Source organism: Chanodichthys erythropterus, chromosome 16 (assembly GCF_024489055.1).
Source record: "Chanodichthys erythropterus isolate Z2021 chromosome 16, ASM2448905v1, whole genome shotgun sequence".
Classification (NCBI taxonomy): Eukaryota; Metazoa; Chordata; class Actinopteri; order Cypriniformes; family Xenocyprididae; genus Chanodichthys; species Chanodichthys erythropterus.
In genome coordinates, this window is record NC_090236.1 from 23658209 (window position 1) to 23730297 (window position 72089).

At 38.0% G+C, this 72089-nt stretch overlaps 4 protein-coding genes across 5 annotated transcripts; all 4 read right to left on the minus strand.

The window, feature by feature from the left end:
• Window positions 1–531: 531 nt before the first annotated feature.
• Window positions 532–6422, minus strand: ppp1r7 (protein phosphatase 1, regulatory (inhibitor) subunit 7). The gene is made up of 10 exons (XM_067362903.1): window positions 6371–6422; window positions 5574–5669; window positions 5425–5480; window positions 5273–5338; window positions 4990–5120; window positions 3963–4125; window positions 3701–3817; window positions 3516–3620; window positions 3046–3132; window positions 532–1855 (listed from the first exon to the last, which is right to left on the minus strand). The coding sequence occupies exons 1-10, from the start codon at window positions 6408–6410 to the stop codon at window positions 1679–1681; spliced, it is 1038 nt and encodes a 345-aa protein (XP_067219004.1). The 5' UTR covers window positions 6411–6422; the 3' UTR covers window positions 532–1678.
• A 781-nt stretch (window positions 6423–7203) lies between these two features.
• Window positions 7204–33998, minus strand: gk5 (glycerol kinase 5). The gene is made up of 16 exons (XM_067362417.1): window positions 33377–33998; window positions 33188–33281; window positions 25537–25612; window positions 25358–25451; window positions 22921–23052; window positions 22760–22835; window positions 19889–19950; window positions 18609–18682; window positions 18456–18516; window positions 18161–18287; window positions 17357–17461; window positions 17003–17097; window positions 16755–16858; window positions 15930–15989; window positions 15712–15845; window positions 7204–8337 (listed from the first exon to the last, which is right to left on the minus strand). Exons 1-16 carry the CDS (start codon window positions 33503–33505, stop codon window positions 8171–8173), a joined length of 1590 nt encoding a protein of 529 aa, XP_067218518.1. The 5' UTR covers window positions 33506–33998; the 3' UTR covers window positions 7204–8170.
• Window positions 33999–34939: 941 nt separating this feature from the next.
• Window positions 34940–60107, minus strand: xrn1 (5'-3' exoribonuclease 1). Of its 2 annotated transcripts, none has more exons than XM_067363056.1 (42): window positions 59760–60107; window positions 58592–58824; window positions 58126–58223; window positions 57730–57839; window positions 57515–57625; window positions 57312–57397; window positions 57148–57235; window positions 56852–57020; window positions 56694–56761; window positions 55215–55349; window positions 52469–52538; window positions 52098–52203; window positions 51896–51985; window positions 51481–51637; window positions 51278–51397; window positions 51019–51188; window positions 50203–50320; window positions 50001–50096; window positions 49754–49854; window positions 49515–49646; window positions 48567–48729; window positions 48078–48191; window positions 47875–47973; window positions 47613–47728; window positions 45710–45856; window positions 45522–45611; window positions 45270–45405; window positions 45126–45182; window positions 43678–43810; window positions 43528–43597; window positions 41670–41865; window positions 41256–41348; window positions 41076–41168; window positions 40736–40825; window positions 40537–40614; window positions 39879–40010; window positions 39653–39779; window positions 39373–39542; window positions 38202–38315; window positions 37904–38003; window positions 37651–37808; window positions 34940–36833 (listed from the first exon to the last, which is right to left on the minus strand). In XM_067363056.1, the coding sequence occupies exons 1-42, from the start codon at window positions 59832–59834 to the stop codon at window positions 36555–36557; spliced, it is 5088 nt and encodes a 1695-aa protein (XP_067219157.1). In that variant the 5' UTR covers window positions 59835–60107; the 3' UTR covers window positions 34940–36554. The 2 variants fall into 2 exon arrangements, with proteins under 2 accessions (XP_067219157.1, XP_067219156.1); XM_067363055.1 differs by having other exon boundaries at window positions 41256–41351; window positions 59760–60104.
• Window positions 60108–62033: 1926 nt separating this feature from the next.
• LOC137003584 (uncharacterized) lies at window positions 62034–67993 on the minus strand. The gene is made up of 6 exons (XM_067363789.1): window positions 67793–67993; window positions 67467–67634; window positions 66550–66813; window positions 63405–63497; window positions 63173–63187; window positions 62034–62542 (listed from the first exon to the last, which is right to left on the minus strand). Exons 1-6 carry the CDS (start codon window positions 67848–67850, stop codon window positions 62433–62435), a joined length of 708 nt encoding a protein of 235 aa, XP_067219890.1. The 5' UTR covers window positions 67851–67993; the 3' UTR covers window positions 62034–62432.
• Window positions 67994–72089: the final 4096 nt, after the last annotated feature.

Genomic DNA, 72089 nt, shown 5'->3' on the forward strand with positions numbered 1-72089 from the left:
TATATATATATATATATATATATAAACATGTCCTGGTTTAGCTTAGTTTGTGGTTTCTAATGTATCTTAAAAGCAATGATTGTTGTTATGCCATGATTTAATGACAATTATATGATTTAAATGAATGCATTATAGTTTTTATTTGGATCTCTAAATTTATGACTTACTTTATTCAACCCATTTGATCACTAATCCTACTCTTTATTATAAGCTTAAATCTCCAATTCTGTTCTCTATTTGATCAATATAATTCACGTGACCAGTTTAAACAAACCAAATGTTACATTTGAATTTGACATCTGCAATATGTAGAACTGTTAGACGAGACTATTCTTGTAAAATTAGGTTGGATCTGAGACCGAGTCAATTCACTTTTATGTGTTTATGGGAAAATAAACACGTGCGTTATGAATATTAATGAAATTAATCCAATATCTGTGTAATTGGCAATGTATAGTGAACTACATTGTGAAATGAGAGGCAACCTGCGCGTCCTGAACGCAAAACAAGTGTCTGAAGAATGAGCACTGTTCAAATTCAGTTTATTTATAGTACATTCAATTCTGAAACAGTCAACCAAGCTTTGAAAACAAAGTGAACATTTGAGCAAATTAAAAGCAATCCTATGCAGTTGTTTTTATTCCCTTTTAAAGGGGTTGGCTTCATTTTATACAGCATCAGCTGAGCCCTCTCAGACCCCCCTACCACTGGTCAAATGGGAGTGGCCAAACACAGTCACCACACTGTGGCCTCTTCCATTCACCTCCTATCAGGGGGGAGAAAATTACTCCTCAGGTCATGCATTAATATGAAGTGTGTGAATATTTTGAGAGCATGTGATATTTCATTCATCAAAAAAAAAAAAGGTCTAATAAAAACAATAGTGATCTACCTTGCTCTGTCGAACATCTAAAATGCAATTGACTCAAGATTGTGTAACATCACCTTAGTTTTAAAATGCAATTAATCTCTCATTGAGGGTGTTATTATATATTCAGTATTAATGAAGGGTGAACAATATGCGTTGTCACATTTCTACTGCTAAAATTTTAACATACTGCTACAACCAAAAACAGAACTGATATGCAAATTGAATCATAACATATCACTCAAGGAAATAGTCCCTGATCACATCAAAGAATAAGAACTTCCTCATAGCCATCTTCAATACCTGAATGCAATGTGACGTTTTTACCACCTCGTTAAGTAAATAAGATCTCAATGCCTGATGTAAATCATAAAGACAGAAATGTCTGATATTAGCCTATCATCTACATGGATGCAGGAAGAGCAAAGGGACTAGAATGCAATCATTTCCTAGCCAAAATGCTAAGGGAAGTAAAGGTTAGCGTTGATATATTTTCTGAGCAACAGGCATCAGCTCCTATCAGCTCACACTGATCAGGTCTTAAACTGAAAATAAATTAACAAACATTTACGCTATAGTATAAGTTCAGAGCATAGGTATATAGTCTCTGTGTGAGTAAAAGGTGCCGGTACATGGAATGGCAACACTTGGAGTGTAAGATTCTTTTTTGTTGTTGTTAAAAAGTAAATAAACAAGGTAAATAGGGCAGAAGGTGTGCATGAGGGAAATATGGTGGTGGTTTGTTTGTAATGCACAGTGGAGGGTTGGGTGAGGGAGGGCACAATGTGGCTGGGCAAGTGAAGTGGGTGATTAGAAACGAATGAAGGTGGCATCGATCTGCCTAACACTGGGAAGCGCCAACATGATCTTGCGTCTGTATTGAGGGTCCTTCTGCAGGGGGTTTCTCTCCAGATAGACAGTCTCTAGACCTTTGGCGTTCTTGAGTTCGTCCAAGTCTGCCCAGTTATCTATCTGGTTGTCATTCATCTGTATAAGAGAGAATAAGAAAACTAATTTGAAAGCTTCAAGGGCATTAAGGATTTACAACTTTTTAGAGGAAGAAAAAAAAAAAATTAGCATAATGACAATGTTTTTTGTTGTTGTTGTAGATATTTATAATTGTTATAAATGTGACCCTGGACCACAAAAAAAGTCATAATGGTCTTTTTTTTTTTTTTTAAATTGAGATTTATACATCATCTGAAAGCTGAATAAATAAGCTTTCCATTGATGTGAATTGAGTTTATTAGGATAAGACAATATTTGGCCAAGATACAACTATTTGACAATCAAAAGGGTGCAAAAAAAAAAAAAAAAAATGGAGAAAATCGCCTTTAAAGTTGTCCAAATGAAGTCCTTAATGCATATCCACTCACAAAAATAAATTTGATATATTTACGGTAGGAAATTTACAAAATATCTTTGTGAAACATGATCTTTACTTATTATCCTAATGATTTTTGACATAAAAGAAAAATCGATAATTTTGACCCATACAATGTATTGTTGGCTATTGCTACAAATATACCTGTGCGACTTATGACTGGTTTTGTGGTCCAGGGTCTCAAATGATAATAGTATTAGAAATTAATACTCTGAAGCACACTTTTTACATACACTACCATTCAAAAGCTTAACATCGGTATAACTTTTTAATGTTTTAAGTCTCTTATGCTCATGAACGCTGAATTTATATGATTAAAAATACAGTAAAACAGTGATATTGTGAAATATAACTCAAATTATTCCTATAAATTTATTCCTGTGATGGTAAAGCTGAATTCAGCATCATTACTCCAGTCTTCAGAGTCACATGATCCTTCAGGAATCATTCTAATGTGCTGATTTGCAGCTGAAGAAACATTTCTTATTATTATCAATGCTAAAAACTGTTGTGGCTGCTTAATATTTTTCTGGAAACTTAAAAAAAAAATAAAAAAAGGAAACTAATAGAAAACTGAATAGAAAGTTCAAAAGAACAGCATCTATTTAAAAAAAAAATGTTTTTGTCTTTACTGTCACTTTTATCAATTTAATGCATCCTTGCTGAATATTAATTTCCTTAAAAATAATAATTCTTATTGACGCCAAACTTTTGAACAGTAGTGTATATTTTGTATTTACATATAATATGCTGTACATAAAATGTACAAACATTAAACCTTTTTCTTTCTTACCCAAAATTCTTTTAAATCAGTCAAATGGCTGATATTTTCAATCTTTTTTATCCTGTTTGCAGCAATGTCCAAAGTTGTCAGCTTTTTCTAAAAAATAAAGAGGGAGGAAGATGAAAGATCTGCATATTCTAGCATAAAAATATTCTGGGACGGATAAAAATAAAACCACTGTTAGATGTGACGACAGATCAGAACACAAAAAAAGCCCCTGTGGAGTAAAGGTGCAGAGCAGAGGTACAGAACTTCAAAAAAGCTGGAAAAATGGGAAAATTTAGCATTAAAACAACTAGATACTCGACAGCTCCTTATGATGACTTTATCTCATAATTTGCTACAGATATTTGGCAAGTTTGTAAACAACCACTCACAAATATTTCATGCAAGTTATTATTTCAGAGAGTATCTTATGGAAAAATGTTGAATTGACAGGAAAAAGTACTGCATCACTGAGCAACCATGGTAGATCTTACATTGTTCTCCAGGCCCTCCATGACCTCAATGCCATTGTGGCTCAAGTAAAGCTCTCGCAGGTTCACAAGATTCTGGAGTCCCTCCAACTTCGTGATGCGGTTACTCTGTAAGGCAGGAGCAGATGTTATAACACCAACAAAGGAGTTAAATATGGCTAAAAAAGCACTTCCTATCGCAAACGCACCTGGATACTAAGAACTGTCAGACTGTGCAATCCATCAAGGTTCTGTAGTTGAGTGATTTTATTCGTGCCAAGGAACAAACTCTCCAAAGAACTCAGAGAGTCCAGATTCTCAATAACCTAAAATTTAGATAACAAAATGTAAGTATTTACATGCCTAAAATTCAAGCATGAAAACACACCCACAGTATGAAGAGAGAAATGTTAAGTAAACAAAGAAGAACATATAGCATAAAAAGAGCAGATTTGGTCTTGGATGTCTCACCCTGATGCGGTTAGAGCCCAGTTCAAGCATCTGGAGGCTCGTCAGAGAATCAAGGTTGGCAATGCTTGTAATCTTATTATGAAGCAAAAAGAGCTTCTTGACTTTTGTGAGACTCTCCAATCCCTCAATCTTCCTCAATAAGTTGAACGATACATCTAGCTGCCTGCAAATCATGATCACAAATGAGAAAACTGTATGCAGCAACTCTTTTAAAAGCTTATTATTTGTTCTTTATGAATTCTTCAAATACAAGAAATGATAAAACTATCATGTCATTTGCACCACATGACTTTGATTTGGTGGACACATAAATAAAATAAAAATAATAATCAAGATTCAGCAAAAGATGTTAAAAGATTATGCTAAAATACTTGAGGTTCTTTTTTCAAGATTTTTATTCTCTTAACAAATCTTTTTCTTCATTATGATATCAGGGCAGTTAGTCTGACATCTGTGCCCCCCTAAAAATATCAGGAATTCGAATACAGTAATTAAAAACATGCTCATTATAAATATAATGTATATTCAAGAGGTGTTGGTACAGTCTCTTATGCTCACCAAGGCTGCATTTATGATCAAAAATACAGTAAAAACACGCTAATTTTGTGAAATATTTTTACAATTTAAAATAACTTTTGTATTTGAATACATTTTCAAATGTAATTTATTCCTGTTATGTAAAGCTGAATTTTCAGCATCATTACTCTTCAGCGTCACATGATCCTTCAGAAATCATTCTAATATGCTCATTTGCTGCTTAAGAATGTTCTTTGAGGAATATGAAGTTTAAAATCAGCATTTTTTGGGAATAAATTTTTTTTTTTTACATTATACATTTTTTTAATGTCAATTTTAATCAATTGAATGTATCCTTGCTAAATAAAAGTATTAATTACATTAAAAACTAACATTAAAAATCTAATACTTTCTACTGATATCTAACAGTAGTGTTTAAATTACATTTTTTATGTATTTTTGAAAAAAAAAATAAAATGAATAGGTCTGGACAAAATAATGTCTGACTTACTCAAGCTCTGTTAGGGTCTGAAGATTCTCTAGTTTACGGATCTGGTTGTCATAAAGATCAAGTTCTTTTAATGAGACGAGGCTGTCCAAGTTCTCAATCCGTTTGATGAGGTTTTGTCTGAGAGAAATTGTCTGATGGTGGAAACAAAGAAAATGACTCATTTAAGATTTGTAATCAGGCATAATTCATACTGTAAATAAATAACTGTACACAAATCTTTATCCAGTAACTATATAACTCTACTACATCAATTATCTAAAGAAACAGCATTTGATACCCTCACCTTTGCCTTCTGGAGAACCTCCAGACCTTCGATCTTCCCAATGCGACAGTGGACCAGATCCACATCCTAAATAAATAAGACGCAGTGAATCATAGTGCTAATAACATCATCTGTCTAAACTCTCTAAAAAACCAAACAGCTTCCTCAGTCACCTCTTCATCTGGGTCTAAGGTTATAGTGTCCATGTCAACAGGTGACTCTTCAGGTACTAAAAGGGAATGTGAGATAAGTGGCAAGGAAACAGATTTGGAGAATAAAGGTAATATTTTTAATCATTTCCCTCAAACGTATTCCCTCTTACCAGTTGAAGGGGCTTGCAGAGAGTCGACCTCTCCATTGAGACTCCTCCTCTTGGTCTCATCATCTCCTGATTCCTCAGACTCACCCCTCCTGTCAACTTTAAATCACAGTTTATCTTTTTTTTTTTTTTTATGTTTTTAGGGCCCACCCACAGTACCAACCTGCTTACAAAATGCCACTGCTGTTATCCGAGTCAAATATTATTGATGGCCCGTGCTTTAATATGAAAGCACTATTTCAAAGCCTCCATCTATTAAATGAGCCCATCCCACACACACCCTCATCCCAAAGCAGCACCATGCTAGCAAACTGTGCTGATACAGCAGCTGGAAACAAACAGAGGCATCGAGAAAAGCTCGATTTGTCACGTCTGGTAGCTCACATTCATGTTCTCCTACACTTTATCCATCTGAGCAGGTGAGACTTTGACAGGTAATGTGAGCTGGTGGGCTACATTAGCTAACATGAAAGGTGTGCTGGCATTGACGCCCTGCACACTACTACACAAACAGCCAAAAAGAGGTCTGTACTAAATAAAGGCATTTAAATACACTGAAAAGAAACGAAACATTTTTATTCGCCATTTCACGTGTGCAGATTATAAGAGTGTTAGCTGTGTGATAAACGTAAACAATCAAACATTACAGTCTGAATGAATGGTAAGAGGACACTAAAATATGAACTGATTAAAAATAAAAACTCAGCTTGGGTACAAAGGCTGAGAGCAAAAGGAATAATCGCTGCTTTATTAAATGCTCATTTGAACACAAATAATTAAAAACAGACAAGTCCGCTCACCTTCCATCTCTTGAGGCTCTCCGACAGATAAAGTCGCCATTTTTGCTCTAGATCCGCCCACTTCACTAGATGATTGACACCTGGATCGACCAATAGAAAACATGGAGGCCGTTTCCTACGCCCATAGGCTATAAATAATTACGATTATATAATAAATTTGAATGCACGACAAAACCAAACGTAAATAATTTATATATATATATATATATATATATATATATATATATATATATATATATATATATATATATATATATAAATATAACAAGAAATACTCGTAAAATTATATATATATATATATATATATATATATATATATATATATATATATATATATATATATATATTTTTACGATTATTTCTTGCTCATACCACTTTATCCTTTACATATATAATTGTAGGGTATCCTTATTTGGTTTAGCCTTTATTGTGCGACTTTATTTACTTTGCACAGTTGTTTTATTAAATTGTTCGACACAGTTGTAAGACTTCAGCAAACTATTTTAAAGTAAGGTAACACTTTATTTTACAGTGCCGTAGTTACATTGTAATTACTCAAATAAATACTGAGTACTATTAATTAACTACAGTTACAGTTAGGGTTAGCTACTTGCAATTATGCATAATTTAATGTTATTACTATACGTACACGTATTAATGTGTAACTACGGCACTAAAATAAAGTGTTACCTAAAGTACTACTGTAACTAGCAATTTTAGACCTATACATTATATAATGAGTATCAGGACTTTAGTCTTTATTTCATTTTAGTATTAAAACGTCACGTTTTATCCATTAACCCCACACTGAAAACCTTGGACTTATTTGCAGGACACAATTTATTTGCACACAATCTGACATTAAAATAGCATACTGAAAATGTATTAAAACAATTAATTTCACATACTGACATAAAACATGGCACAATGTTAGAGTTCTTTGAAAGTCTATTCATAAAATACATTTTTGTTTTTTCAAATATCATAGTCTATTCTTTCTTTGAAACCCTGATTATCAGCCTATGATATTACAGTTTCACAGTTACTTATTTACTACAGCAGAATGTAGAATCATTAGCCACAGATGATAGCATCAAGAGGAAACTGCAACACTGCTATAGTTTGTAAAAAAACAAGTAATAGCAGGTTGGATGCAAAAAAAAAAAATAAATGTCAGGGAAAAAAAAAAAAAACTTTAGGAAATATAGCACTTCAGGTAACAAGTTTTCCATGTCTGCAGCATTGTCTTTGTATTAAGAGGTACATTTAATATAAAAAATAACCTATATAACATCAGGATATTAGAAAATATCAACTAAAATTACATGAAAATTACAATATCATCAATCAATGCTTGTATTCCTTGCAATACACTATTAATGGATGAACAATGTGTGGTAATAAAAGGTGAGAAAGAGCAGTAAGTTTCACTTAATCCCATCCAATCTATGTAAACAACATAATTATAATTATAATACTCCTCTCAGGGTGAGATGTCATAATTTGGGAGACAAGTAACCAGGTTACCTCACTGAGGATCTCTCATACCAAAGCTCCTCATTAAGGCACAGTTAAATAAATTCATTTGTTCATTTTTATTTAAAAAAACAGTAGTCGGATAAAGGCACTGATTGATTTTCAGTGCCTGATGGCTGAAGTTTTGATTGGCAAAATCATAATTATACATCTGTCTTATTCTAAAGTAGGAATTGTGCAGCAGCCTGACACCTCATCATCATCACAACACTACTGGATTCACAAATGAGTGACTTGGATTTGCACAAACAAACTTGTGGTAAATCAGGGCTGGCTGTACCAGTGCATGGATCGCTGAAGAGCTCTCTCCCAGCTCTGCAGGACAGCTCTATATTGGCCTCCCTTGTCCCCTTCTGCTTTACTCCTTCTGGGAAGGAAATGTTGGTCAGTGGTCAAAAGCTTCTTCAGATCCTCTTGGCTTCTCCAGTAGCCTAAAGGACAATTCAGAATAAAATGGGCAGATTAACTCTGTAAAGCCTGACATTTGAAATAACAGTCTGGTTTTTCTTCAATCTAACAGTTTAATAGATACAATCTAACAAACGTTTTGTTGAGTATCATATTCGATACATCAGGCTTCATATAGTATGAAATAAGAGGAGAAAAAAAACTGAGCAAAAATATTCTGATAGCATGTATTGTGAATCAATGAGATCTTTATAACAGTATAGAAGACTAGTTCAAATATCAGTTGCCACTCTATATCTCCCAATAAAATATCTTAGGATATTTCAAATGCTTAGTTTTATGATCTATTTATTTATTTACACCATGTCAATAAGGCTATTTTCATTGCAAAAACTGAATAAACAACAAAATTCATACAATTAACAAAAAAACTATATAAGACATTTTATATTAATACAAGATAAAAATTCTAAAATACATTCAGGTGATACTTTCTTAAATACATCAGTTTAACATCTCGGAATAAAACCTTTGTCTATTTACATTAAAGACATTACATTCCAGTAAAATATGTTTAATAGTCATTGTAGTTTGTCATGGAAGGCATGATGTTGGAATAACCATGTGTAAGACTTGTATGACCCAAACATCATCTAGTAAAAGTTATGATCAAAGCTATTTTCACAATTATAATAAAAGGCCTTTTTACTTGCTACAAAAGTATGAACTATCAGTCAGAAGACAGATAACATGTAGTAGATTGTAGGGGTGTAACAATATGTTGTGTCACAATAAATCACAATACAAAAATGCAAAAATATGTATCAGGGATAGTGCCAATATGTATTGTGTATAGTTCACCCAAAATGAAAATTACTGTGTGAGAATTTTTTTTTAGACTACATTAAACTACTATATATAATGTTGAATATAATGTATAGTAATGCAATGGGGGAATATTTGTTGGTCCTGATAATGCCAAATGACTTATGTTTCAGTAAAAAGTGGCCTACATTATTAAATATATCTAGTTAGTGACAGAGTGCAAACATATTTGTCTAAAATAAATCTGTGTTTCAGCGTCAGGATCATGAATATTTTTATTCTGGCGTCACCTTTGTCCAGGGCTGGATTGGGACTCATTTTCAGCCCTGGAGTTTCATGCCAAGGCCTACAAACTATCCCTGTGTCTCAAACAGCTCCCTAGCTTCCTTGGTCGTGTATCAGTATACCATTTAAATGAATGTGGCCGCCTCACTGATCAGTGCCCTGATTAGTGAACTAGGGAGCTGATTGAGTCGCACGCTATTATGGGTGCTCTGCCAGTTCTTGGCCATACCAATAGATGTGTATTATTTCTGTATTTTTGCTGGGTTTTTTTTCTTTTACATTCAAGAAATATAGTTGAGAATGTCTATTTCATAAATGTTTATTTGCACTACTGTTTCTGACTACCATCTCTCATATATATATATATATATATGCCATTTAATATCTGCATTTTTATCTTCTTTAACTTTACTAATATCATTTGTTTATTTGCACTACCGTTTCTGACTACCATCTCTCATATATATATATATGCCATTTAATATCTGCATTTTTATCTTCTTTAACTTTATTAATGTCATAAATATGTTTATTTGCACTACCGTTAAGCACAAGCGCCACATACTGCCAGGGAGTGAATTTGCACGTTCACTCTGCGCATCGCCAGTGAAAATTGCTTGGATGTGAACACAAAAAACGTCTCGAAAAACGCTGGCGATAAACACGTGCGATATTCGTCCCAGTGTGTACAGGCCTTTAGACGGGACCACTTTAATTCACGACTGACTATATTAAAATAATGTAATTAAAACCTCAGTATATAAGTCTGCAGTAGTGCACTGTTCTCTACAGCCTTGTAAATAATTGTAAAAGTGTGTGTTTCAAAAATATCTTCAAATACCCATGATAGTACAAATGATAGTACAAAAAATGCTAAAATTTGATAGAGTTATTTTTATAGTTATAATAATGATTTTATAATGTGAACCATTGATTTATTCTCTAGCCATCTAGTGGCTGTAGTTAAAAAATCATGTTATTTTAATTTTAATATAATTAAGTGTTTGATTTCCAGTAGATCGTCCACTAAACCCAGGCACATTTTTCATGTCTATCACTATGAATGAAATTTAGAAATGTAGATCTTTATTAAAGTGGATTTAACATAGAATTTTGCTTTTATATAAATGTATATACTTAAATTATTACAAATTGAGGCAAATAAATAACACAAAATACCATAAATCCTACAAAATTGCACAACTTTACAGTAAAATATTAAAAGTAGGCTATTACGTTATATGTTACAAAATCACATTTTACTGTCTGGTTAAGCAGAAAAATGAATATTGTTGGCCAATGTGTAATAGCATAGCAAGCAACATAACATAAGTGATAGGCCATATTTTATTATTTGCCTACTATTATTACGATATGAGTAAGCTGCATACATGCCTTTATCTTTTGCATGTTTTCCCCTCTTTCTTTTTTATTTATTTACGTTACTTAAATCGGCCTCCGGTGCTTAGACCTTTTGCCTTAACATAATTTAGCACTGATTTAGAACTTGTCCCGCTGTCCCTACAGACGTCACCTCATCCCTTCTTCTCGTATACTTTTGAGCGAGTTGTCTTCTCCGAGCGCACACTCCGAGTCCAGGTTAATTTACCCACCGAGTGACATGATATCATTGACGTTGCATGCAAATGAGTGGTAAAAACCCGATCATGCATTTGTTTGTTTGTTTGTTTTTTCTTGCATGGTTGCCCCGTGCTGCCCTGGGCCGTCCAGGCCTAAATCCGTCACTAAATGTTTTTTAGGAAAAAGTTAGGCTACTCAGCTTAGTACATTTGGCTGCGTCCACAGTTTCTTGAGCATCCATATTTCAACCCAGTGCCATGACAACACCGGCCCTCGCGGCCAAATAAACAGACCGGCCCACCGGGAATTCTCCTGGTGCTCCCGATTAGCCAATCCGGGCCTGCCTTTGTCCTGTATATTGGGTTACTAGCACCAGGTCCCCAAGCTTATTAATTTCCACTCCAAATGTAATACCAAATTGAACATTTTAAATAAACAGTAATTTTTTTTGTTAACCCTTTACTATGTCTTGGAGTATCGCAATAATATTGTATTGTAGTTCAGTATGCATCGAATCGTGAAATGAGGGTATTGTTACACCCCTAGTAGATTGTTTACCTCAGGAATGGGCAGTATTTCCGATACATGTATTTCAATTACATATTTCAAATACAAAATAGTATTTTGTAATTTGCATTTGATAGGGTTGATAAAAATGGTTTTCTATTTTGTATCAAAATACTTTAGTGTTTTGTATTTTTGTAGTTTTAAAATACTGTAAAATACTTTGTAAGAAGTCTACATGATGACATCAAAAAAATGCGGCCTCTGATTGGTGCCTGCTCAATAGTTTACCCAGTAGTTTGATCCATATGGAAAAAGGTGGTCAAGAAACATGCAGGCTGCCAGCTACATACACTTTTGGCATGAACTGCTATAATTTTAAACAGTTCATGTTAAGTTTTGGTATTCGTTTTAGTAGCCTAGGCCAAATAATAGTAGTTTGACAGATCACAAAACTCACGGTTCGGATCATTAAGTAATGGATTGGATCATTTTTTGGATCAGCACAAAAAAAAAAAAAAAAATTGGGGGGTGGGGGTAACTGCATTTATTACTTTAACTACTCCAATACCACAGCAGAAACTACTAGCCTAACTAATGCATTATTAAAGGAAAGTGAACAGACTGTCAAAAGAACAAATACTGTACACCAATTACAAGCATAGATAAATACAACATAAAGTTACAAATAAAGTGTAAGGTCTAACTCAGGGGTGTTTCCTCTGAGGCGGCAAGGGAGGCAGTGCCTCCTCAAAAAAATAGGGTGAGAAAATAATCCATATTACATATAAAACACCACAAATATTACAAATTATGACATTAAAAAGAGCGCAAGTCACTCGTATTTCTAAAGGAACACTGCCCAACAGCGACACCCGCAGGTAAAGTTTCAGCAGGAGACATGCCTCCCTTTGCTCTCATTGGAATCCATAGAAAACCATTAGACCCCAAGCGTGCGGTGGGTTTTGTGGGGGGTAATTGAGAATGAATGGGGGAAAGTCACGACAGATGAGGCAATGTCTCCATCGCGCTATGACTGGATGTAATTGGTTATGATTGGATATGATTGGTTTGTGCGGTAAATCCCGCCTCTTGTTTACATGCACGTTCCGCGCGTCAGTTTGAATTAACAAATAATGGCGTCAATGTGACGACTAATTGAAAAGTAAGTAAACAGATCACCCAATTAGATATCACCGCTTTATGTCACTTCAAAATCAAACTTGAAATGGACTGAAAGCATGATGACTGCGGGTTTTTTTTTTTAGTGCAATCATCTTGGTGAAATTAAAAATACATCTTTGTGTCTGTGACAGACAGTGTTAACGTAGCATGACTGATGATCCAAAATAGCCTAAGTTGACAATTAAAAAGAAAAACTTCAATACGCAAATAAAATATATTGTTTAAATTATTATTGCCTTTAGTTATTATTTTGGAATGAATGTAGTAATGCTTAAAACACTAACTTGATGAGATTGACTTGTTTTTGATAAATAGAACATTTATTACAATACATTTTTAAAGCTGCAGTCCGCAACTTTTTTTGGTTAAAAATTATCCAAAATCAATTTTTGATTTATTGTAGGCCTAATGCTTTTCCCCTCAGTTGGTCAGAACAAAAGTGGCAGACATGTTACTTGTTCAGGTGATATTTTCCAGTGAAAATTCTTATATTGGTCATACTTTCAAGATGTAGAATCTGTGATTCTTAAGTTCAGTATCAACACCGGTGCGGTGACTGACGGCAAGCATTAGATTCATCCGCGCTGACGAACTGTGCCGAGGCACAACGCACCCACAGATAACTGTTCCGCATATGACTGCAATTGCAGGTTTTAAACAAGAGATGGAGACACAAAAAAAAAAAAAAAAAAAAAAAAAATCGCAGACTTCAGCTTTAATGTAAAATTACTAAACAGAATTGTATTTGTTGTAATGTAAAGTAATGTTCATTTAACAAGGAAGATGTGTCAACATTAAGAGAAATGCATGAATTTACATTGATTCATGAATAAAAAATGTGCCTCCTCATTTCAGAACACCACTGGTCTAACTGTAGTATTAATTATTGTGTACATAAATGTAATCATTAAATGTAAAATGACATTGTTCACTGTTTAAATTTAATATAGATGAATCTTTGTTAAAGCTGTGTTTTGTTGTTTGATTTACATGACAGACAACAGCAGGTATTTATAGATTGCTGTCATTTTAAGAGTAAGACCCCATGCACGCACACATCCGATATAGACACTTCCGAATTGTCACCTTGTTCAATTAAGACATAATATTTTGTCTGACATAATGCGTGTATGTGTCCATCCAAGTGCATTGAGGACACGAAAGAGAAATCAATTTGGAGTTTGCGAGCTATATGAAATGCGCCTCTCTCTCTGTGTGTGTGGGCTCGAGCCTTGTATGTGCGTCTGTGCGCACTGATAAAAGCGCGGCATACGATACCGAATTAAATCCTCTTTTGCCTCTTCTAGCGCTGGAATGGTTTTATATCTATTTAATGTGTAAACTAGCAAGACAAAACACGTGCAAATGATAACCTTTTACTCTATTTTGGTTAAACTTGCATTTGATCTACAAATCACATGCTTGCCAAACCGTGGGGCTTGGTCCGTATGGATCAATGATCAACAATGATCCGTTTAACCACTACTAAATCGTTTACGAATTTACATAATGTTCTTGAAAACTATTATACCGACAACATCCCCCTCTATTTATAATTAACAATCAAATGATTAATTAGTTAGAAAACTAGTTGCTATGAATACAGGCACCATCAGTTGTCTTCTTATGAATGACTTGTTTGTCACTGAGTCAGTGTTGCTGATGCAAAGTAGGCCCTTCATTACCAAACACCAAGTAAATAAATTAGGATACAATTATATGAGTCATTCACAACTGTTAAACATTAAACTGTTGGTTACATTAAAACTAACCTTCATTTGGGAGATCACAGGGATATGTGAATATTTGATCTGTTAAAGCCACAATGTGTACATTTTAGCCACTAGAGGTCACTTATTCAGTCCCTTATCCTTGATTTTGCTGAATCATGGGATCAGATTATTAAGGTTACTGTAGTATGAAGCAGAGCAGGGCCGAGTACTGTGCAAGCAGTAACGAGGCCGCTGGAGTGATTGCTAATGAGAGATGAGAGCAAACATCTCGAGAGCAGTGGAGCTTTTATTATGCCACAGTTGCCACTTTCGCTTTTTTCCAGTCAAGTGTATGTGGAGTAAAGCAGCACTGTTTATCATATTAAATACATTTGAGTGTGTTGAGAATGATGTTATAATGTTACTCTGAGTGTTCACCCAGTAGCTGCTATGAGACACTTGTTGCACACTGCAGTAAACTAGATCAATATTGAGCATGGTAAAACATGGTTGCGGTAAATCAAAAATGAGACTAACTTTGAGCTATATAACATGATTAGTTTTCTGTCAATGATTGTATCAAAACAGTTGCTCATTTGTCTAATAAAACACAATATATTAAAGTTTCCATGGTTTCTACAAAATAAAACCAGAAATTAAGGTGATGCACGGACACAGTCCGTGTCCTGGTTAAAATTGCTTATTTCTCTGGATTTAAACATCCTTGGAAACATTTGGGATAATGCAAGTACAACAAAATATACTGTATTGTTGTTATGGTATTTTTTTTAATCCAAAAATCATACATATTGTGCCTTTAACTGGATGCATATGTCAGATTTATTGCAAGACTCGGCAGAGAAAAGCTGGTGCTTTCAAACATTGTTTACTTAATCAACTGAGTCAGTGTAATGGTGAAGGGATTGATCAAATAGGCTAATTGATGGAAGGTTTGCGAAAAAAATTCATGCTCCCTTGTAAAAGTATTTTTTTGTATTTTTAAAATACAAAAACACAGTAGTTTATTTTGATACATGGTGTAGCTGCTGTATTTTGTAGTTTATTTTGATACACCTAAAATTAAGATATTTGGTATTTTATTTTTAAATACATTTTGGTGTATTTTTGCCCAACCCTGGTGTACAACAGGTTTTTCAGCAAAGACTTGATCATGTGGATTTTAGAGGTTTTAGAAATATGCATATCAAATATGATACAGAAGACTTTATAGAGTACATAGAATCAGATTAAGCCTAAATTAGGAATCAGTTTATTTATTGTATTATAATATGTTTTTTTCCTTACCTGTTCCTAGTCCCGCTACAAAAGCAGCTCCAAGACAGGACATTTCAAAGTGACTTGGACGCGCTATCTTGCGGCCCAACAGATCAGCAGTCAGCTGCATGATGAAATCATTTGTGCATACACCTCCATCTGCCCTATAAATGTGTAGAAATACACGAAAGTTCAGACAGGTAGATTAGTCCATGTCACAAGACAGAGAAATGGGGTAAAACCCTCACCTGATTTTAGTAATGGGAATACGCGTTTCCCTAAGCATGACATCAAAGAGCTGCTTGTTCCTGAAAATAAGAATCAGAAGTGCTGTTATTTGGTAGTATGTACTTGGTATGACAAATGCATGAACCACATATGCAGGTAATGACTAAAGATGCACTAGTATTAAATGACTAGTGGTCATTACCTATAGGTAAATTTCAGGGTATGCAAGTAGTCATAGCAGCTTATTCTTCGAACATAACCTGCTCCAGAGCAGGTTTTGGAACCTGCATACCTCAAGTAAGCTAATTTTGGTTTAACTGAAAGATCAGGGTATATGTGACGGTTCCTATCGCAACTTCCGTTTCATGCAGACTTAATAAATCTGGGAAAACAGTGTTAAATATCGAGCTAAATCCTAAACACATATGGTTGAGGACAAAGTCTATTTACACTGTCCTGCAGGGACTTGTTTAACTCAAATATTTTCATTTCCACAGAGTTTAGTTAATCATTTTAGTAGGCTATCTTACGTTTATCAGAACAGATATAATAACAGATGATTTGAAGCAATCCACCACTATGTATATGAGCACATATTGACTGATTTGGCTATCACAGTCTTTCAGTGTAGTTGGTCATATACTAAAAGTTAATACCAGAAATTAACTTTTGATTTTATTAAGGGGCAATATTTGCCCATTTTTTCCTAAGGCCTGGTTAATTTCTGACCTTGACACAATCAGTCCCTTCTGTCTTCTCATAGCTTTAACAGATCATATTCTTTGATTATTGAGAGATCTTTTGACAATACAGTCAGATCTTGCAAGCAGCTTTGCTCAGCTCACCTGAACGCTATAGACTCCAGAATGGCTCGGACCAGGTGTCTCTTGGTTGTGGAAGGTTTTAAGCCCATGAAAGAGGCACAAGCTTTAGGATCATTCAGAGGGGCCTGTGGCACAAAAACAAACATAACAAATTCACGAGATGAACCACGACCTAGAAACCATGTAGACACATACATACAAAAGACCAGCCTGTATAGGCAACAATGAAAGTCTATGAGGTAAAATATCACAGACACACATAAACACACCTGTAAGCCACTGAAAGAAGGCACAAAATACACGCCGTCTGAGTCTTCCACGCTAGTAGCTATGGTTTCTGTCTCTTTCACATCAGAAAAGAGCTCTGTAAGACAATCAGCAAAGAAGTTACACTACAATAATAGAATTACGACAACAAAATAACTTGGTCACCAAGAGATCTTCAGCTTTTTTTTTTTCCAAATTTTATTCAAGTTAAATAGATTTCTCATAAATACAAAAAGAACCAGGGAAGATTGTAGATACACGCTCAACTCCATTAGGTAGTGAAAAATACAAATTGAAATTAAGGGATATGTGTGGGCTTGATATTTTGCAAGTAAATGAATATTAGTCTTCCTTACCTAGATCCTGTGCCCATTTAATCGCAGAACCTGTTCCAGCAGCACTGCCTTCAGCCAGATACACAATATCAGCACCGATCTTCCAGCCCACCAGCGGATAAAGGCCTATTCAGAAAACACATGATACAGACCATATGAAAAGGAGAGAGGGACCAACAAATGGACACATCAGTGGTTCTTTTCTAACCGATCACATAGATCCATCATGAGTCACAAGTTTTTTTTTTTAAATGTTTTGGAAAGAAGTCTCTTATGCTCACCAAGGCTACATTTTTTATCAAGAGTGCAGTAAAATTAGTAATATTGTGAAATATTATTACAATTTAAAATAACTTTTCTAATTTATTTTGAAATGTAGTTTATTCCTGTGATGGCAAAGCTAAATTTTCAGCATCATTACTCCAGTCTTCAGTGTCACATGGTCCTTTAGAAATCATTCTAATATATTTTAATTTGCAGCTCAAGAAATACTTTTTATTATTATCAATGTTGAAAAAAAAGTTTAATATTTTTGTGGAACCATGATATATTTTTTCAGGATTCTTTGAGTCATCTTTATGCTAGCTTATGATCAATTCAATGCATCCTTGCTGAACAATAAGTCAGTAATTATTTTCACTTTGAATGGTAGTGTACAATTCAAATAACAAAACTTCAATTTTGTTTTTATGAGGTCTAAAATTGTGTGCTACTACGTAGTTGGATTAGTAGTAGTAGTTATAGTGGATTATTATTAGTAGTTCTTTTACAGCTGAATATTGTGAGCGTATTAGTCAAGAAAAGATCAGCACTGGAATGTCATACCGGCTACAGACGTGTGTGGTTTGTTTCCTGTATTGATGTCCATGAAGGTCCCTGTGCCCATAGTAATTTTCACATCTCCAGTGTCAAAACAGCATTCTCCAAACATGGCTGCTTGTTGATCTGCCATCTGTGACATGACAAGTAGTATTGTGGCACCAAATACAATCAAGCGCATGTCATTTAAAAAAAAGAAAAAAAAAGAAACGAAAACTGGCACATTCACAGAAATCTTATTTAATGTGTATTGTCTTTATAAACAAATCATGTTAAAATGCATGACAACAGATATACTCACAACAGACATGATTGGGATGGGCACCCCGAATATGGAAGGGTCACATGATCCAAAATTATGACTAAATACAAGAAAAGAGCATTAATTAATTTAGTCAAGAATGCACTAAAAAGTATTCTGGAAATGTTGGAGCAATAAAGGGTGAATGAGTACCTTGTGTTCTGCACCCTGGGAAGGATTGAGAGAGGTATAGAGAGAAGTGAGCAAAGAAATCCACTCCAGCACATCTGATGATCACACAAACACACACTATGAGCACAGACAACATCCTATGAACATGCACCACTAACAGAAACACGTTCTAAGACACTATATGGACAAAATATGAAAAACACAGATACACATGGGCAGCTCTAAAAGTATAATTCACCAAAAAAAATGATAGACCAATACAATTCATCTTACTTTCATCCACTGTTGACTATGTCCTTTATGTTTAATCATTTACTTCACAAACAATTTGGATGAAAACTTTGCAAACAGTTGTTTCACAAGAAAAAAAACGTGATGTGTTTGCAAATTAGTAAAGATTTGCAAATGAATTATTTTCAAACAAAAGAAAAAACGAGCAAAATAAAATTAAACAAAAACTGATTGAAAATGGATTTGCTAGCCAAACGTTCTAAGATTTTTCGTTTTGTTTGCCAAATGTTCCTTTTTTTCTTCTTTTTTTTTTTTTAAATAAGTTTTGCTCACTGTGGCAAGCAGGGCAGGGCCAAGAGCCGTGGGAATGGAGCGAGGTCTCGAGTACCACGGAGGAGCTCCAGAAGGATAAAAGGAGTGATGAAAGTGGAAGTCAAGAAAGAACCAGGCCTGGAGTTTATGTTGTTGTTTAATTTATGCGGCAGTCATCTGTTTTGTTGTTTGTTTATTTTTATGAATATAATGTTTATGCTCAACATTCGCAGATTCCCGCCTCCTTCTCTGAACACAAAGCCTGTTAACACTCACAAATGCTGCATTTATTTGACCAAAAATACAGTAAAATTAAAATAAAATGGCAGAATCTACCCAGAAGGTTGTATGGGAAAGCTTGAAAAAGACAGAGGGATCTGTGTTGTCTGGAAAGTCATTACAAATGTGGAACAAGTCAATATATTTTGATAATGAAGAAAACCATTGTTGAGGGGGTATTTTGTTATTTTCTATTATAGAGGGGAAGTTAAAATTATAAATGATTTAAATTTTATCTGGGTTCTTAAACAAAGCAACTGTTTATTAACGATAATAGTTCTTTTTCTGTTCCATGTAAGATAGAAAGGTTATACAGGTTTGGAACAACATGAGTAAATGATGACAGAATGACCATTTTTGGGTGAACTGTACCTTTAATCTCTCAAGGCACATGTGTTTGTACTCAAGTCCACAATCCAAAGGTAATGATCAGATAACAACAATTACACAAATATTGTAATCGGACAGCTGTAACTGACCTGATAGGAATCAAATATTGCTGTTGCACTGGCATTAGAGTAATCTGTAGCATGAACCAGGCCTGCAAACAAACAATGAAACATAACAGAACTTTAAAAGACGTGCTGAGCTGAGCCCTCAATATAGGAATTTTTCCTGGTCTTCAAGAAGTTCAGATTTGTACTCACCCCCTTCAGCAGTTTCACTGACCTGCTAAAGCTATTTATAGCCAGAGCTGTTTTTACCAACTTATTTTTATGTGTGAAAATTATATAGATATTTTCCATTATATGTTTAAGCTTTAATGCATCTCCATGACAGTCATAAAAATCTGGCCATAAAAACTGATTTTTTTAAATATGGCTCTTTATAATTCGCAAGCCATTATAACTAACGCTACAAAGAAAAATATTTCTTTGTTACTGTTCAAGTACAATTTGCATTCAATACATCACAGAAAACCACAAATGGGTATGTACAAATTCAAAAATATGTACCATTCAAAAGTTTAGGGTCAGTAAGAAATTTCTTCCTATTTCTTTCTATTCATCAAAGAATCCTGAAAAAAAAAAAAGTATTACGAATATATTACGGTTTCCACAAAACTACTATGCAGCACAGCTATTTTCAACATTGATATTAATAAGAAATGTTTCTTGATCAGCAAATCAGCATATTAGAATATTTTCTGAAGGATCACGCGACCCTGAAGACTAGAGTAACGACGCTGAAAATTCAGCTTTACCATCAAATGAATGAATTACATTTTAAAATATATTAAAACAGAACATGGTTATTTTAAATTGTAATAAAATTTCACAATATCACTGTTTTTACATTCAATACACGCAAAAAGAAACATTTAAAAATATTACCGACCCCAAACTTTTGATCTGTAGTGTATGTGATCAGTGGGTGCAAAATACAACCAAATAGCCTGAAACAATCTCACACTGCATGGCTCCTGGTCATCCTTATCAATAATGTGCCAAGTTGGAAAATAATAAGTAATGTAAAATGATATCATCACTGTAGATGTGACAGCATATGATTATCTACCCATAAACACTGGTGTGACATTCACCTTTTCCAAGGAATGTGGGGAAACTGCTTTCTAAAAATAGTGTTAGTCAGTAATGTAAGAGATCGCATGATTTTAACTCTGCAAGCTCTCAAAAGCCTTGTTCAGACCGTCAGTCCAAATCCAATTTTTGTGCATATCTGACTGGAATCCGATGATATTTAGTTTGAATGACATAAAAAAAAACCAAAAAAACACATGAAACACGATTTTTACAAATCCGTTTCAAGCTACATTCATATGTGGTTTGCAGTGTTGGGCACGTTACTTTAAAAAAGTAATTAGTTATAGTTACTGGTTACTTCCCACAAATAGTAACGGAGTTAGTAACTGAGTTACATCATTATAAAAGTAACTAATTACCAGGGAAAGTAACTATTGCGTTACTTTAAAAAAAATAAAATATGTCAAATAACTTAATGCCCCCAATATTAAATATAAGTCTAAGAATAAATTATCACTGGCGCGTGAACTGGAGCGTGTCTTACAGGCTATGAACCGAAACTCAGCGGCTGCTTGCCTTGCAGACAAGAGAAATATATCTATAGAAAGCTTGAAATATCTAAAAAAGAAAAAAATAGGCTACTCTGATTATGTAGGCAACATTCTCTCTCTAGGCGCGTCCAGTATATGCGGAGATGATGATAGTCAGCAATGTCAACTTCATCTTCGCAGCCGACACTGATTAAGAAAACATCACTTTATTAATAAACAATTAAAATGTCTCCTTGCTGTTTTTTGTCATATTCATAATTATTACTTTTGCCGGTTCTTTATGGCAAGCTTTATGCGTGCGCTGGAGTGCATAGCATAGCCTATATAACATAAACGCTCATTATTATGGTTTATTCTCCCCATTATTTAAGAAATTAAATTAATATAAACGTGATTAGTCAACTAATGGCTTAAATGAATAACTACTAGTCGACTAGAAAAACTTATTTCACATATTTCCAATCCAGCATGTCACAAAGGGTATTCTGGTTTGAGCTCGCGCTCAGCTCGCATGCTCACAGACACACACACAGAGCATTGTTCATTATTATCAGTTTAAAATTGGCCTATATTTGTGTAGGCTATGACTAACCGCAGCACACACCAGAGAAAAATCTTTGCAGGTCCTGTATGGCTTAGAGAGAGGGCTACTCGGATGAAAACTGCATCAGTGAGCTCAATTATAGTAAGGCGGCATTTTTTTTGCCAGTAACGGTAACGGCGTTGTAACGGGAGAAAAAGTAATTAGTTTGATTACTTGTTACTGAAAAAAGTGACGCCGTTAGTAACGCCGTTTATTTATAACGCCGTTATTCCCATCACTGGTGGTTTGTAATACTTTTCAAATCACATTTGAAATCAGTTTCAGTCTGACTGCTCTGATTTCGCTGTTCTCATGGCAAGTAAAATGTAAACACTACAGACATTGTTGTAGGAAACATGCTAAAAGTTGTTGCGAAAAGCAGGTTGAGCAGGAAATTACAATACACTGCTAGTCAGCCTGGTTTAAACACTTTGAATTTTGAGACCATTGCAATAGAAACAAATGCAGATATTCTGAAAAATAAAAGAGCGCCACAGAACACACATATCGGATCTGAATAGTTGCGATACACAGTTTGGACAGTCTATCATTTAGATCAGATTCCAATGAATAAATAATCGGATTTGGACTGACAGTGTGAACATAGCCAAAGGAATCCAGCCAGAGTACTATGCACCCTGAGATCAGATTTCCACTCATGAATTTCCTCAGATGAATTCTAGACAATAGGATCCATCAATTTATGAGTTTTTTTCATAATGTAACAGCCACCTTTAGTGAGTTTGTACAGAAGCCAGGTGTCTATGGTCCCAAAATAACAGGAGCCGTCTTCAACTGCCTCCCGCAACTGAGGAAAGAGAAAGGTAGGTTAAAAGTGCCTGTCCTAGATAAGACAAATACTGAATGCCATATTTGAAGTAGACCTGGTTTACCTGAGGGATATTGTTCAAGGCCCAGACAAGACGTAGTGACACATGTTGGGTAGTAAAAACTACCAAACTGGCCGCAAGGAACCGCTTCTGTCTGGTGAGGAAGTGCAACAGCTTCATCACCCCATTTACTGTCTGTCATAACACATACATGCAAATAAATATGCTGTTAAAATCACAATGAAATCAAAATTGACAATTCTAACATTTTACGGAAAATTGCAGTATTTATTTAAAAAGATTTATCCATAGACACATCTTTTTTCTTTAATTCATGCGCTCTGGACTTTAATCAAAATAACATCCCCTTCTTGAAATGACATCACCTCTCTTCTCTGAAGACAGGTTTTTGAGCGTGAGGGCGGGACAACCTGTCACTCACATGACATCACAGCAATAGCAAACCATAACAGTCCAATTCCCGATGGACAAAATCAAGTCCCACCCTTGAACTAATTTTTTCTTGTTCAAGAAGCCGTTTCACTCAGATATACGTCACTCACAAAAGGGAATAGAAGATCGCAACTTCCATTTCATGCCAACTCTAAATATTTTAAAGTCCCTCTGTGATGAAAGTCAAGTTTTTAATGTTGTTTATATGTCTATCTGGTGTTTTTAATATGCTTTAAGACAAACCATGTGCAAATTCATGAGTCAACACCATTGCAGAGTATTTTCTCTTTAAAATCTTTAGTGATCTAAAGACAGTTTCAAAAACACGGTTTGAAATCGCTGGTGTTTCTTACGTCACAAACATGTTGTAACCAATCATGTCAACGTGCCGGCGGGCTTTAGCATATCATTACTATGCTGTGAAGCAGGGGAGTCTCAAGAGAAGCCAGGTTATCAGGTATATTTTTCTGTTAATATAAAAAAATCAGGTAGATTTAGCAATATAGCAGGTGTATGATGTTACGATGAACTATATGCCTTTGTCCACTGACGTTCTGAGTTTTTCAAAGCCTTTGTAAGGATGCTGATTTTCAGAAGGCAGCTATCTGCCTTGATGGTGAACGGGAACATGGTTTTTGTAACATTAGCAACACATTATTAGGTGTTTGATAACGTAGTCAAGCAAAAGGCTAATCATATTAATTACTGTTATGTGATCGACGTTGTAAAGAGCGTTTACCTCAGTAAGATAACTGAATGGATCTCTGAGCTTGTGTGCGTAAATGGAGGCGGGGCTAATTAGCGTATTCATGGTTCCTTGTATACTAAATGAAGCAAAGGTGTAGAGTCACATTCAAGCCATTTTGAGACGCTTAAACGTTCCATGTGGACAGTACAATAGTTGTGACAAAAAGAAAAAAAAAGAAAAGAAAAAAAAAAACACTTAAAAAAAAACTTAAAAGTAAAACAGGAGATCACCACCACCTTCCAGCTTGACCTCTGCCCTCTATGATAAGATAATGAAAATATTTTTCCTCTCTGTTGAAACTTGTTCAAGAAGAACCAGTTTTATCTGCGACTACAAATACAGGGTCAGGGATGCTTAGAGTGAACTGCAATAACATGGGTCGTAATTTTCAAACTGACAAGATTTTGACTCCTAAATGATGGGGAAAAAATTAATCAATGTGAATGATGCAAACCATAGGAACAGTAACATGAAACTCAACCCAGCTACTAAGGAGGGGATTCTGCTGACTCAAACTTGAACACTTTTAGTATGCGTCACAAAGATACTCACAGGCCAACTATTCCCATCCAAATTCACTGTCAGCACCTTGCACAAAAATATCAGCAATCAATCTTAAAGCAAGAAGTCTATATCAGCAAGAAGTCATAGAGGTTCTTGTTTCACTGCTGTATTGCTTATTTAGCTCACAGGACTTGGAATGAAACACTCATTCATTGATGTACACAAACACAATGAATGACAAACATAACGAACTGTCACAGTCCAAACAATACACACTTTGTTTGCAGTAATAAACTGCTGTACAATGTTATGTATTGACTGTTATTAAATTATACAGGCAACTGTTTAGCCATTTGGAGATTATTAGCATTAACTGAACCAACACCTAAAAATGTACCAACAGCTTCTGTTTCTGTTTCGTTTTGCATAAATTTTGTATAAGCATTAATAGAGCAATTTTGTTTCAAATGTATTTGAATAAAAATATAAAAACAGTATTTTTTTTTATGTAATTTATTCCTGTGATACATTTTTTCAGGATTATAAGATGAATAGAACGTTTAAAAGAACAGCATTTATATGAAGTCTTTACTGTCAATTTTTATAAATTTATTGTGTCCTTGTTGGATAAAAGTATTAATAATAATAAATGGTAATAATAATGTATGAATTGTCAATGTCGATCCAGGATCATTTGGATTATGTTGATTGATCTGTTTCAGTGATTGGCTCAAGGAGAGACTAAATTGAACAAATATGTCAACAAGGTGATGACATGATCCACAAAAGCCTCACCTTCATAGTGCAGGACCCGTTCCAGGATCTCGCCAACTCGACTGCCCTCAAGTCCTGCCAGGTGATGAAATTATGAAATGGTTTTCCTGTGTTTCTGGAGATAATAATATAAAACAAGTCACCTCTGTTGGTCCACTGTGCTCTCTCTGGAGAAATCACAGAATTTAACATATACTAACCTGTCCCAGGTCATGAATGTTGCCCTCTGGGTTGAAATGCCAAGACCTTCCATTTGGCACATCTGTAAGCCTGAGTCTAAATCATAGAAAATCATAAATCACTATTATAACCTTCATCAGACCTTTAAACTCATGGACCAACAACATTTACCACAGAGGTTCTAAACCTTTTTGACAACAAGACCCCCTTTGTACAAGACGATATTCAAAGGCCTCCTATTTAAAGGGTTAGTTCACCTAAAAATAAAAAAAAATGTCATTTTATCATCCTCATGTCATTCCATAAGACTTTTGTTCATCTTTGAGACACAAATTAAGAGAATAAAATTTGAGAGATTTCCTCCATTGACAGTGTATGGCAGTGTTATCCAACCAGTGTGACAGGTTGTCAGGTGTGCTGTGGAAAATTACCCAATTCCAAAAAATAAAAAAATAAATGCTACAAATAAGATGTCGTTAATGTTAGGCGGAAACCTTGTATCTCTATAATTCATCTAATTTTTTTTTAATTAATGCTATTAGTCATCTGTATGTGGGTTTTACAAAAATTCAACCAAAGAAAAGCATTTCAAAGTGCTGCGTGTTTGCAATGCAAATGAAATGAAAGAGCTGATGTTTGAGTAAGTACAGTGTTTTCTTTACACAAGAAACACTACGTCTACAAAGGCTAATGTTTTTTATTTTTTATTTAAAAGAACCGTCTTAGTCTTTGGCAGGTGTTTGTCATCTAGCTGAAGCAAATATACGGTTTTAAATATCCTGTGCATAGTGTTTTCTCTTTTATATCATGAGATTTTGGTCAAATGTATTCAACAATAAGAAAAACTGAGCACCCATATAACTACAATAAAAAATAATAAGCCTAAATTCAATATGTTCATCAAATATAAAGCGATTGAGTCTGTTCAGAAAAATTTGGATTCATATGGATAAGTTTTACAATCTGTTTATGAATTTTTTGAAGTGTCACAGTGGTAGTTCGCAGAAATCACTCAGATTTCATTCAAATATCTTCATTTGTGTTTCGAAGACGAACAAAAGTCTTTACGGGTTTGAAACAACATGAAGGTGAGCGACTGATGACAGAATTTTCATTTTTGGATGAACTAACTCTTTAAGCTGATATATACCTCTGGTACTTCTGTTGCAATAAATATAAATAAACTCAAACATATGTCAGTTTATTGACAGCTTTTTTGCATTTGAAATGAGATTATGTTATATAACTAAATTAAAATGATTTTAATACTTATTGAGGCCCTCCTTGAAGTTTGCAGAGTACCATCTTGTTGAGAAGCACTGATATATCAGATTGGACATCAAAATAAATCACAGTGCCCCCAGAGTTATTACATATTACACATGTATAATAAGACGCTGGTTTACGCTGGTCCAGGATGTAATTATAAAATAAATATGTTGTTCCCTTTCGATACTTCACTCGTACTGCGTATGGGGAAAGGTCTCCCTTTTTCCCCGCTGCTGAAGCCTTTTTCAATAACGCAGTGTAACTGCACCGTCATTGGTTCACTCATAGACAAGTTGTTGAACCAATGGCGGCGCGGCATAGCTGCGCGGCCTATGGCGACAAAGCGCGCGAATATTCCCGCCGAAATGGGCGGGGTATAGGGCTATATAAGCAGGCGTTTCGCCATAGGATTTCAGTGTTTTCTCCTTCAGCGACGACATCTACTTCTCTTCGCTGATCTCCGCCTGAAGCCGAAGAAGCTCGCCGCCTTCTGCTCTCGCCGCCGTCTGAAGAGGCTCCCGCAGCGGACTCGCCTGGACTCGCCGGTGGAAGAAAGCGCCGGCGCCCTCGCGGACTGCAGCTTCTAGCGCCGTCGCCGAGCCGCCGCCTCCCGCTTCCCGCTTCCGGCCGCTTCCTGTGCGTCCCCTGCCGCCATCCGGCGCGCCGCCTGAGAGCTTCATCCGCGGCTTAAACGCCGCTCTAAAAGAGCGATTTCCAGCGGTTTTCACCGCTTTAAGAGCTTCCGCGGCCCTCGCCGCTCTAAAGAGCCACCCAATTGCCGTTTTCACGGCAGCGGCGTCTCACGATGCCCCGCCACTCATGTGGTACTTGCAGGGCCCCCTGCACGGGCGACGATGGACACAGCGAGTGTCGCTTGCCTGGGCAAGCCCCACGCAGACGGCGCGCTCGCTGGAGACTCATGCCCGCACTGCGGGCGCGCGGGTCTCGCTTCCCTGCGCTCGCGGGTCGCCTTCTTCACTGAGGGCGATCTCGCCGCTCGCGCCCTCCCGTCTCCTTCCTCCCGCGGTCCGGCGAGGAAAAGACAGCGGGGTAGAGCGACTCAGCGCCAGGAGTTGAGCGAGCTCACGCCGGCCCAGCCCCCGCGTGCCTCGCCCTCTCCTCCCAGGGAACTCTCTCCAGTTCTGTTCTCTCGCCCTGAGCAGCGTCCCTCCGCAGAAGCGAGTGACCTCGTCTCATTCGGGGGAACAGACGACGAACAAGACGACTCCATGTCTCTTGCGGCTTCCGAAGCGGAAGGATGGGCTGGCGAGCCGGAAGACCCCGCTCCACCGCCTCCCTTGGAACCCATCGAGCATGGCCAGGGCATGGATGCCGAGCTCTTCCGCATCCTGTCTAGAGCCGTTGAAGAGCTGGACCTCGAGTGGGCCCCTCCAGAGGAGCCGTCTCGCAGCCGCCTGGACGAATGGTTTCTGCCAGGCCGCCGCCAAGCACCTCGCCAGCGTTCAGCGCCCTTCTTTCCTGAGGTCCACGAAGAGCTGACGAAGTCGTGGGCGCTCCTTACTCTGCCCGCCTCCACACTACGCACCGCTCCGCCCTCACCGCCGTCGACGGCGCCGAGGAGAAGGGATACGAGCGCTTGCCACCCCTAGATGAAGCGGTGGCTGCTCACCTCTGTCCTCCCGCGGCTGTGGGTTGGAAGACGAAGAGGGCCCTTCCTTCCAAGCCCTGTCGGACCACCTCTACTCTGGCTGGACGGGCTTACACCTCGGCGGGCCAAGCTGCCTCTGCGCTCCCACACCATGGCCATATTTCAAGCATTCCAGGCCAAACTCCTCCGCTCTCTGGATGAGTCTGGAATCGACGCGCCAGCCTTCAAAGATCTCCGCAGCGCCACGGATCTTGCCCTGCGAGCTACGAAGGCTACGGCCCAGGCCATCGGTCGTTCCATGGCCAGCCTGGTCGTGTTGGAGCGCCACCTGTGGCTCAACCTAACGGAGATCAAAGACCTAGACAAGACGGCCTTCTTAGACGCCCCGGTCTCGCCTTCTGGTCTCTTCGGGCCTGCAGTGGATGGCTTCACTGAGCGCTTTACTGCCGCGCAGAAATCGTCTCAGGCTATGAGGCATTTCTTGCCTAAGCGCTCCAGCTCCGCTTCTGCGTCTAGCCGCCCCAGGACTGCGCCGGCTCAGCAGAACAAACCAGCCCCACCTGCAACACAGGCAGCGCCGCCCAGGAGCATCGCCAGCGCTCGCGCCCTGCGAAGCGCCCTCCCTTCCCGAGCGCCAGGGACCCCGGCCCAGGATTGTGCTGGACCCGGTGCCTCCCGAAGTCGTCCTGATTCGTCGGACAGGAAGAGGATGGGGGACCGTCCCGTTACGACCGGACCACCCCAAAAGCTCCCACGGGTAATTTCCCTCCGCCTCGTTTATTTCCGGGCGTGGGAAACATACTCCAAGTGACAGCTGGGCCCACACCTGTTGCGCCCACTCCAAACGCCGTTTTCACGGCGGACAAATTTTTACCTCATCACAAAAGAGCAAATTTCCTCTTCCACCCCTCGCGGTGTACGACCCTCTCAACGGCGGTCTGTCACCCAACATTATTCAACCCCTAGCCACTCGGGCCGAGGCCTGGCAGGCCATCCCCGATGTGTCAGAATGGGTCATGGGGATCGTAAACCAGGGCTACTCGCGCCAGTTTGCACGACGGCCCCTCGCTTCGCCGGGGTGCTTCAAACATCGGTCAATCCGGACGACGCTCATGTCCTCCGGGCCGAAGTCATGTCGTTGCTGGAAAAAGGAGCTGTGGAAATGGTTCCTCCGTCAGAGAGCGAGACAGGCTTTTACAGCCGCTACTTTCTGGTCCCCAAAAAGGATGGCGGTCTCAGACCCATCCTAGACCTCAGGCTTTTGAATCACTCCCTCATGAGACGGAAGTTCAAAATGCTGACGCTGAAGCAGATCCTCGCGCACATTTGCCCCGAGGACTGGTTCTGCTCGCTGGACCTGAAGGATGCGTATTTTCACATCCAGATAGCCCCCCGTCACAGACGATTCTTGAGATTCGCATACGAAGGGGTGGCATACCAATATACGGTCCTGCCCTTCGGGCTGTCTCTGGCTCCCCGCACCCTTTCACCAAGTGCATGGACGCGGCGCTTTCCCCTCTGAGACAGATGGGAATCCGGGTTCTGAATTACCTCGACGACTGGCTCATCTTAGCCCGTTCGCGAGACGAGCTGGAACGGCCACAGATCCGTGCTCCTCAGCCATCTACAATGCCTGGGTCTCAGGGTCAACTTAGCCAAGAGCTCGCTATGCCCCACTCAACGAATTTCGTTTCTGGGAGCAGTTTTCGACTCGGTCCGTATGACGGCAGTAGTCTCGCCAGAGCGCGCCCTGGCAATTCAGCAGCTCACGGCATCTGTCACGAACAAAGCCTATCTCCCTCTGAAGTTTTTCCAGAGGCTGCTAGGGCTGATGGCTTCCGCCTCCCCGGTGCTGCAGCTAGGCCTTCTTCGGATGCGGCCTCTTCAGTACTGGTTGAAGTTCCGGGTTCCTCCCCAGCGCATGGCGGCACGGCCGCCTATGTCTCAAGGTCAATCGGGCCTGTCTTCTAGCCCTGAAACCTTGGATGGATCCAGTATGGTTCCAACGCGGAGTCCCCTTACAGGCGGTCTCACGGAGGACGGTGCTCTCAACAGACGCCTCCAACTTGGGCTGGGGCGCTGTGTGCGAGGGCAGACCGGCCTTCGGCTCGTGGAGCCACGAGGAAAGCCATCTACACATCAACTGTCTAGAGATGCTAGCAGTGATGAAAGCCCTTCAGTTCTTTCAGGCTTACTTGACGGGACGTCATGTTCTAGTTCGGTCAGACAGTATGACGGTGGTGTCATACCTGAACCACCAAGGCGGTCTTTCGTCCAGCCGCTTATGCGCTCTGGCGAAACGACTGCTGGAATGGGCTCTTCCGAGGCTTCAGTCGCTCAGAGCGACTCATGTTCCTGGCAGGAACAATCTGGGTGCGGACATGTTGTCACGGAGCAACATCCCCTCCGACGAGTGGATGCTCCACCCCCAAGTGGTCCTCACGATCTGGGAGTTCTTCGGGAAGGCAGAGGTAGACCTCTTCGCCTCAGAAGACAACTCTCATTGCCCAACATTTTTCTCGAAGGAAGTAGATGCTCTGGCCCACACATGGCCCAGCACGCTCCTTTATGCTTTCCCTCCGATCGCACTGATCCCCCAGGTCATCAGGCGTATCAGAGAAGACCAGCACAGAGTCCTTCTGGTGGCCCCGCTCTGGAGGAACCAGGTTTGGTCCTCAGAGCTATTCAGGCTCTCTCTAAGAGCCCCGTGGCCGATTCCCCTGAGACGGGACCTCCTCTCTCAGGCAAACAGAACAATCTGGCACCCACAGCCGCAGCTCTGGGCTCTGCACCTCTGGTCCCTCGATGGGAGCCGACTAGCCTCCCCGGGGACGTCCTAAATACCATTTCTCAGGCTAGAGCCCCATCTACGAGGCGCCTCTACGACCAGAAGTGGTCAGTCTTTGTTGATTGGTGTTCAACACGCAACATAGACCCTGTGGAGAGTGACGTATCTTCCATACTGTCTTTCCTCCAAGAACGCTTGGAAATGGGGCGCTCCCCTTCCACGCTTAAGGTTTACGTAGCAGCCATTGCAGCGTTCCACGCTCCTATTGCTGGCCAATCGGTGGGACGAAACGGGCTCGTGATCCGTTTTTTGAGAGGTGCTAGGCGTTTGAATCCTCCTCGCCCTCTCACTATTCCCTCCTGGGACCTCTCGTTGGTCCTCAGGGCCTTGAAAGAGCCCCATTTGAACCAATGGGTTCAGCCGACCTCAGGCCCCTAACACTAAAAACCGCTCTGCTACTAGCACTAGCATCGGTAAAGCGTGTTGGCGATTTGCAGGCCCTCTCTGTGAACCCTGCATGCCTCGAATTCGGGCCTGGTGACTCTAAGGTCGTTCTGAAACCTAGGCATGGCTACGTCCCTAAAGTGCTCTCAACTCCGTTTAGAGCTCAGGTCATCTCGCTCTCTGCTCTTCCTCCCTCGGCGGACGAACCAGAGCTGCAGCTACTCTGCCCAGTCAGGGCATTGAGGACCTACATAGACCGATCACAGTCTTTCAGACTGTCGGATCAGCTCTTTGTTTGTTTTGGCGGCCGCACCAAAGGGTCTCCGGTCTCGAAACAACGCATTTCCCGTTGGATAGTGGATGCTATTAACCTGTGCTACTCCTCACTGGGCACTAATTGCCCCATAGGAGTCAGGGCCCACTCCACTAGAGGAATGGCTTCCTCGTGGGCTTGGTCCAACGGAGTTTCCATCCAAGACATCTGTGAGGCGGCCGGCTGGTCTTCGCCGTCCACCTTTGTCAGGTTCTATCACCTCGATGTCCCGACCTTACAAGCTCGGGTCCTGTCGGTGTGATTAGCGGCTTCCAACAGGTCCCGCTTCACGCCACCATAGGAAGTATCTTCCTTCAGTGTAACCATGGGTTCGGTTAGGCTTTGCCTCCGCTTGTCCCTTTTTGCCCCCCTCTGGGTGGCCAAATGCAAGCTATATCGTTCCCAGCCGTGGCACGGCGTGGTTGAATTCGTTCCCCATACGCAGTACGAGTGAAGTATCGAAAGGGAACGTGCTCGGTTACTAACGTAACCTCGGTTCCCTGAGATACGGAACGAGTACTGCGTCACTTGCCGTGCCACGAGGCTGCGGCTCAGGGTCGTCGCTTCAGTCGATTGACACTGAAATCCTATGGCGAAACGCCTGCTTATATAGCCCTATACCCCGCCCATTTCGGCGGGAATATTCGCGCGCTTTGTCGCCATAGGCCGCGCAGCTATGCCGCGCCGCCATTGGTTCAACAACTTGTCTATGAGTGAACCAATGACGGTGCAGTTACACTGCGTTATTGAAAAAGGCTTCAGCAGCGGGGAAAAAGGGAGACCTTTCCCCATACGCAGTACTCGTTCCGTATCTCAGGGAACCGAGGTTACGTTAGTAACCGAGTACGTTCATTAGTTTTACTTTTACTAGTTTTTCTCATAACAAAAGTTTCTAATTAGAGCATTAAACATGCATTATTGATGATGATTGTATATAATAAAGTAAAAAAAAAAATTGTACATGCAGAAGACATAGTAAACATGTTGTGCTTGATTAATCTTGCAACACCAGCGGAAATATGCATATTAGAAATAAAGTTTGACACTGAATATATAATATTATATAGCTGTAAACTGTATGTAAAACAAAAACAAAAAAAATCTAATGTTTGCATTTTGCTAGCATGATTTGTTTGCATGCATGCCACTAGACTTGATGCCATTTATACATGTTTAAAAGAGTCCAAATAGTTTTTGGGGGCGCTGCATGTTTGTGTGATATTAGAGGCAGAATAAAAAAAGCCTGACCTTGAACCGCTCCTTTGACTACAGTGATAAACCCTTTCCACAGTTCCTCAGGGTCAATCTCGACCCATCCAGGCTGAGGATACAGAAGGGACACCTGTAACGAAGAAGCTTCTGTCAGATTTCACACATTGGAAGGCACTGGCACAATCCTGTCAAGTCATTCATTCCTGTCAACCGGCTGTAATTTACCTTTGAGGAGCAGGACCCCCTGATGTTGGCACTCTTATCGTACACATGGCACCTTATGGAAGTTGTTCCCACATCAACAGAGAGAATGAAACTCTCTCGTTTGCAGAACCCGTTTCTCTGAGTCCCCATTGCACAATGCACTTATTCACAAAGCCGCTAAGATATTTGAGTCACCATGGCTGTGAGCAGGTCAAAGAGGATCCGAACTTCTAGTCAAATGATAGTTTTCAGTTTTGCTCTCTAGACATTTGCGTTTCATTCCTTCAAAGACTTGAATGCCGGGTAGATTTTTATCCCGTTAAAAAAAGCCGACTCAATGTTTTTTACTTCATTGCTTTGAAGCTGTATTTTCAATGGACAAACAATAATCGAAAGCATGTATGTGTCCCCCCCAACTTTCCTAAACTCTGGTCTCGCGCCCTATTTTAAATCGGCAAATGAAATATCTACAGTTGCCTTTTGAGTCTAAAACATTCTGTTATTTACCGTAATGGATGATAAAAGTGAACAAAACCAGAGATACACGCGTCATCCTCTGTAAAGACAACAAAATACAGCGGGCGGTCGATTAAGTACGATTGTAGAAATCAGTACGTCACATATCAGTCGATAGGTGTGGAGAGTTCTTAAAGAGACAGAGCACAATTATCACGAGACAAAATGGTTTCTGAGCTCTGCGATGACGTCATGTGCGCGCGCTGCGAAAGCCCGGAAATATGTTAATAGAGCTGTTCAGACTAAATATTGGAGTATTCTGTGAAAATACAATGTGATGCAAACTACTCGACTTTTTTTTCTCAAATATGGCTGTTTTGAACTGAAAATATGCATTTACATGATTCATGATGTACATGATTCATGACACTTTTGCGTTTTCGACACTTACACGTACAAATAGCGTAAAAGTAGCCGACATGTGTGCATATTTTAATGCAAATGAGCAAATAGTTCAAAAATTATTTCCCAACTAGAATTAGACCTAGAATTTCCTTCACTGTTCTGTTTATTTATGCTTTATAATAAATTGGTCCAGTCTTGTACCTTTGTCTTTTTGTCTGATTTTAAACTTTTTTTTTTTGCTTTAAATTAAAGTTTGTAGTGTTGTAATTCACTTCCTAATTGGCTTGGTTCATTGCTTATAACTCTTTAAACAAAGACTTTTTTTTTTTAAATCCCTATGGCAAAACGAATGGAAAAAATAGTTGTGGAACCAGTGCCACTGAAAAAGGGGGAAGACAACACAGAAAAATGTAATAAAGGTAGTACGAGTGGTGTAGTATACGGTTACGAACTCAACATATGTTGTTTGTGTATGCAGACAGATATTTTGGGTGGATATGTAATTTTTATTAGAGAGAGAGAGAGAGAGAGAGAGAGAGAGATAGAGAGATAGAGAGATAGATAGATAGATAGATAGATAGATAGATAGATAGATAGATAGATAGATAGATAGATAGATAGATAGATAGATAGATAGATAGATAGAATTAGGCTATTTGGGAAAATTCCACATACAAAAGATGAAACGGTGAGGGTCCAAGCCAAATTTAATTAATTTCCCGGAGAACAAGGTACCAGTCCTTTTTGGGGAACACAGTCAATGTTGGGGAAAGTTGCTTTTAAAAGTAATGCATTACAATATTGCGTTACTCCCTAAAAAAGCAACAAAAATGGGGTACTTGGTTACATTTTATGAAAAGTAATGTTTTTTTTTTGTTTGTTGTTTTTTTGAGCAAAATAAAGACAGTGATTAACATTACTGGAAAAGACTAACATTTGAGACACAAGTTACAATCACTCATCAAACATGAAGCTGCAGTGTTGTTTTTTCTCTCTCTCTAACAAGCTGCTTGATATTAACTTTTCATGCCAAAGAAAGCAATTATTTTTACTTGTTAGCTTTCTAACGGTCTAAGTGTTCAAATTTAAAGAAACATAAGCATAATAAAATAAAAAAATAAAAAATTCAACTGAGAAACCATAATCACAACAAAGGCATTATGATAGCAAAATGTTTATTATGATAACAAAATGTCTATTTACAGCACACCACCCTGTTAGGAGGTGCACTCATTTTGAAGTCATTAAATAAACAACTCAAATGTCATTAAAAATAAAAGGGTTTACTTACATACTTTCAACATTTTAAAATTTGGACAAAAGAGATATGATAGGATACAAATATGCAGAGAAGATGAAAACAAAAGGGTGCCAGCAAAGTTCCAAAGAGAAATATTACAATTGTTATTATCAATTTGTAAAATGTGCATATAAAATCCATAGATCTAAATACACAATTCATTTTAAAAATCATAGAACTTAAACATCTCCCCTGGAAATAAAGGTAGGCTAATACAAAAATAAAACCAATTTGAAATGTCCACATCCATCTGAAAAGACAAGCAACATCTTATTAGAAAGGCAATTATTTGCATCCCCTGCCTGACGACATTTAGTCTATGTACACACACAATAATCCACAGAGATTAAATCGGTTTATATCAGTGTGCTTCCTGGCTGGGTGAACATAATGGGCTGGTTTTAACACCTGTTTTAGTGCTTCCAACAAATCTTTAGCTTAGGCTCATTTTGAACCTCTGAAACTAGATCCAAGGGTTCGGTCAGATAGTTTTACTGCTTTCTGAGTTACAACGAAAGAAGATAACATTATCCATCCTTCCATGCTGGACAGCACAACGGTGCAATATAGGAAAAAGAAATTAAATATCAGTACAGATGGTATACTGATTTTATTCCACATTTTATTCCTTCCTTGTGCATAAAGTCCTGCTTACAAAACTAATTATTGCACTTTGAATATTAAAATCCAGCATCAGAAAGTAACCTGTGAACATGATAAAAGCTTAAAGATCTGAAATTGGGTAAAAAATATGAAAAGAAAAAGAAAGAAAAAAACTGAGGTAAACGTAAAACCCCTTTCATGATTTTATGATCATTTTGGTGCAGTTAATCCACACCAATAAAATGTTTTCCACCATTACCTCCACTCAAAACATGCCAACTAAAACAAATACAAAACTAATTCGGTGCCAATGACAAAAAAAATTGTCTCACCATGAAGACTGTATCTTGTTTTTTGCTATGAAATGTCTGGTTTCATATCACTTTTTCTCCACTAACTGTGACAGAGACACATGGACAGTGTGTGTAAATGATTTCAGTCCGTCACTTTCGCAGCTTCGAAGTTGACTGCCAGTTTCCTGTGTTTCCGCTTGGAGGCTGAGCCAGGCGTGTGAGGATTGGCGTTCTGCCTGGGTGTCTTGGGTGTGGTTTTATCTGCTAGCTCATGGGTGCTGATGGGTGGGGGGGTCTTGGGGGCTGATGGGGCCGAAGCAGCCTGTCCACTGCCCGGAGCCTGACTAGAATAGACTGAGCTGCCTGACGCTTGCTTTGCCCCTTGGTTCTTGGTTCTGCCTGAAACTCGCTTCTTGGTCACCTAAAGACACAAATGGCATGTTACAACTCCAGTGGTATATTAGGGTAAAAGGGTCAATGACAAATAAGTGTGTCCATGACACTATTTGGTCATGTTGGCTTCATATGATTATGAAAAACTTTTATATCAATCTCAAGAAAAGCTTAAATTTAACAGCTTTACAATATCAAGTGGTGTAAACATTTTCATAATCACAACCTGAATATATCTAAAACACTTTTAAATATAGTAAATAGGAACTTTTTACAAACACAAGAAATTATGCAGAAAAGTTCAGAAATAATAAATATAATTGTTTCTCGGTAGTTGCACCACATGACATTTTACAACCTGAACCCTGACTTGTCAAAGAGATAAAATGACTTGATATTTTCAGAGACTTGACACTGATACACGTGAATGTCATATTTCCTGTTTTCTGTTTGTTTGGTTTTTTTTGCATGTTGGTTGCATCACATGATTTTCTTTTGTCAAACCACTTGATTTTGATTAGGTGGAAAAAGATCAGGTGCAGGTATAGACATTTTTAGCTGGCAGAATACAGATCAGTGTAGTCTGGTCAAGATACTGGAATATCCATCTTCAATACAATAGATTGAAAAATATTTACATTTTATATGCGTGTAAATGTTTACAGCGTAGCACTTCACATCCGACTGTATACTTCATTAAAATGCACTTTGAGATGTGACAACTTGATGTCAGAGAGAGGATAATGTGCAATTGGTATCTGTATACTGAGTATTGAATGAGTATTGAAACAGTTTCAAGTATTCAAAATCGATATGCATTGAAAAATCTATTAAGTCCTCCTCACCTGGAGGGGAACAAACTGGTTGTGGGATCCACTGGCAGCTGATGGCGCAGGGGCTCGTGCTCCAGGAAAAGTACCTCCATAGAACGGCTGCCCTTGGTGGGGAAACTGCATACCCCAGTGAAGAGGTCCAAACCCTTGTGGGGGGATCAGAAGACCACCTGTGAAAATAATACATCAGAACAGTGTAAATGCAAGTACATCCGCATTGGAGGAACAGGATTTACCAGAAAACCAACAATGCAATGACTCAGACCTGCTGGCTGACCAAACATGGAGGGGTGAGGAGCAAGAGGCCTCATCTGCTGGACTCCAGGGAATATGGGAGGAGGCAGTGGGAAAGAACCCAACGAGTTCTGCAGAAGACCAGAAGATTTCATTCAGCAATGAACAAAAGACCAACAAGCACTAATACTGTATTCCATAAGGCACCTTCTCATGAAGCACATACTTGATCAAACCATGAAAAAAGACATGTAGTACTATCATATATTGAATTCTACAATGTTTTGATGAGCTAATACAATTTTGACAATTTTTGTAGTGACAATTACCAATCGTTGAAGGGCAAAGAGAGCAGCTTTCTCTTTAGCTTCAGTTTCAGACTGACACTGTGGACCGTGAACCAGCAGACCATTAGACAACTTCACCTGACACACTGTCAGACTCTACAGAACAAGAAAAAGAGCAAATGAGACGGAAATATAAGTGAGAAGGATCACTAATCTTGCATATGGACAAATCTGTGCATGAAATCTATGTGTGAATGTTTTCACAAAACAAATCATGATTCATTGATAACTTTTAAGCAAAAATTAATTCAAAATTTACAAAAGTAGCAACTGAAACCACATGTACGCAAAGATCACATATTCTGATATTCTTAATATTCTCATGTTTGTATTTAATTTGACTTGGTTTAACTGGTATTTGTCATAACTGCTTTTTTAATTGTGTTCATTGTTCAAAATGTCACAAAAAAGGAGACACAAACAGTATTTAAATGTTTTCAAACAGCCATCACGTAGCAAAATATGTGAGCACCAAGTTATAGTTTTCTCTGGGAACATGACTAAAAGTATGACTTTTTGGTTGGCCAGTTTTATTCACAGTGCAATAGAAAAGAGATCAGAACACCTCAACATGAAAAAAAAAAAGAAAAAACAAATTGTTGCACTGATAGCATGCAAATGGAAGTCTGAACAGACGCATTAATGGTCGTTCATTCAAATTAAAATGTTTATTGCACCAAAATTTTACATTGAACATTCGTCTTGGTGCAAACTGAATTTTTTAGAAGTTCTCATGTGCGTATAAATACAAATAATACACACAATTCTTAGTGAATCAGATCCATTGTCTTATGTCAGCTATGACAATATATGGCTTAGGTATTGGGCATTTTATATTATTACAATAACCAGAAATTTGGAGTAAAGTTTGTTTGTTTTTAATGCCATGCCAGCTTCTGTAATTATTTTCATGGTGGGAATTTATGGTAAAACTATAATTATTGTAAAGATCTAACCAAATTAAAAATATAACTGAATTATGAATTTGGCTTTCTTTTTTTGCAGATCTATTTTAATGTTCTTTTCTCTCTTCATCTGTAAACTTCACCCTTTATGAATTCCATCTATATTTCATATTTCTATCTAAATCTTGATTTGAGTCTAACCTCAGTTCATGAATTTAGACACATGGGAGTTTATGAGATGGACCAACCTGTCTGTTACGGAGGAAGGCGAAGTCTGGTGGTCCCATTCCAAGCCCCATGCATATCCGCCCGAGTTCAGTGGCCATGCTGGGCAGTAGGGGCGGCTGTCCAGCCAGAGGAGGAGGAGGAGGAGCAGTTGGAGCTGGGGCGTCAGCCTGGGGAGTGTTTATCCGAGCAGCTGAGGGACAGACAACACCCTCAATTATTCACTGTGCATATCTCAAGGTGTAAGAATTAAGCTTCTAGTCTTAGAGATTGCTTCATGTTCTGATTGGACACATGCAGTACCTAGTTTTTTGCTGGAGCGTCTCTTGCTCTGCTGTTGGGTGTTGGTGTTTGCTGAAGTGGAATCAGGGGCAGAGCTTGTTCCAGAGCTGTCAATCTTCAACATTTCTTTCAATACCAGAGTTCCCTTCTGCTCAAAAAAAAAAAAAAAAAAAAAAGTAAGATATTAAATAAATATTTTGTAGAAGAATTCCCTAAAATAGTGTTGTGAGAAACATGGACTACACACCATAGCAAAGGACTGTGGGGAAAGAGGCTCTCCGGATTGGTTCTTGGGTTCTTTAGGCAGATGGTGCTGGGCAGGCTCAGGATCCTTGGAGATCTTTAGATTGGCTATAAGCTCCTCAAACTCTGTAGATGCCTATAAGCAAATAAATAAATTACATCATTTATCACACCTAATAAAATATACAGAAATGCATTTTAAAGTGATTCTTCATATTCATATCACAGTCTGCAAGATTAGGCCAGCATGGCACAACTGGTATGCAAAAGAGTAATCATTGCTGGTCATGGAATATGCATTTATTTTAGATGGTTGTGTATTGTAGACTGGCACCGCATGTCCTCTTGACTTGGAGTAATCTTCAGTCAAGCAGTCGGTTTTATTTAGAAATGAGTTGAATGGGCAGCTAAGAATGGATAACAGGGTCTTGGTGGCTTTTTGAAAATGTTATAATAAGTTAGGCCTGTTTTTCAACCCAGAATACAAGGTGCTCATGTCATCCCAAATCTGTATGAATTTTCTTCTGCTAGACACGGAAGATGATATTTTGAAGTATGTTGGACCCATTGACAGAAAACCACAGTCATACAGGTCTGGAATGACATGAAGATGAGTAAACCATCCCTTCAACATTCTACACACAAACCACAAATGATGGTACCTTATTTGAAGGCCCCTGTGCGAGAGCCGTATTCAGATCCTCATTTCTCTTCAGGAGTCTAATATTGCCACCTGACGCCTGCAAAAAAAAAAAAATCAATAAACACTTGTTAAGAAATTAGTAAGAAAACCTGACATTACAATAAAAGATCATGTATAAGTGTAAAAGATGCGGTGGTGTATGAAATATGAAAACATACAAGTTTGTTGGATGGGTCATTGCCTTGGCTCTGTTTATTTTGTCCCTCCAGCTGGTGCTGATGTGGCACCGGTCCACAGCTTTTCCCATCCTGGCAGAAATAACACCAGGTAAACGTCATACACCATATATAACAAACAATGATATTTTAGTGTCATTACTATACTACCTTAGCCTTCACAACTAACTGAAATAAAACAAGTTAACCTTTTTCTATATTCTATTTTATTTCTGTTAATTTATTTCAATGAATGTACATTTTTTTTTAAATATTTTTAGTTTTAGTTAACGATAACAACACGGACAGCAAACAAGCACACAGAGTAAGAGAGAGTACTTACATTATTTTGCCAGTGAGCTGGTGGTTTCTGGGGCATTCCTGAACTCTGAAGAGACTGCCATACATTACTGAACTCCTTCTCATTACTAGAGCCCTACAGGAACGCACACACAAAGGTGTTTTAGTGCATTACGGACAATCTCCAGAGCAGAAAGCTTTATTAACCTCACACCCTTCATACCTTGTGTTGGTTTTTCTGGTTTAGGGCTTTGTGAGGAGAGTTTCTGTTGCCCTGAGTGTCAGTCCTGAGATTGAAACTTTGTCGGCCATTCTGCTGCTGTCAACAGGAAATTCAACACCGTCAGACTATCCTCACTTGGACAACATACTTCTCTTTGCAATATTGAAGAGAAACCTGTTTGGCACTTCCTACTTCTACTTTCAAATTACTTTAATATAATTACACCATAATATTAAGACCTAGAGGAGTTAAAAACATCACAAAGCCATGCTTAAGAGATATTGGACTCTGTCACAACAAGCATAAAGGAAGATCTTCACCCATTAAAAATCCATGAGTTAGTCTGGAGTGGCCTATTTGCTAGCAGAGATTCAACAAGGTCCTGCTTATGAGGGATGAATGTGTGGCCATTACCTGCGTAGGTATAAACGGTGAGCGTGGCGAGTGATTAAGGCCACCCAGCTGGCTCTTGTGTGTGAGATGAGATGAGGACGAGGGCTGGGGTTTGACGATGGCAGTGAGTTTGTGTGTGCCCTGCTCCTTCCTGCTGCCATGGCTCAGGTTGATTAAGGCACTGGGGGGCAGTCGATAGCCACGCCCAGGAGAGCACCTGCACACAGAGCACACGCATTCAGTCAAAATCTTTAGATGTTCAAAAGACGGAGAACTCCTATTACTATGAATGGGAGAAAGTTCAACAATATTGCGGAATAAGCCCTGCCTTCTAAATAAAAGAGCCAATAAAATGCTGTATAAAGCTTTTAGGTCACTTAGAATTTTCAAAAGCTCATGTTGTCTAGAGTTTGTCTACTGAAATTTTTTGGAAAGATATTTTTGCAGTGTTTCATAAGCAGAACAATCCAAAAACACATTAAATAACAGTACAACCCACTGAAGAGATGTAGGTCTATCCCTCACAGCCTCGCTTTCATTCCTGTTACAAATCAAAGATGGCACTACTGGGAATAAGGTCTATTGGTAAAGTCAGTAGTTGCGTCCCAAATGACGCACTATACACTATGCATTTATACACTATGTACTTGTGCACTATGCACTCATCCATGTAGTGCGTGAATTGTATAAGGTTATTTTATCATTTAACAACGGAGACCGATCCTCCCTCCCCCTCCACTATGTAATTAAAGCTGCAACAGTTGAGTGCACAAAGTGTCCAACATTCCACACTTAGTTTTTTTCCGTTTATTTAGTGCATCATCAGGGTATTTAAAGTGTACTTTTTTCTTTTTGGAATTTTCAGTGTGAACGCACTACTCGCACTATTTATACTTAAAAATGTCATAGAATAGTGCATAAGTACGCGAATTGGGACGCACCTAGTGTGTGTCACTGCGGCTGCCATTAGAAGCTCCGGTTGCTATAGAAACAGTCAGTGTTCTGAGATGCACGCTTTGACTGCACATGCACATTAGCTGGTCCAGCCTGAAAAATACTGTTTTTTGTCATGATTTGCACGTTTAGAAACAAAGTTTATGAGACAGCTGTCAGATTTCATTGGCGATTTCAAATATGAAATTTATTTGTAAGCTTGCTAAACAGCTTTGGAGAATTTGATGTTTCCGCATTCAAAGAGATAGAATCTGTACCTGCATGAGAGAGGCGTTTAAAAGATGGCTGCCTTTTGATTCAGTACAATCACACTTCAGTACAATTTTCAGCAGCCATTGCTCCAGTCCTCTCTGGTCTCCAGCAGTTATGCTGCTTAAAGGGGACCTATTACTCCCCTTTTCACAAGATGTATTATAAGTCTCTGGTGTCCCCAGAATGCGTCTGAAGTTTTATCTCAAAATACCCCACAGATCATTTATTATAGCTTGTCAAATTTGCCCCCATTTGGGTGTGAGCGAAAATATGCCGTTTTTTGTGCCCCCCTTTAAATGCAACTGAGCCAAAACAAAGTTACTGGGTTGTCCTTTTTCCACATTTTCTGGGTTTGTAGATACACTGGGGACCCAATCATAACACTTGATATGATATGTCCCCTTTAATATTTTTTGTGGAAACCGTGATACATGTTTTTCACGATTCTTTCTTTGAAGATAGAAAGTTTAAAAGAAAAGCATTTATTTAAAATCTTTTGTAACACTATTTGTCTTTACTGTCACTTTTTTAGCAAATTAACATTGCCACACTGAATAAAAAATAAAAAAAAAAATCATACTCCCCAAACTTTTAAACAGTAGAGTGTGTGTATGCATTATCTGGAAAATATTTCAACATTTACATTTTCCATTCCAAGCAAAAACTTCTGTACCTGACAGTGAGTCCTCCAGCAAACTCCTCATCAAACAGCACTTCATATAGAACCTCAGCCTCACGTTCAGCTGATGGACCAGGAAAAAGAAAGAATTAAGAACAAAAACTAAATGCAGAAGGATGCCAAAGAGTTTGCGTTGGCTTTTACCTCCTTTGATACCAATGACAGTTCCTCGAAGGCCAAGTGGAACAGAGAAGCTCTCTCTAACATTGACCACACGGTCAAACAGATGATACTCTGCATCAGGATCTGGAATGACACCGAACTGCTGCTCCAGAGGCTGCACAAACACACACGCACATACACGTTTACTTATGTATCTAAAATGTGGACATTCCATAGACCCTTCTACTGTTTGTACACAATGATGACGTAGCAACGTATGTGTGCGCATTTTGGCAACGGAAGTGGTGTTGTTCCCCATAGGTTCTAACGTGTTAGCAACTCCGAAAGTGATAGCTGTAGATATATATATATCTACAGCTTCGCGAGCGGATTAAGCAACACAGACAGATAAAGTTATTTTAAAAAGTTGACTTTATCAAATGGTATCCGGTTATCAGATCCGTGTAGTCGAGTGGATAGAAGACGTTAGCAGATGGCCAAATACAGTGGCCAGATATATATACATAAACCAGGGCTCTCACGTTTTTAAGACAGGCAAGAATAACAAATATCCAACAACATGACATGATTTTTAAAGTGACCAATAACATCGACGATGTAATACACAATTTATTTAGTGCTAATAAAATTATTAAGCCTATTTGGAGAGAGATGTTTAATGTGACAAAATGTCAGTCATCGTATGATAACGAAAATATAACTAGGTCTAGACTACTGAGCAGGTGTTTTCAGTGAACAGGCTGTAAAACTGTTGACTAAGTTCAGACATGATGCTGATTATCTGGGAAACATTCTCTAACAGCAGTCAAGTTGTCATTGTGTCAAACAAGCTGTGAATTTGTTGTAACATTAAAATATGAGATCATGACTTACTCTGTGCTCAAAGTGATGCTCAGAGCTCCAGTGTTTTCCTCTGTGGGTGAACGAGGATGATGGTGAACAATTCCAGGATATTGTTTTTTTTTTTTTAATTGGTTGTTGCGTTAAATCTTACCCAGATACAATAGTGCTATTTTCTGATTGGCTACTGTGTAGCCTCTTTCTTTTTTTGATTGGCTGATAAGTGGCAGGCTACTCCAGGGGAGACGCGCTTGATTCCTGCCCGGCGCTGCGGCATATTAAATATATGAAAAATAGTTTTTCTGCGTGAGAAATACAATGTGTGGCGGGAGTGCGTGACAAAAGATCGAAATGAGTGACTGTCACGCTCAGTGCGTTACACTTGAGAGCACTGAAAAACTTTCAGAGTTGCTAACACGTTAAGACCAATAGGCAACAACACCACTTCCGTTGCCAAAATGCGCGCGCAACTATTTGATCACATGGGCTGTAAAAGGGTCTATAGAGTTCTATTGTTATTATATACAGCTAGTTATAAATACTATAACCTATATTTTAATGAAATGTGTCTCATATACTTCACATACATCATACATGTATACAGACATCATATACAGTGACACACATACCCTAAAAAGCAGGTGAGGCTTCACAGTGACCCGCACTTTCTTGTTCATCTTCTTTGCCTGTCAACCAGAGAAATCAACACATTAACATAAGGACAGGAACAATTGCGATTGTTGAGGTTCTAGAGGTGTGTATGTGATCCTCACCTTTGTTTTCTCCAGCTCCTCCTCAATCTTCTCCACAATGCCGGCATCCAGGATCTGCAGATCACATGATGCTCGTGAGGTAGAGCTGACCGGATGGGTTTTCAACCAGCCCTGTATCTCCTGGATCTTTTCAGCCCTTTTCATTCAAAGAATCAAAAATAATAAACAGTCACCACCGCTATCATCACTACCAAGTCTGGCATACTGAAAATGTATGTTCTACTGCTTGTCTAAAACTGATTAAAAACACACCCATTCTCATCCTCTCCAGGCCAGATGTCATCTTCATAAAAGACATCATCGTGGCTGTTTCGTGCTACATAGTCAAACACCTCTGAAAATCTGAGAGACAAAGACAAACATTTTTTTTTTAAATATCCACACAAAAACAGGGGCAACCACAGACACACACACGCGCAACCTCAAATACACATACACACCTCTCTAAGTATTCAGCCAAGAGTTCCTCTACAGCAGCAGAATAGAGCCACTCCTTCTCTGTTCTCTTGGTATAGCCAGGAACTTCCTCATTCTTCTTGTTGAACTTGAGATTAAGGCCCACATTGACTTTCTGCTCTCCATGAGGACTGAAAAGAGAAAAATTAATTCAAAAGCCATTAATTTTTAGTCAAAACTGTACTGTATAGTTTGTTAATTAATTAAAATAAAATTCTGCAGATGAACCAATATTAAAATTGTGATCGATAACTGATAAATGACTAATATTGTAATTGTATACTATCGTGTCTAAATAAAAATCTAAAAATCAAATTAAAAACTAAAATCCTTGTAGATGACACATACATTGCTATATAGAGCAGTGTTTCCCAACCACATTCCTGGAGGCACACCAACACTGCACATTTTGCATGTCTCCTTTGTCTGACACACCCATTTTAGATCTTTGAGTCACTACTAATGAGCTGATAACCCTAATCAGGTGTGTTTAATTGAGGAGACATGTAAAATGTGCAGTGTTGGTGTGCCTCCAGGAACGTGGCTGGGAAACACTGATATAGAGTATGATAATTGATATTCATTTTGAGATCTGCTAAAGATGACATTTAACAGTGTCATTAAATCATTAGTGTTTTTAAAGATTAACTTTGAGTGTTAGATGATGCCAAAGATCATCTAAATGTAAAAACAGGGGAAATGAGCTGTACAATTAAATATCTAAAATCAACCAATACCAATATATTTTTTTAAAAAATCCTTTATAATATTGGCCGATAACCGATATTAAAATATTATACTATTTCGTCTAAATAACTAAATGTCAAACACTAAAAACTAAAATAATTAGATTACATATAACACCCTTATTAAATTACCAAGCGCAAACTTTAAATGAGTGTTGGATGATGGTAAAGGTCATCTTAAAAAGGAGCTTTCGCACCTGGTAGTTCTAGGAACTTATTTCTAGGAACTAGACACCAGGGTGGTTCCCCCAGGGCCATTTTCCTGGTTGCATTTGCACTACCAGTAGGAACTATGAAGTGACATAAGCTGCTCTTGTTATTGTGACTTTTGTTTTGATGGCACTGAGAATGCCAGAACCTGAGCACACAGCACTCACATTCTCCGTCTTCATTAGTTTACGATTTGTTTAACAGCCTGTCTAATATCTATGTTATTAGACAGAACTGTTATACAACAGAAAGAAGACAGTATATGAAAAAACTTTAGCGTTTGCCGAGTGGTTGAAGTCTAATGTCACTAGCTGAGCAGAAATACAATCATGTTTCGCTTGGTCCCCTCAAAGTTGCGTAGGATTTTTTTCTATAACTCAAGAGGTCCATCTATAATTGTTTTCCATGTCCGTAGAGTTAGTTTGTGTAGTAAATATATAGGCCATAATCTGTGTGTGTACATGGCTTTTTAAAAAAATGGCAGGTGCCGGTGTTTTGCGTGTGTTTCGGCCAATCAACACTTACATTACTGGTAGTTCCTACAGTGCTGGTTTAGACCCTACTTTAAAGTAGGAGCTAATTTAGTTCCTCCAAAATGAGTTTCTAGAACTAAAATCATTCCTAGTTATAATAGGGAATATGAGAGTACAATTAAATACCCAAAATGATATGTATGCATGCATGTGTGTGTGTCAAATTTATTAACATTTTAGATGGATAACTAATCCTAGATTCATTGAAATAAAATTGCTGTTGAGATTGACAAATATAATGCTTTTAAATGAAAATAATTCAGAAATTAAATGTAAACCTAGGATCTATAATTGGTTAAAGATCTGGATACTTTTTCAAAACACTGTATAGGGAGTAAATTGAAATTATGAAATAACCTTCATAATTACAATTACTTCAAAACCTGAATTCCACTGACTTTTTTTTGGATCCTCTTCCGATGAAGATGCTACCGGAGAACCTTGAGACGAGGTAGCTGGTGATACCAAGGCGAGAGGCGAGCACGTACCCGGGACAGTACTTCACCGAGTATTTCTGAATGAGAACAAAAGACTATTGATAAAATCTGAAAATAAAAGCAGAACGAAGACCTCGACCAAAGATAATGTTAAAAATATAAAACACGATTCAGTCACAGAGTATAAAAGACAGTGGGTAATCTTTACAGACTCAAGACTTACATGTTGGTTCTGTATTAAGGCATCAAGTTGAGGTTCACATGGTACAGAGAAGACCACTCTGACTCGTCCCTCACTGATGACATCACTAGAATCTTGCACCTAAGCGAACAGAAAACATCCTTCATAACTGGCATTTAACTACTGGAGACAGTCCGGAGAGCACAAAAAAAAACAACAAACAAAAAAAACAAAACTGTACTTACATCACCCATTGCACCATAATATGGGTTTCCAACCATAAAGACAGCAGTTCCTGGAGGAAACAGCTCCTCCAGTGTCTTGAAGCGCGCCAATGACGAATCAAAGGTTTTGATATCCTGAAATGCAAAAAAAGGCCATATTTAAAACATCAAGACAGATATGAGGTCATGAGATATCTTTTATATAATATATATAGAAATAAATAAATGTGGAAAATGTATGATTTTTTAAAAATGTTTTTGAAAGAAGTCTCTTATAGTCACCAATGCTGCATTTATTTGATCAAAAATACAGTAAAAACTATTTTAAAATGTGACTTATTTCTGAAATGGTAACTGAATAATTTGCTGAAAAATTGTATAATATTCCACAATATTACTCTTTTTTTTTTTTTTTGCATTTTATATCAAATGAATAAAGCCTTTCAAAAACATTTTTTAAAAAAATCTAAATTATTCCAAACTTTTGACTATGCTGGTGTGAATATTTACCTTCACAATGGTCTGGTATGGAAAGGGTAGAACCTGTTTGGCAAACTGCTTCTCCAAATGGACCGATCCGTTCTGACCAATGACATACTTCCTGCCTGTCAGCAGCTGGACGTAAACCACCACATCCGTCTCATTGATCACAATGCCTTTACGTTTGCTGAAGCTACAAACCAGACACAATGATATTTTACATATGGACAATGAACAAATGGACAAATATACATACACATTCGACCTGACAGAATTATATAAAAAAAAAAAAAAAAAAGCAAATGTTTCTAAAACTCTGAACATGCAGAGCTTATATTAAGACGAAGACCAATTGGCAAAAACTGTGGTCTACTTTATAGCTTTTTCTGAACAAAAAGTACCCAGTTAGACAGGAAGAGACTGTGCGCAGAACCACAGCAACCATCAATGACACCACAATGGGAAACAAATTCATATATTTCCACTGGCCTCCATCAACATTGCTTTAGAAAAATTTGAGACTTTAAAAACAGAATGCATGCCTAAACTAAACCTAATTATTATTAATATACTAATTATTAAGTACAACTAAATTTGGTTTTATATTTTGTACTAAAATTGGTATTAATTATTTGGTACAACTTGAAACAATAAAAACAGGATGTACATTTCTGCATGGATGTCTAGTTTACTTGCTACTAAAAGACTCAAACTAAAATCTGTATCTTTCAAAGATCTGATGCCTCAAATCGAATTCAACTGGGCAAATCGACTGGTTAGTACAGAACTTCTCCAGTACCATACTTTTTGTTTCTATATAGACTGATGAAAACCTGGAAGTCATGTAGCAGCCAGCTAATCACTTGCGATTTGGCAATTTCTGTGTCCAGTATGTACATCAGACAGTCAGTAAATGAATCAGCTTCATTACTAACACAATACAAATGACAAATAATGTGAATAAAAAAGGCAGCATACTGCTCTAAGAGGCCTTGCACATCTTTGACCCACTCCTTCTGCTCTTTATCAGTCAAATGGGTCACTTTAGTAGGCGGTGGAGTGTTGTCCAGATACAACACCTGTGATCCTGAGGGTTCTTCTAAAAAAAACCTACAGTGCAAGAGGAACACACTCTTAACACACTAAAAGACAGAGTTTGAGTGAGCTTTATCTGACATCAAATAATCTTGAAATATCAATACAACAAACAAACTTACTTCGTTTCTCCATCTGAAACAGCTATAACTCGAGCTTCCATCAAATGGGGCCAGTTCACAAACAAAGACTTTCCAAGAACCAGCGCTGCAACATCTTCCACCTGCAATAATGAGAAACACACATATTAACACATTACCATAAAATAACATAACTTTAAAATGTAGTTCAGTGTCTGAGACAGTCATATGTAAGGCATTAAAATTAAACAAAATTTAGACTTGATGTCTGAGGGGACAAACTGCCCACCTGCGCCACCTCCTGGGAGGCTAAAATCTCCAGAATCATGTTCTCTCCTCTGCTGCTTTGTTGAAACACCAATACTCCACTTTTCTTCTTATAAAACTGTGAGGAATACAGCAGGAAATCTGCATTAATCCTATGATGATCTGACAATCAACTTGGGATAGTAAGCAGTTCTCTGCAGACAGAAGGGGTGAAGATTGTTTACTTTATGACGGATATGCTGTAACGTGGGGAAGCCACAGAAATAAAGCGCTCCTCTGTCAATCCTGCGGCCAACGTGATCCAGTGATACACGCCATGCATCCATTGGGATTGGTGTTTGCCTAAAACACAAACACAGTGGATGTGACTTCCAAAAGATAACAAAAAAATACATAAATTGATCTAAAGGGGATGTCTTAACTAGTAAAAATCATAGTAATGCATGTATTAATAATAATAATTCTATTGTTTGTATTATAATTATTAAAAGTGTAAACACTACAATAAAAGCATGAGGTATTATTATTAACAAAATAATTAGAAATAATTATAAAGTTAAAAGTTAATGTACATACAATCGTGTGACCATTAAAATGAAAGCAATTTATTATTAATGTGATCAGTAATAATAAATAACATTAAAATGTATCTGTTAATTGGAAAGTGTATATAGTGTGACACCATAATTTTATCATCAAAAATAATCAATAGATAAATAATAAATAACTCAGAATAGATAGAAATTCTTCTCAAGTTTCAAAGGTAAATTTAAATACAAAATTTAAAATGTATGTAAACTGTAAAGTATCGAGTGTAAAAGAAAGTGTGACATCACATTCAATTGAACGCACAGCTTATTATTAACAACAATAATAAATAATAACAAATAATTATTAGAAATAATAATTAGAATTTGTGTTAACTATAAAGTGTCAAGTGTAAAGTACAAATACAAAAGTGTGATTACATGTTAAAATGTGAGCGGGTGAAATGTACCTCAGCATGCAGATTCAACATGAGTGTGGGCGGCAGGACATACCTGACATGACAGTGAACGATGTTGGGGAAGAGTTCGGGGAGGGGGGAACTGTAGGCATAGTCCAGCTCTTTATCAAAGCAGTAGACCGCACACTCAGTATGTCTGTTCCTGGCCTTCTCCGATGGAGTCAGTTTATGAGTGTAGGGCTCCATAGCAGCCAACAAGCATTTCTGAATGCAAAGGCATACATATCATGACAGTGCACTTATGGGGCAGATGTTATGGCTAGATACACAGTGAATGCAGATGTTTAAAGCACCTCGTCGATAAACGGGATAAGCACCACGGCTTCCCACTCCTGCTGTTTGCCGTTCAGGTCAGTTTTGAAGTCTTGTGGGTAATACTCAACAATGGGTGAGCTCAGTGAGGTCATCAGATGCTGTGAAGGACAGACAGTTAGTGAATGACAGTGAGTTTCTAACAAACATTCAGCGTGACAAGGATGTGAAGTGTGAGCGTCACCTGGTAACACTGTGGAAGAAGGTCTTTGCTGGCTGATGGCAGGACGCCCAATAGCTGCTCGAATGGCATGAAGGGTTTGGCCAGATCAAAGGTCAATTTGAGACTAGAGATGTTTCTCACATCAGAGAGGAAGGGGGCGTAGTGGTACGGATAATACCTGTTGTGATACAAGAGGATTACAACTTCCCTTTAAAGCCAAAAAAACCAACCCAACTGAATTAAAGTTACCATGAAATAAAACCATTCTTATTTTTTTATGAAAAATTGCAGTGCTAATTTTAATGATTTATCCATGCACACACTTTTTTTTTTAAAATTCATGTGCCCTAATCAAACCTTAATCAAAATCTGCTCTGAGTTTGGGACATTTATAATACTATAGCAATTAAAATTTTTTCACTCTCTCTTAGCTCACCAGCTCCAGGACTGCACTCCATGGTAGTAGTAATGCAAGATCCACTGGATACCCTCCACGTAACACTTAGCCTGATTGGCCAAAAACTCACTGCAAGATTAACACAGAGAAAATCAGACTTTTCAGAACTGTTCATTCTCAGATGCACAGAGAAATCTTGCATCTTCCATCCTTTCCAAATTTGAAATGAATGGACACTCACTCTGAGACGACTTCAACCTCCATCTTGGTCATGTAGTAGGTGCGCTTATACTGTCGAAACTCTGTTTCAAACATGTCATCATCCTCACCATCCTCCTCTGCACCTTCTAGTGCATTGTGGGAAATATTAAACCTTATTTAGAAGCTGAATGCTTTAAAAAAAATTGCACTTGTCTGCTTGCACTTCATTTTACTGTTCATGCACTTGCAGAGTACTTACACAAGAAAGTACTGAGTAACATGAGGTAATTACTTGGACTTAATATGATTACAGTTAGATTTAAGTTTGGGTTTAGGGTATTATAGTAAGTCCATACACAGGACTATAAAATGAAGTGCTAGCCAATGAACTTAGGGTTTGGGTTTGTGTACCTCTTCCTTGAGCGCTGTGAGATTCTCTGACTCCATCAAGAGCGGACAGACAGAGAGAGTCATCTGAAGACTAAAAAAAGTAAAGGGAACACTCAAAAATGACTCTTATTATTCAGTTCAATGTCTTGTTCAAACCTGTATGACTTTCTTTCTTGTGTGAAACACACAAAAAGAGAATTTTCACATGGAAATTGCATTTTGTTTGTCACAATGCTATGATATGGCTTCATAATATATATATATATATATATATATATATATATATATATATATATGTATATGTATAATACATATACATATATACAGTGGCATGAAAAAGTATGTGAACCCCTTGCAGAATCTGCGAAAATGATAAATTTTAATAAAATAAGAGGGATAATAAAAAATGCATGTTATTTTTTGTTTAGTATTGTCCTGAGTAAAATATTTTACATAAAACATGTTTGCATTTAGTTCACAAAACAAAACAATAGCTGAATTTATTAAAATAACCCCATTCATAAGTATGTGAACCATTGATTCTCAATACTGTGTGTGGTTACCTGATGATCCACGACTGTTTTTATGTTTTGTGATGGTTGTTCATGAGTCTCTTGTTTTTCCTGAGCAGTTAAACTGAGCTCTGTTCTTCAGAAAAATCCTCCAGCTCCTGCAGATTCATCCGTTTTCAAGCATTTTTGCATATTTGAACCCTTTCCAGCAGTGGCTGTATGGTTTTGAGATCTGTGTTTTCACACTGAGGACAATTGAGGGACTCAAACAACTATTAAAAAAAGGTTCAAACATTCACTGATGCTCCAGAAGGAAACACGATGCATTAAGAGCTGAGGGGTGAAAACTTTTGAATTCAAATATCAAGGTAAATTGTACTTAATTTTTCTGCCGGGAAACAAGCAAATATTCTTCTGTTGGTTCCGAAGGGCAGTACTAAATGAAAAACAATGATATTTAAACAAAATAAGAAAAATTGTGACATCTTCATCCTGTTCAAAAGTTTTCACACCCCGACTCTTAATGCATCGTGTTTCCTTCCGGAGCATCAGTGAATGTTTGAACCTTTTTTTAATAGTTGTGTTTGAGTCCCTCAGTTGTCCTCAGTATGAAAACACAGATCGCAAAATCATACAGTCACTGCTGGAAAGGGTTAAAATATGCAAAAATGCTTGAAAACTGATGAATCTGCAGGAGCTGGAGGATTTTTCTGAACAACCATCACAAAACAAAAAAACAGTCGTGGATCATCAGGTAACCACACACAGTATTGAGAATCAATGGTTCACATACTTATGAATGGGGTTATTTTAATAAATTCAGCTATTGTTTTATATATATATATAAAAATCTCACACATTAGTTGTATGAACCACATTTATTGTGATTTGTTTTCTATAAAAGATCTTTTGTGAAGCACTAAAATTAATTTTTTACCAAACACCAAAGCCAAAATTAAATTTTTCATTTAGCCAAAGACAAAGAAAATTACGTTTCAGCATTTAAAGGGATAGTTCACCCAAAAAAGGTGGTCTCGCCCTCCATTTACTACCATAGCAGAAAAAATATATAATATAGTATTCAATGGGGGGTGAGATCAGTTTTTTTACTGACATTCGTCCAAATATCTTCCTTTGTGTTCAGCAGAACGAAAATTTATACAGGTTTGGAACTACTTGAGGGCGAGTAAATGACAGAATTTTCATTGGGGTGAACTATCCCTTTAAATTTCTGGTCATTGACATGTTTACCTGTTGTAACTTATCTAGGTTATGCACAAAATAGATACTGACACAGTCAAAACACGTCAATGGAGAAGCGCTGTTAAACTGCACTGTTTCGGTCAATGATTTGGTCAATTACCCCTCCAAAACTATTTAAAAACTATTTAATTTTAATATTTTCATTGCCAAAATTTCAGTGCATCACTAGTACTTTTTTGTAAACTGCACAGAAAAAAATGTAATAAAAGCACACCGCTTTGCAGCAACGACAAAGTAAGCCATGCATGAACAAATAATAAATTTAGGCCTATATATTTGGTAATACTTTACAATGGGGTCTCATTATTTAACAGTTATTTTATTTATTACATTAACATTTATAATATTAACTTATAATATTAACAAGCATTTACTAACATTAACTTACAATGAACAATACATTTGTTATTGTATTTATTAACCTTTGAAATTAATGTAACTAAGGTTACTGAAGTTAATGTAAGGTAATAAAAATGCTTGATACATTGATAGTTCATGTTAGCTCCATTAAATATGAGCAGATATTTATTAGTGCAGTATTAGTGCTAAAATTATGATAAACTATATTACTAAATGCTTTGTAAGTATTTTTATGGTAACTAATGTACTTAAAAATTAGAACCTTTGTGTAAATGTTACCAATTTTTTTTTCTTTAAAAAGATTATGAAGGATCAGCTAGAGAACTACACAAACAAGAAAAGAGCAGTCAGCACTGCTATTGCACAAGCCAAGACAAAGATGCTCATTCATTAAAGCCCCATTCATGAAGAGACAAAAGTGGTGAAAGCAGAAACAGTGGCATATGACTCAAATTAGACAATGGCAGCAGCACATTATTCTACTGCATGCGTGTTTACTTTAAAACACCATGGTTCTAAAAGAAGGACAGGCTCATTGTTTGTCATGATTTTAAATGTGTACAAGAACATACGAGAGGAATAAAAACCAACGCATACAGTCATTCATCTGACTACATACTGCTGATATTCACCTTACTCTTCTTCAAGTCTTTGATATCAGCCTCCTCGGCTGCCAGCCCAGCTGCTTCATTCAGGTATTTGTTCCCCACCTTACTCTCAAACCACTTCAGATCCACAAACACCTCACTGAAGTGCTCACGATCAAACTGAGAACAGAGAAGAGGATGATGACATGGAGTAAGAGCTGAAGGGGTGATAAGTGTCTACTTGTGATTCGACTGACCAAAACAACTTATTGACAGGTGGAAACAGGGCCTGAGGTTCTGACCCATGTTAGTTGCTTACAAATGTAGAACAAAGTGTCAAGAAATACCATGTTCAGAAGATGCTAGAATGATCTGAACTGCTAACCAATCAGAACCTGTAGAAATTATGTCAACTGATTATCCATATGCCTACAAGTAGTTCGAGGCAGGATCCTGTCATTAAGTACTCACCCTCATGTTGTTCCAAACCCTCTTCAGAACACAAATTAAGATATTTTTGATGAAATCCGAAAGGTTTTTCTCTCCCATAGAAAGCAATGAAATGACCACATTCAAGGTCCAGAGAAGAAGTAAAGGCATAGTTAAAATAGTCAATGTGACTACAGTGGTTCAACCTTTATGTTATGAAGCAACAAGAATACTTTGTGCACAAAAAAACAAAACAAAATAACTTTATTCAACAATTTCTTCTCTACCCTGTCAGTCTCCTACACAGTTGAAGCAGTGCAACACTTCAGTGTTTACATCCAAACGCCGGTTCTGTATTTGCCGACGCTGTTTACATGAGCAGCACGATGCATACGTGTAATGCTAACTCAGGAGCCGGCCAATACATAGTCGGCGTTCTGATGTAGAACACAAAGCTCTGCAATGTGATTTCAACATAAACTGCTTTGGAGATTGACAGGGTAGAGAGGAAACTGTAGAATAAAGACATTTGTTTTTGTTTCGTTTTTTAATAACATTAAGGTTGAACCACTGTAGTCACATTGACTACTTTAACAATGGTAATTACATTGCTTTCTATGGGAGATAAAAAAGCCTCTCGGATTTTATCAAAAATATCTTAGTGTTCCGAAGGTGAACGAAGATCTTACGGGTTTGGAACGACATGAGTGTGAGTAATTAATGATAGAAATTTCATTTTTGGGTGAACTAACACTTTAAAATGCTAAATGGAAAAACTAAATTGGAAAAATTTTATTTAAAAAAATTAGCAAGCCATGTTTTTCATACCGTTTAAAACTAAATGAACAAACGTGAAAAATATTAAACCCTGTTGTTCACTTACATGCATCTGTATGGCATATATTACACACCAAACAACTGAACTATAGTGTATTGTGAATATTTGATGTCACCCAGCCCTATAATAGCATATTACAGAAGAGCACAATACAGTGTAGTATCATATAGTAGTCTTTCCTGCACTGTGAAAATAATACTGGTTGTGTATTACTGAAAATGCACTGACACTTTGTGGAAGAAATACCAGACACTCACATCTGACAACTTCTCGAGGTACTTCTCAAAGTGGGCAAGGTTGAGATGACCATTTTCATTCAGGTAGCCTGATGAAACGACAGTGATCAGCACTATTTCAGTATTACAGTACCATCACAAAGTCACATGCGCTGTGATCGGCTGGTGGACTGACTCACCCCCCAGACTGGGCAGCACGCTGATGTAAGTTCGATAGAGCAGCGGTAACGCATCATGATTGATGTGAAGGTGGGGAAGATGAGGGATGAAGTCATTCCCCACCAGGAAACCCATCAGAACCCAGTCGTCTATGATCCGCTCTAGGTCATACTCAAACGAGATCTTATTCTGATGGAAATACATACATACATAAAATGATGACATGACTCAGCGCAGGTCATTTTAACTGCATATTACACTTGACATCTTGCAACTGAGGCAGATTTGACATGAATTGTGCTATACGAATTCTCACCCTGAGCTCTGAAAACTCATAGTCAATGTATTCCCTCATAAGGGAGAGATGGAGCAGGTGAAATGTCGTCTCCTCGGGAGCTGTTATCCTATAGACCGGAAAAACTCATTATAATGGAACACAATAAACTTTTAATCTTGACACAATGAAAATGCCACACTCACCTCTTTTGTGACTTTTTGCCTCCGAAGCGTACCTCCTCTCTGAGGAGAGAAAAATGAGGCTCATGGCTAGTCAAGCCAAGCATTATCTACAAAAAAAAAAAAAAAAAAAGAGAGCAAGGAGGAAAAGGACAGCTTAAAATCAATACAAACAAAATCAGTATGATTATGACTAAATTCTCTTTATTATACACCAGTGTACTCACCAGGTCAGCATCCAGACCATAAAGGCAGTGTCTTGTGTTTGGGTTATGACCCGGTTTGGAGCTCTCAGAGCGAATGAACTCCATGATCTTGTGCTCTCCTTCACCAGGGGTCTGTGATGAAATGGTAATCAAAAAAATCTTCACAGAAACACACACACACACACACACACACACACACACACACACACACACACCTCTGAAGTCGTGTAACTCACCTCATGACCAGACAAATACACGTTCACTCCCTGCCATGATTTGTCTGTGGACAGTTTATTGTGAACAAAATATTTAAGCTGTTCCTGTAGCCTGGCCATGAAATCCGTTCCTACAGTGGTCAAGAAAGAGAAACACATCTCTCAGAACATTATAGATCAGGGTCCACCAGAGAACCTCCCATAACAAAAAACCAGATCAAGCAATCCAATTTGGGATTTCAAACCCAACCAAACACAAAATTTAGATCTTAATCTTCTTGAATTTATCCTTTTAAGGTTCTTATGTATCCTGCTATAAACTGATAGACAAATAATGGTATATAACATCACTAGCATGAGAGCCATAAAAGATATCTAAAATAAAGCAGCATGAGAGCAATAAAGATGCACACGAACCAGGAGTGATGCAGTTAGAGTCAAATCTGGCCTCTGTGGGCAAAACTTCACCCTTTTCCAGGGCCTTCTTGATTTTCTCCTCGGCTTCTTTCGCTGACCTTTAAAACATAAAACAGTTATTACTTTTTCATATTATTATTTTCACACATATTCATTTTCATGCCGATTCGGTGCTCAAGAAACATTTCTAATTATTATTATAAATCTTGAAAAAGTTTTGCATAAATATTTTTGTGGAAACCGTGAGCACACTGGCATAGAGTGCTCTGCTGGCATAGAGTGCTCTGCTTATGATCAATTTGCTGAATAAAATTTATATTCATTTCTTTTTTTATGATTTTTTTTTTTACTGATCTCAAACTTTTGAATGGCAATGTATGTGATGTGTTTATCTGCAGTAATACAGGTAGTTAGTTGTACAGTAGTATCAATCTATGTAAAAAGCAATGCAAATCTTTTGCTATACCTGAATCTTCTCCCACGCTGCTGGTTCATCTTGGCCCTTGGTGCGACTCCATCGACAGCCATGAAGAACACTTTCCTGGGCTTAATGATGCGAAAGAGCACCTCCAGGTAGTGAAAAATGTCTGCGAATATCTTTTCTTCAGAAATACGGAAGTGTACGTCCTCATCATTGGGGTGGGAACACTGGTGGATGATGCCATTCATGTCTAAATATAGGTTGTCAAACTCTGGGATCTGTGATGGGGGAGAGAACATGAGGCTGGTGTAAATTTGACAAAACATGACTAATGTCATGAACAATAAAGTAATTTTGTAAAGTCTAAAGTAAAAAAAGAGACAAATACATAAAAGCAACTTTTGAGACTTGTATCATTGTGTGTGTGTGTGTGGATAGATAGATAAACAAGTGTTAATCTAAAACAAAAAAAATAAATAATTTAAATGAATAATTGTTTTCGTTAATTGAAATACAATATAAATAGTAGATGAAAAACCTAAGTTGAATTAACCTAAGTAGGTAAAGCTATATATAAACTTAAAAATAATACATTTCAAAATAAAACTAAAATGCTAATTAAAAAAAAAAAAAAAAAATACTATAATAGTATAAATAACACTGATTTTTATATTTATGTTAAGTCTCCAAAGAGTCACAAGTGCCCAAATCCGTTATCATTTTATTAAGCCACATTCAATGCAAAATTATTAATGCATTAAATTACAAAAAAAAAAAAGTAACTAGCTGTTAGTAACTAGCAGAATACAGGTTGTGTTTCGAAACCTTTTGAGCTGCCAAACTAGGGAACAAATTTGGGTTTTAAAGGGGCGTTCCGAATAACAGTCAGAAATGTTTCAGACCGGGTACCTGAATCACCTTCACCTGCTACTCCTCACAGCTGGCTGGTTATTTAGCATTTGTAGATCGTCAAAAAAATGCTGTCTAGTTAGAATGCTCGTTAGATTTTGAGACACAACCATTATAGTATACATAATACAAAAAATGTCAGTAAAACAAAAAGATAAAATTTCCTCTATACAGAACATATTTATGGTGTCGGGGCAGTAAAACTATTGTTTTTGTGTTTGTAAAAAGGAAAGGTTTGATCTTCTGTTCAAAGAGCAGTAAATGATTTCTATGCGGCCTGTTATATTTAGCCAAACTAGCTCACCTGATGCTCCTTGACAACTTCACTTAGACACGGATACCGCTCCGATATCCATCGATAAAATTTAGGCACTCCCATCTTCTCGTGTAACTCTTTAAATAACAACAATGAAAAGAAAACCTATACAGAAGCAAATGTGCGCAGAATTTCATAGAGGGATGTTGCTAGTCGGTTTTGTTTCTGTATGAGCTGTTACTGTCCAGCCAATAAAAACGTCCGTGTGGAAACTCGCATGATGTAACATTTTGTAACACCGTTCCTATCCTCATTAAACAATAGAAACATAATATTAAATTAAAAAAAATCTCATGGAACTAGCACAATATATATATCTAAAAATGTACAAGTACATTAAAATTATACAGCTAGAGATGACTAATTTTGATAACTGTAAGAAAATACCCAAGGACTTTACGACCAGCACACCCTTCCGGTAGAAACAAAATCTACCACTAGGCTGTGATGCAATGTGAGAAAAAAAAGAGGCCATTTGACACGACAACATTCCGTCTCTCTCTTGACCAATGATAGGTGTAATTCACCAGCACATTCTGTAAATGTAACTAATACTTTAGTGCTTACTATGACACTTATATGAACTAGAAGCACTAAAGACCCCTGCAAATCATTAAACATATGCAGTTCACATTCGTCCTTCTGCATGTTCTATCATGATTAATCAACAGTAGCCTATATATATATATATATATATATATATATATATATATATATATATATATATATATATATATATATATATATATATATATATATAAGATTTTTAATGTTTTTAAAAGAAGTTTCGCCTGCTCACCAAGGCTACATTTATTTAATTAAAAATACAGTAAAAAACAGTAATATTGTGAAATATTATTACAATTTAAAATAACTGTGTACTATTTAAATATATTTGACAAAGTAATTTATTCCTGTGATGGCAAAGCTGAATTTTCAGCATCGTTACTCCAGTCTTCAGTGTCACATGATCCTTCAGAAATCATTCTAATATGCTGATTTGCTAATCAATAAACATTTATGATTATTTTCAATGTTGAAAACAGTTGTGTACTTTTTTTTTCAGGATTCCTTGATGAATAGAAAGTTCAAAAGAACAGCATTTATCTGAAATACAAAGCTTCTGTAGCATTATACACTACGGTTCAAAAGTTTGGGGTCAGTAAGAATTTTTATTTTTATGTTTTTGAAAAGAAATTAAAGAAATGAATACTTTTATTCAGCAAGGATGCATTAAATCAATCAAAAGTGGCAGTAAAGACATTTATAATGTTACAAAAGATTAGATTTCAGATAAACACTGTTCTTTTGAACTTTCTATTCATTAAATAATCCTGAAAAAAAAATATTGTACACACATATTTTGTACAATTGTACACATTAAATGTTTCTTGAGCAGCAGATCAGCATATTAGAATGATTTCTGAAGGATCATGTGACACTGAAGACTGGAGTAATGATGCTGAAATTTCAGCTTTGCTATCACAGGAATAAATTACTTTGTCAAATATATTCAAATAGAAAAGTTATTTTAAATTGTAATAATATTTCACAATATTACTGTTTTTACTGTATTTTTAATTAAATAAATGTAGCCTTGGTGAGCAGACGAAACTTCTTTTAAAAACATAAAAAATCTTAGTGGTTCCAAACTTTTGGACTGTACTGTATATATATGTATATAAACACACACACACACACACACACACACACACACACACACACACACACACACACACACACACACACACACACACACACACACACACACACACACACACACACACACACACACATGTTTGTTTTTGTGAATTGTGGGGACTTTCCATAGACTTCAATGCATTTTACACTGAACAAACTGTACATTCTATCCCCCTACCCTGCCCCTACCCCTAAACCTAACCCTCACAGGAAACTGTGCAAACTTTTACTTTTTCACAAAAACTCATTCTATATGATTTATAAACCCATTTACATTGTGGGGACCGCTGGCTGGTCCCCACGATGTAGGTGAACTCAGGTTTATATTACATCATGGGGACATTTGGTCCCCACAATGTAATATAAACAAAAGCACACACACACACACACACACACACACACACACACACACACACACACACACACACACACACACACACACACACACACACACACACACACACACACACACACACACAAACATTTTAGTTACATGAACTAAACTTATTGTATCTTTATTACATAAAATAAAAAGCACATTGCTTTTTGCATGAATTTACAATAAAATTACAGCTAATGTCAGATACAAAAAAATTGGTTATCGGATATCGGTTGTTTTACATAGTGAGGGAAAATGAAAAAAGCACAAAATTTTAAACAAATGTTAAAAAAATTTAATATCTCTAGCTGACATTTAATCAGATTGTGTTATATAGTAAAGGGTAGCATATCAATTAGTTGCATTGTTGTTAAGAACATTTTGTAACAATATGTGCATACAATATCATCAAAATAATTTGAATAACTAAGCTTTCAAGATCATTTTAATTAAAGACCTTTCCTTTCAAACACTGGATATATAAATTGGAACAAATTTATTACTGAACATTCAAATCAATGCAATCAGGAGAAAGAGTTGACTCTCTTTACAGTAATGTGGTCAGGCAGGTTAGGTGATTGCTAATAATGTCCCTTCAGCACTGGAACTTGAGAGATGTCCTCGTGGCTCTGTCCGTCCAATGGCACATCAAAATGATGGGCTGGATAGTGGATTATTGAGCCTAAAACACCTACAGGGAAGCCATGAAGTTACACATCTGATAAACAACAGCATAAAAGCATGTAGATGCACCTGTCTGGTATGTATGTATCTTGCATATCCACCTGGGCTAGTCTGTTTGTGTTGATCTTTTAAGGTATGTGTGTTCGCAATATCTTTTCAGATATTAGACTTCAAAGACTTCCCTATTTTTGGTTTATTTAGGTGTAGTCAGTTTATTGCTTAGGGATTCTATCTACCTTCTGTGAGACCTACAAGAAGAATTACAAAAAAAAAAAATTATCAGAGTAGGTTGATATTAAATGATTTCTCAAATAAAACATTAATTTAGATGTTATCGCATAAAGCACTTATTTGTGTTATCTGACAAAAGTTTCACAAGCTAAGCTAAATATACAACCATAAATCATTCTGAATTAAATAAATGAATATTCACTATTTTCTAAACCATGTTCATGCAAATTTGTACTATTAGTATTTAGTGAAATTCACTTCTTATTAACTAGGGTGTCTGGGAACATTAGTTCACCGAGTGCCATCCAATCCACAGGGACAGCTATAACAATGTCAATATTTAATCTTCTGTCAGCCTTTATATTGCAGCAATTAAGCATTTGGTAAACAATGTGAAACATCTCACCTCCTGGCTGTTGACCTGCATCAAACAAAAGTGGAAAAAACAAGGCAAAGAAAGGAGAATGAATCCTTGTTACATGGAACTGACACCAAACAAACAAAATATTATTTCATGTTCATTGTGATCATTTCATTATTATTTATCCATTTAAATCATGGTGATTTTACTGGTTTGCAGTTGTGTTTATTCAGAAGTAGACATGTGACACAGCACATGATTCCAGCAGTATGCTTACCATGTCGTTTGAAGATAAGGTGGCTTATAAAGACAAATCCAAAGAAGAGAAAAGTGGCCAGTACTGGAGCCATCACTCTTAACACACCATGCCCTGAAAAACATTCAATAAACTCCATATTCTTAGTTAATAATCCTATCATCTAAAACTATATTATATTATATTTATAAAATGTAAAAGGTAGATACCCACAAAAGTATACTGTAAAAAAAAAAGAAGAAAAAAAAATGGTTCTTTCAAGGGGTCTGTCAGGTGCTCCATATATAGAACCTTTTAGGGGTTCCCATCATGGGATCATTTTCAATATTAAAGGGTTAGTTCACCCAAAAATGAAATTTCTGTCATTAATTACTCCCCCTCATGTCGCTCCAAACCAGTGAGATCTTCGTTCATCTTTGGAACACAAATTAAGATATTTTGATGAAATCTGAGGATTTTTTTATCCTCCATTGAAAGCAACGAAATTACCATTCAAGGTCCAGAAAAGTAGTAAAAACATTGTTAAAATAGTCAACATGACTACAGTGGTTCAACCTTAATGTTATGAAGCAACGAGAAAACTTTTTTTTTTTAAAGATTTATTTTTGCCATTTTTGCCTTTATTATGATTGGATAGTGATTAGACAGGACGCAAAGTGGGAGAGAGAAAGGGGGACGGGATCGGGAATGGACCACGAGGCGGGACTCAAACTCGGGTCGCCCGAATGGCATTGGCCCTACATGTCGGCACGCTGCCCGTGAGGCCATCGGCACCGACAACGAGAAAACTTTTTGTGCACAAAACAAAACAAAAATAATGACTTTATTCAACAAATTCGCCTCTCCCTTGTTATTCCCCTGCGCTATTTACGCCGCAGAGCTTCCATGTTTACGTCTGAACACCGGTTCAGGATTGGCCGACTCTGGTCATGTGAGCAGCACGACGCTTGCGGGAACCTGGAAGCGCTGCAACGTAAATGAGAATGACAGGGGAGAGAAGAATTTGTTGAATAAAGTCTTTATTCTCGGCGCTTCATAATATTAAGGATGAACCTCTGTAGTCATGTTGAATATTTTAAGTTTCTACTTTTCACTACCTTGAATGTGGTAATTTCATTGCTTTCCATGGAGGATAAAAAACCTCTCAGATTTCATCAAAATATCTTAATTTGTGTTCTGAAGATGACATGAGGGTGAGTACTTAATGACAGAAATTTCAAAGTTTTAATTTTCTCATAATATACATTGCACATCACCTCATTTCTCAAAGAGTCTGAAAAAGGTTCTTTCTCAGATCGAGTCTCTCTAAACCTCTCCTTTACAAGACTACTCTGCTCTGATTGGTCAGACAGCCCAGTCTGTTGTGATTGGTCTACTGCTTACAGTGCGTGCCGGAAACGAAACGATTACCATATCTGAATTTCAGCTCCGGAGGCTTTCTCAGTGCTTGATACACAATGATATGTACAATGGTGTGAGTCCTCATCCTTCTGAAATGCATACAAACTGGATTCACAGCGCTAAAATCAGAGTCTTCTCGACAAGTCGACACAACAAATCAAACTCTTCCAGTCTCTGCTACAACTACAGTGTTTGAAAGCAGGTTGAAGTATGGTATTATGCAAATTTGTTGCGTTGTTATGTAGGTATGTAACAGGAAGTGAGACTGGAATTGCTGACTCGTTTCAGCAGTTCAGAATCAATTCTTTCTTTTAGGAGACAATAATTTTATTTGTCGTGCACTTTGATCTTGAAAACTTTGCAGACATTTTACATTCACAAACAGCTATATTACAATCTAAAAAATGCTGGGTTAAAAACAACCCAAGTTGGGTTGAAAATGGACAAACCCAGCGATTGGGTTGTTTTAACCCAGCGGTTGGGTTAAATGTTTGCCCAACCTGCTGGGAAGTTTTATTTAAACCAACTATTATTTAAAAATTGCTATATGGCTAGCTTAAAATGAACCCAAAATAGTTGGGAAATTAAAAACCAAATGCAATTAGAGACAACAATAATAGACAAAAGGTGCATGTTTATTAAAGGTCCCGTTTTTCATGTTTTTTTGAAGCTTTGATTGTGTTTATAGTGTGCAATATAACATGTGTTCATGTTTCGCGTGTAAAAAAACACAGTATTTTTCACATAATTTACTTATCTGTATACCGCTGTTTCCACTGTCATAAAAACGGGCTGATGACTTCCTTGTTCTATGAAGTCCCTCCTTCAGAAATACGTAACGAGAATGCCAGCGGTTCCTGTGTTGTGATTCGACAGCTCTGAGCACACCGTGCCCGGAAAAGTCACGCCTCTTACCATAACGTGGAGATGCATGCGCTCAGTGTTATTGTAAACATGTCTTTAATTCTACCCTATCAATTTGAGCCGGAATCAGACCCGGTGATTGGTCTGTGGGATGAAAATAACAGCGTTTCGACGACATGGCGACAAACACACTCTACAAACGCAACTCTTGTGTATTCCTGTGGGCGGAGGAGGTTAGTCAAAAAACTGTTTTAGTGACGTCATTAAAGAAGGAAGTAGAGGGATGTAGTCCAAACTGGCCGTTCGATATGGTTCGATGTAGGCGATTTCTGTTAAATAAAATATCTCGCTTGGCATTGAACTTTGAGCTTTAAAATTTTACAGATTTTATTTATACTCTAACAACAACATTACACACTAACTAAAGTTTGAAACATGGGATCACGAAGAACTGGACCTTTAATAAGCTAATATTTTATTCATATAAATTATATAGTTTAATAGTTTATTAATATAAATGTATTAATAAGCAATGTAATAAATGTTTATTGTTTAAGAATTATTCATTGAACATTAATAAATGTTAATTTCAAACATACTTTTGGTTAATTTTAATTAAGCAATACAGTAATTTTTAAACAATAGTTGAGTTAAATAAAACTACCCAGCAGGTTGGGCAAACATTTAACCCTACTGCTGGGTTAAAACAACCCAATTGCTGGGTTTGTCCATTGTCAACCCAACTTGGGTTGTTTTTAACCCAGCATTTTTTAGAATGTACACACTGCATGAAAGGTAATATTCAAAAAAGCATAACAGGGGTACTTTAATCAGTATGACTTTCATGAAGGCTAATTGTATCAATAAATTATTCTAACAAATATTCATAATAAGTATTTACCCTCTTGATCCTGGGTGTCATTCATCTGCTTCATGAATTCCTCACATTCTTCTTTCAGGTGGACCTTCTCTAGACTCGTGTGCTCGGCCTCAAGCGTCCATGACTGCTTTAGATCATGCGCTTCTGGCATCAACACCGTCCATGAATCACTTTCTGGATCTAAAGTCAGACAATCTCTCCCATTGAGCTGAAACCGGTCGGACAGCTGCAGGACCTGATAACCTCTCATCTTGCATTCCCTCAAACGTATATATGTGCCAAAAACTGAAAAATAAAGGTGAATTTTATTGTCACAGAATGGCTGCATAACAATTAGTGACAGACCAATATTTATCACTGAAATTCACATATTTTTATAGGCGTAAAGTAAATGACACCATTTGGTGGGCCTCTACATAATAACACCCAACAACAGAATTACACCACTCAGTATACATGTACTCATTTTAATGTAGTGTTTGCATAAATTTGCATATTTAAGCTCAAATACTGTATATTGTAACATTTCAAGTAACAGACGCGCAACATCATTTACCCACTTTAGCATTAACAGTAACTCAAAAAAAAAAAGAAAAATACATTTTTAGACATATAGAGATATAATATACTATACTATATTGGAGCGTGAGTATGCCAATTTATGCAAACAAAGCTTTAATTGGGAAGGTCAACTCAAAGTAAACAAAACACATTAAAGCCAACGTAACATATAGTTATATAATAATACATAATAATTTTATTATATTCATAATGCACTTTATGCTTTTTATTGATGCAATTTAGTCTACTGATTATTTAGCTACTGTGTCAAAACGCTGAAACAAAACAATTCAAAATCGGTTCTGTCTCGTATTAGACGTTAAAAGTAATATCGGTCATTGACAATCTACATGAATCACTGCATTAATATTATTTACTTGCTGTAGCATGATCATTCTCCACCATCATTTTCAGGACTTCATCTTGAATGGGTCTGACAACAGGTTGCTTGTCGAACTGTCCCTTTAAATGCGGATGACTGAGAAGGATCCTCTCCACGACCGTCCCGTTTATCAATACTTTGCGCTCGAACTGAATTATAAAATCTAACAATAAAACACATATGAGGCTTTATTTCTTGAAAATAACACAGTAATGAATGCAGCAAAAAAATAAAAATAATTATAATGGAGAAAAACATGAGCAACAGAACATCTATTCTTGGTTGGGAATGATGAGGATGGTAACAGGATAAAAGACTTACCCTTTGGAAGAGCCCAGGATAAAGCTAAAAGAAAAGCGAAGGTTACGATGAAGAACATTTCTGCGAAATAAAAAGCTCGAGCGGTGATGGCATCAGTTTGTTTCTTTCGGTTTCTATTTCTAACATTCTTATTTACACTGCGCTGTGTTTAAAAAGCCGACATGCAAATTGTAAAGCCGTCAGGAGGAGTGTACATTTGGCTTAAACATGTACAAGACAGTGAGAGCACTTGCTTGTCATTGGCTGATATCATGAGGAGGAACTGTGAGGAGGGAGACTGGCACACCAGGGTGAAAGAGTCTATAACGTACAAACACTGACCTGAAGTTGACATTTAACAGCTATAAAAACAAAAATGCTGAATCTGTACTGGAGATACCTTTTGGTCACTTTCCCATCCTTAACGACCAATCAAAACAACAAAGTGTTTGGAAACTAGATCATTTAATCATCTTTTTTTTACTGTATTTACAAATGTAAGTAAGAATCCAGCATTGTAATGTTATAAATTATGATTTTATGTATCGTGTAACAAAATAAGATCACAACACGTACAGCAGGCTATATAACAATCTCGGTATTTACAGCCTATACATTTAAAGGGACCTTTCACCCAAAAAAATGACGATATCAAAATTAGCAAAAAGACCTATAATATTTTGACCATTTTGATTTTTAATTGCACTTTCTATTTAACTTATATGAAGAATAATGGACCATAAAGGAAAACCTTTTTATCAAGACCAGGGCGGTGCTGGAAAAGATCAGGACGAGGTATGTAAACAAAGACCAAGAGAAGAGAGCAGACACATATTCTCTAGGAAACTAAAGCAAAAGCTTTATCTCACTGAAAACGGTGAAATCCCTCACATCAACAGCAGAAAACAATGCACAATATTTTAAAACAAACAGTGTATTAATGTTAAAATGCATGATTCTTCTGAAACTTGTAAGCTAATAATTTATCTGCACTATTTTTATGAAGACATTTTTAACTTTCATTGGTTACATATTTAAGTGGGACCAAGACAACCATATATGGCAAAAGACAAAAGCAGGAATTTATGCTGAAAAGAAAGAGCAGATGGTTTAGGGTTCTATCCTTCAGATAGAACCCATGCATGTTAAACAAAGTACGGAAATGGCACTCATTATGACATGGTATGATGTAAGTCATGGCAAAAAAAAAAAAAAAAAAAAAAGGAAGCTGATAGCTGATTGACAGGCAAGTTCTAGATTCCCCCAAACACACTGTTCACTTAGAAACAATTTCTCCCTTAAAAATCTCCTTTGCTTTGACTTAAACAATACTGGAGAAGCCATGAACTCAAAGGTTGTTTATAACAACGGGGTTTTACAGTCTTGTTCTGGACAGTGGAAATTTACGGCACATTCTTGACATTTAAGCTCTTAGTTTTTTGTTTGTTTGTTTGTTTTGTGGGATACGTTTACATTTAGATTGCAGACACTTTAATCCAAAGCAATTTACAAATGAGGAATTAAGTGATTAATTTGAGAGGACATTCAGAGGACAGTAAAATAAGAAGTGTTGCAACACTTACAAATGTTTAGAAAGAATGAGTGAAAGAACAGTGACTTAGCAGAGCATATTTTTGGTTAATGGTTTAAGAGTAGGCGTAAAGTAAATTAATGCCAAATGTTTTTGAAATAAAAAGCTTGTTGAATTGCTCTAATTGAGAAAAAAAAAAAAAAAAAAAAAAAAAAACGTACTCGGTTACTAACGTAACCTCGGTTCCCTGAGATACGGAACGAGTACTGCGTATGGGGAAAGGTCTCCCTTTTTCCCCGCTGCTGAAGCCTTTTTCAATAACGCAGTGTAACTGCACCGTCATTGGTTCACTCATAGACAAGTTGTTGAACCAATGGCGGCGCGGCATAGCTGCGCGGCCTATGGCGACAAAGCGCGCGAATATTCCCGCCGAAATGGGCGGGGTATAGGGCTATATAAGCAGGCGTTTCGCCATAGGATTTCAGTGTCAATCGACTGAAGCGACGACCCTGAGCCGCAGCCTCGTGGCACGGCAAGTGACGCAGTACTCGTTCCGTATCTCAGGGAACCGAGGTTACGTTAGTAACCGAGTACGTTCCCTTTCGATACTTCACTCGTACTGCGTATGGGGAACGAATTCAACCACGCCGTGCCACGGCTGGGAACGATATAGCTTGCATTTGGCCACCCAGAGGGGGGGCAAAAAGGACAAGCGGAGGCAAAGCCTAACCGAACCCATGGTTACACTGAAGGAAGATACTTCCTATGGTGGCGTGAAGCGGGACCTGTTGGAAGCCGCTAATCACACCGACAGGACCCGAGCTTGTAAGGTCGGGACATCGAGGTGATAGAACCTGACAAAGGTGGACGGCGAAGACCAGCCGGCCGCCTCACAGATGTCTTGGATGGAAACTCCGTTGGACCAAGCCCACGAGGAAGCCATTCCTCTAGTGGAGTGGGCCCTGACTCCTATGGGGCAATTAGTGCCCAGTGAGGAGTAGCACAGGTTAATAGCATCCACTATCCAACGGGAAATGCGTTGTTTCGAGACCGGAGACCCTTTGGTGCGGCCGCCAAAACAAACAAAGAGCTGATCCGACAGTCTGAAAGACTGTGATCGGTCTATGTAGGTCCTCAATGCCCTGACTGGGCAGAGTAGCTGCAGCTCTGGTTCGTCCGCCGAGGGAGGAAGAGCAGAGAGCGAGATGACCTGAGCTCTAAACGGAGTTGAGAGCACTTTAGGGACGTAGCCATGCCTAGGTTTCAGAACGACCTTAGAGTCACCAGGCCCGAATTCGAGGCATGCAGGGTTCACAGAGAGGGCCTGCAAATCGCCAACACGCTTTACCGATGCTAGTGCTAGTAGCAGAGCGGTTTTTAGTGTTAGGGGCCTGAGGTCGGCTGAACCCATTGGTTCAAATGGGGCTCCTTTCAAGGCCCTGAGGACCAACGAGAGGTCCCAGGAGGGAATAGTGAGAGGGCGAGGAGGATTCAAACGCCTAGCACCTCTCAAAAACGGATCACGAGCCCGTTTCGTCCCACCGATTGGCCAGCAATAGGAGGGCGTGGAACGCTGCAATGGCTGCTACGTAAACCTTAAGCGTGGAAGGGGAGCGCCCCATTTCCAAGCGTTCTTGGAGGAAAGACAGTATGGAAGATACGTCACTCTCCACAGGGTCTATGTTGCGTGTTGAACACCAATCAACAAAGACTGACCACTTCTGGTCGTAGAGGCGCCTCGTAGATGGGGCTCTAGCCTGAGAAATGGTATTTAGGACGTCCTCGGGGAGGCTAGTCGGCTCCCATCGAGGGACCAGAGGTGCAGAGCCCAGAGCTGCGGCTGTGGGTGCCAGATTGTTCTGTTTGCCTGAGAGAGGAGGTCCCGTCTCAGGGGAATCGGCCACGGGGCTCTTAGAGAGAGCCTGAATAGCTCTGAGGACCAAACCTGGTTCCTCCAGAGCGGGGCCACCAGAAGGACTCTGTGCTGGTCTTCTCTGATACGCCTGATGACCTGGGGGATCAGTGCGATCGGAGGGAAAGCATAAAGGAGCGTGCTGGGCCATGTGTGGGCCAGAGCATCTACTTCCTTCGAGAAAAATGTTGGGCAATGAGAGTTGTCTTCTGAGGCGAAGAGGTCTACCTCTGCCTTCCCGAAGAACTCCCAGATCGTGAGGACCACTTGGGGGTGGAGCATCCACTCGTCGGAGGGGATGTTGCTCCGTGACAACATGTCCGCACCCAGATTGTTCCCTGCCAGGAACATGAGTCGCTCTGAGCGACTGAAGCCTCGGAAGAGCCCATTCCAGCAGTCGTTTCGCCAGAGCGCATAAGCGGCTGGACGAAAGACCGCCTTGGTGGTTCAGGTATGACACCACCGTCATACTGTCTGACCGAACTAGAACATGACGTCCCGTCAAGTAAGCCTGAAAGAACTGAAGGGCTTTCATCACTGCTAGCATCTCTAGACAGTTGATGTGTAGATGGCTTTCCTCGTGGCTCCACGAGCCGAAGGCCGGTCTGCCCTCGCACACAGCGCCCCAGCCCAAGTTGGAGGCGTCTGTTGAGAGCACCGTCCTCCGTGAGACCGCCTGTAAGGGGACTCCGCGTTGGAACCATACTGGATCCATCCAAGGTTTCAGGGCTAGAAGACAGGCCCGATTGACCTTGAGACATAGGCGGCCGTGCCGCCATGCGCTGGGAGGAACCCGGAACTTCAACCAGTACTGAAGAGGCCGCATCCGAAGAAGGCCTAGCTGCAGCACCGGGGAGGCGGAAGCCATCAGCCCT

What these genes read in the sequence shown, in the direction of transcription:
- ppp1r7 (XM_067362903.1), bottom strand. Translation starts at nt 6,410, where the DNA reads ATGGCGACTTTATCTGTCGGAGAGCCTCAAGAGATGGAAG. An exon ending in CCTTAGACCCAGATGAAGAG is followed by an intron (nt 5,339 to 5,424) that starts GTGACTGAGGAA and finishes TTATTTATTTAG; the next exon opens with GATGTGGATCTGGTCCACTG. An exon ending in CAGACCCTAACAGAGCTTGA is followed by an intron (nt 4,126 to 4,989) that starts GTAAGTCAGACA and finishes CATGATTTGCAG; the next exon opens with GCAGCTAGATGTATCGTTCA.
- gk5 (XM_067362417.1), bottom strand. Translation starts at nt 33,505, where the DNA reads ATGGGGACTCAGAGAAACGGGTTCTGCAAACGAGAGAGTTTCATTCTC. An exon ending in ACGGGTCCTGCACTATGAAG is followed by an intron (nt 23,053 to 25,357) that starts GTGAGGCTTTTG and finishes GTGTTATGACAG; the next exon opens with ACAGTAAATGGGGTGATGAA. An exon ending in ATTCCCATTACTAAAATCAG is followed by an intron (nt 15,846 to 15,929) that starts GTGAGGGTTTTA and finishes ACACATTTATAG; the next exon opens with GGCAGATGGAGGTGTATGCA.
- xrn1 (XM_067363055.1), bottom strand. Translation starts at nt 59,834, where the DNA reads ATGGGAGTGCCTAAATTTTATCGATGGATATCGGAGCGGTATCCGTGT. An exon ending in CTCTAACTGCATCACTCCTG is followed by an intron (nt 57,840 to 58,125) that starts GTTCGTGTGCAT and finishes TGACCACTGTAG; the next exon opens with GAACGGATTTCATGGCCAGG. An exon ending in TTGGCTGAATACTTAGAGAG is followed by an intron (nt 45,612 to 45,709) that starts GTGTGTATGTGT and finishes TTTGTCTCTCAG; the next exon opens with ATTTTCAGAGGTGTTTGACT.
- LOC137003584 (XM_067363789.1), bottom strand. Translation starts at nt 67,850, where the DNA reads ATGTTCTTCATCGTAACCTTCGCTTTTCTTTTAGCTTTATCCTGGGCT. An exon ending in ATCCTGGGCTCTTCCAAAGG is followed by an intron (nt 67,635 to 67,792) that starts GTAAGTCTTTTA and finishes TTTTATTGTTAG; the next exon opens with ATTTTATAATTCAGTTCGAG. An exon ending in GAATGATCATGCTACAGCAA is followed by an intron (nt 66,814 to 67,466) that starts GTAAATAATATT and finishes TTTATTTTTCAG; the next exon opens with TTTTTGGCACATATATACGT.